The following is a 72,089-nucleotide window of genomic DNA, read 5'->3' on the forward strand; positions in this document are numbered from 1 at the left end:
AGACTTTATCACAAAAACTTGCTTTAAAAACTATCTTTTAGCAAAATGTAGTTTCCTTGATTATCTCTTTTAAATTAAGTTTGATTTTGCTTTCTTGCTTTGTTGGAGATCATGTTTTCTACCTCAGCCTTTTTTTTTTTTAACTTCAGCTGAAAGCATGAAAGTGTCTGCTCCAGTCTTTATTCTGAAACCTGGACAATAAATGAAACAACACTTCAATCTTTGTTTTGTAACACAAGTAAACTCAAGAATTAGCTCTTGTGACCCTCTTTAAGCCGGTTCCAGCACCACCCCCCACTTTTTCCCCTATATTGGCTTTCTCTGTACTAGTGCCTAGACATATCTGGTACAAAGTAGATGCTTTATAAATGCTTATGATTAACTGCATTCTTGATTAACTTCATTCTTCTCTCTTTTTCTATAAAGCCTAGCTTCTATGTTTGCATATCCCAGAGAGGAACATGCATGTTGCCCTAATTTCTGGAAAATTAAAAGGAATTTGTTAAGAGTTAAAATCCCTGGTCATCTCAAGCTTCCTACCTATTTCCTAACAAGCACCCTTTGAGGGTCTTGCCAGACAGTAGCTTCATTCAAAGAGAACTGGAATTTTGCTGGTGATATTTTAATGATAACATAGACACCATAACTCTGGTTGCAGGATTCCAGAGCAGCAACCTAGGGATAATGATATAATCATGAGTCCTTCAGTCACATCTCTGGGTCACATAGACTTTCATTCATTCACAGCTTCACATAGAAGCTGAGTACCATGAGAATCAGTAGAATTAATATATCATTTAAGCATAGGTCATAATCATTTTAGCCTGGTGAGTTAGATTGGATGACAAACTCTCATTTCTTGATTGGGGTAACTTAACAAATTAAGTGAAGTTTTGTCTTAGACCATTCCCTGTCATCTACCTTCACTTCCCTTGTGTTTTTGCCTCACTCCAATTCTTTGGATGAAGATGTCTTTAAATAAAGAATGTATGTATTTGTTTTCATCCTAATTTGCTTGAGGTATATAATATTGCAATTGTTGTAGTTTATGCTTTTCGTGTCTGTTTCCTCTACACCCTTTCTACTGTCCTACTGTTCTACCCCTGTCCCGTTTTTCCATGTGCCCTTTCTATATCCTTTTCTGTCCCATGTCTTTCTATTTATAGTCTCATCCCTTTCATATTCCTTCCATTGCATTACTTACTCTGGACAGGAGGGGTCAGAAAGAGAGAGAACCCAAGATACGTGCAGAGATAAAAAGTGACAGTCAGAAAAAGCATAAAAGAACATGTGACAGAATGTGAGAGTTGCAGAAAGAAAGAAAGAAAGGCTGCAAGAGGCAGAGTGATAGGGACAAAGGAAGGATATGAGGGAGTGAGAGACAAAGAAAGAGAAACAGAGACATAGAAAGATAGAATAAGAACCACTATGAAAGAGAAGGATCTTTGAAAAAGGAGAAAGAAGAGGAGAGAGATTCAGAGAGAGAGAGAGAGAGAGAGAAACAGAGACAGAGACAGAGACAGAGAGAACAAATTAGCTTTGGTCTTGGCAAATTGCCCTTCATTGAGGTCAATGCCAGCTGCTTTGTACCCCAGAGCAAAATGGCAGAGACAACACCCTGAAGTCCAAAGACAATACAGGGAGAGCCAGATATAACCTGCATATGAAGAAAACAAATTCCTAATGAGATTTCACTGCTGAATATAGTTGCATCAGCAAAACAGAAGACATTTTCTGTACATTTTCTGTCTGAGTCTTTCCAAGCTTACTTGTTGGACCATTTTGCTTGGTTGTGAAATGACTTGACATTGATTAGGGAAAGCCTTGTTCACCAAACTGTCCATCCACAAATACTCACCTGTGCTGTATTAAGAGCAGCTCCATAGTCTGTGGGGAATGCACAGGAGAAAAGACAAACTTTCTCCAGGGGAGCAGCAGCATCAATTTTTGCTACCGAAATCTCATGCATCACGGTATATTCGGTAAATGTGCTTGTTCCAAGAAAGTTATACACCTTCCTTCCTCTGCAGGTAAATCTGCTGGTACCATCAAGTAGGGTACCATGGAGAGAGACAGACACAGACCACACAAAGAGAAATGAGATTCATCCCATTGGGAAATAATGTAAACAGAATCAGTGATAGGAGGATACTTACTCTTCCTTCAGGCAACAGTTGCCCTTGGCATGTAAGCAGCAGTCACATTTTCTTTTTTTAAAAAAATTTTTATTTAAGGCAATGGAGTTTGAGTGACTTGTCCAAGGTCACATAGCTAGGCAATTATTAAGTGTCTGAGGACAGACTTGAACTCAGGTCCTCCCAATTCCAGGGTTGGTGCTCTATTCACTGCACCACTTAACTGCCTCTAGGAGTCAAATTTTCAACACTGAGGTACACAAATCGTTGAGACTTATCTCCCAAAGGAGAAAAACAGAGGGAAAGGATCATCACTCTGGTTGGAGAAAACAATTGAATAGACTCAAAATAAAAACATGGAGATAATTTAACAGGTTGTATACACTGGATTTCATAAAAATATAATTCATAATGTTATAATGAAACCTTTACACAAAACTAGCTATAATGATGCAAATAATTTCTGCTAGGGAGAATAATTTCCCTCTTGACCTGGTCCAAAATCTTTACATGAATATAAGAGAAGTTATTTGTTTTATGGACATCAGTTCTCTGACATTTTGAAGGCTAGCAATGACAAGACATACTCCAGAATGATGCCAATATGAGTGTCTCGTGCTCCCTGAAAAACTTTGGAGCTAGAAGTTGATGAGTTTGAGAACCCTCTTTTTGCTACTTGCTAATAAATTTTGAAAACTATATATTGCAGAGATTCAGTGTCTTAAACCTCTTTTTTATTCATATATAAAATATTTTTGTTTATTGATATCATTTAAATTTAGAATTAAAAAGACAATTTTAAAGATAAAAAACCTGAGGTGATCTTGTAGCCCTTCCCCTTATTCAGTCTGTGTTCTCTGATGATCTTTTCTTTTGTTTGTTTGTTTTTTTAGTTTTTGCAAGGCAAGGGGGTTAAGTGGCTTGCCCAAGGCCACTCGGCTAGGTAATTTATTAAGTGTCTGAGGCCGGATTTGAACTCAGGTACTCCTGACTGCAAGGCCAGTGCTCTATCCACTGCACCACCTAGCCAACCCATGATGATCTTTTCTTAAAATCATTCCTAGGCCCACTCTGTAATCTTCTGTTTTACTTGATTCCACCATCTCCTCAAAATTGTCTTTCTTTACTCCTTTCCCCCCTTCCCCTTTTTTTTGTTTTTGTTTTGGTGCAAGGCAATAGGGTTAAGTTAATGCAGGGTAAATAACAGCTGTAGAAAATTCATGTGCTTTTGGAAACTTCTGAAATCTTCTCAGAAGGTGGGAAGCCAGCTTGGAAAGCTGCAGTGTGTGGGGTTGATGTCAGATGCCCAGCACCAGTTGGTCCTGATTTTCTCCTTTGACTCTAAAGACTTCAGAATTAATAACTGTCATTTCCTGGCTCTTCACATTGTTCATTCATCGGCTTGACTGAATGGGAAGTTGTTCACCATACTGTGATCAGTATTACTCATGCCAGGCTCCAGTTTACATCTGATCAGCAACACAGATAAAACATAGGGTTATCTCTAGCCCTTAGGGAAAGGTCATGTGCTTGGTGGCTAAATGTTCCTTCCTTTGTGTCTTTCAAAGTCTTTCAGTCTCTGACCTTGACTGTGGAAGTCTATATATCCAGTGTCGTGTGTTTTCCCATTCCATGGAATGGGAATGACGCTTTCAGAACTCATGTGCCTTTTGTTTCAGAGTCTTCTAAGAGGTAGAAACTCTGAGACATTGGTTCTTGTCCTTTGTTATAGAAAAGGACCAAAATGGCATCATTTTACTAGAGACAAGTTAGCATGTGTCTGACTGTGACTGATTGGACCAATATCAGCTCTGGATGTTTCTCCACAGGCTGGGCACAAATAGGCCAGTGAACACTTGGGGTGTGTTCTTTAAACCTGCAAATGTCATATTTCCTTTGAATTGCTTCCATTGTGCCTTGCTCATAGAGCAGGGCACCTCTAATGAGGACATGGCATGCTGGGCAATCCTATGCCAGTGCATCCCATGCTGCACTATCAAGTCCCAAGTTTTTAAGTGAGATTTTCAGAGTGTTCTTGTATTGATTTTTCTGACCACTTTGTCAGCACTTGCCCTGTATGAATTCTCCATAAAATAGTCTTTTTTGACAGACATATATTTGGCATTCAATCGACCTGGCCAACCCATTAGAGTTGCCCTCTTTGTATTAAAGTGATACATATACCTAAAGGTTTCTGTGTGTTCTCTATGTATGTCCTCAGCTATGTAGCAGCATGTAGTCTCCATATGTACAAATGCTTGAAATTTCATTTACAAGTATTTGTAAAATTCTGTTTCTTCCTTCACTTTGTTTTTAAGTGAACCCTGATAATTATAGTCATATTGATGGTTAGAAGACTGGAAAGAGACAATGGCAAAGGACAGTTCAACATGGTGTGATGACAACAAAGAAGGTGCTGTGCCCGAGGGAAGCATAATGACACTACTTTTAAAGAAATGTAAGATGTGTACATTTAGAGATCCCTTCACTCCAAATGTTCATTTGGACTATTTGTGCCTGACCTGTGGTAGAGCTTACTGAGCTTTTCTGATCAGTCCCTTTTGGGCACATTGTCTTTAACATAGAGATGCCGTTGGTCCTCTTGAGAATGAAGGATAACAGCCAACCAACCAACCAAAATAAATCTGAAAGATGAGTAACAGTGTGGCAGGAGAAGAGCAATGGCATAGAAGAGACAAAGAGCTACTGGGTGGACACTATTGATTTCCTCCTCCTAAGTACTCTCTCTTCCTTTGACTTCCATGATACTGTTCTCTCTTAATTTCATTCCTCTCAGTATGACTTGATTCTTTGGTGGATCATCTTGTTCCTTCTGTCTATTAAGTGTGTGTGTGTTTCTTGAAGTTCTATCTTTGGCCATCTTTCAGTCTCTCTATATACTTTTCCTTTGAGTGATCTTGATTTAATGGAATCCCATGGGTTCAAATATCATTTCTGGCAGATCACTTCAAATGTATTTTTCTAGACCTAATCTGTCTTTTGAATATTTTTCAGTTGGGGCAGTAAATGATTTTTGAGAGCTGATTGTTAAATTTTCAGGGTGAGCCTTTACACCTTGAAAAGTGGAAAATGTCACAATTCAAGACTTATTTTATTGTTTTGTTGACTGTTGACTTAGAGTGATGGAGAAAATGGTGAGTATGTCATGTATCTGTTTTTTTTTTCTGCTGGTGAAATGGCTATTAAACATTAAATATATCTGTGTAGAAGTATTCCAGTATGTCCGAAACAAAGTCCATTCTTTTTTCCCCCTAAACTTCTTTAAACTGTGATGGTAACAACCTTTCTGTCACCCAAACTAGAAAACTGACTTGGAATTGTTTTTGATATTTTCCTTCTCCTCAACACCCCTCCCACAACTTCAAACTTAATCTGTGTCCTTATCGTATAGTATGCTAACTGTCCTTTGATACTGAAGAATATCAAGACATCAGGAAGGTGATGGCATGCCACGCATAAGTATGATTAAAGTGAAGAGTTGTTGTACCAAGATGCCGCTCTCACTAGCTCATGTGAATCTAGTGACCTGACACAGATAGATCAAGACTTGGTGATCAGTGGCAGACCTTGACCTTTTACAGTTAGGACTTTTTCTTATCACCAAATTTCCTTTACAGAACAGCTCAGAGGTCACTTTCCCAACTCCCCCCCCCAATAGTATCCTTTTAAAATTTATTTTAGATATATACATTTTGATCATCCCTGGCAAAATGGAAGCTCTTTGGACAACAGGAATTGTTCTTGTTTTTTGTATCTCCAGTGTCCTGGGCACTGTCCTGCAAATAAGTGTTTAATAAATATTTATTGAATTGAATTACATCAAGCAGCTTTCTTTATATGATATCTTGTGTGTGACTCATTGAACAATTGCTATTAACTAGGTCTCCATATGCAGTTAATAAGACAATTTACTTTTGTCTTAAATGGCAAAACCCCTTTGAATATACTTTTGGCATTATTCCAGCTGTGTCATTTTAAGTCCCTTCAAGTATCCTATGTTGCATGGCAACTTGCATTGAGTTAAAAAAGATAAACCTGTTTTTACTTGTGTTTTTTTTTTCCTTGTAAAAGAAGAATCACAAAGGAAAGAAGAATGCATTTTCATACAACAAGCTATATTTTATAAATTGAAATAATCTGAATGGACCCCAAAATTTACTGATGAGAAAAAAAGGAGAAGGCTGAGAGGCAGAAAGCCGCAAGCATAAAGACCCATGAATGAAAAAAGGGCCTAGATAATGATGGTTTGCTGTCCTTTGACTGAAGATTGGGTTTGTCTAAGGTCTAACACTTAACAATGATCAAATTGAAAAGTATGACCTTCTGTCAAGCTCCTAGTTAACTTGTGTTATTCCTTTCACTCTAACATGAATTTAGACATTGCCTTAAAAGTCCTTTCATATCAATCACTAATCTGATCAGCTGCAGGCTTCCATTGATCATTGAATTACTGAAAGCTTTCATTGAAGTTCTGCTGTTTCATAGAGGACAATCAGAATGCTAGCAAAATGTAAAAAGAGAAGCTTCCAGATGAAGAAGATTGATTGATGATTAATCTCACATTGTCATAACAGTGCGAATGCTGAAATGAGAAATGAAAAGTACTAGTTAATTTATAAGTAAAACAATCTCTTCTGACTTCAGCAAGTAAAGATAAATTTTTATTTTTCCTAAACTTTATTTGCCTATAGGCATCACAAATGATTCATATCTGTAATATAAGGAAAAAGACACTTTTGTTCACATTTCCCTACTTACTTAAAAATCATCTTATTTGCAAATTCAATATTCTACATCAGAAGTCATTAGTTTTAATACCTATGAGAGCTAATGAAACCCCATATCTGAAAATTAGAATATTCCTGCCAAAAGGTAACTCAAATTTCCAATATTCACCAAAGAGATTTCATAGTTGAATCAAAACTGATGAGATATCCCTAGAACTGATGTCTTGGGATTTTCAAATTGGCCACATGATTATAGTTCTAAATAAACCCTCCAATAATGTCATCTAGACTTTGTTTCTTAAGTCTATGAATTCCATCCTATTTCCCTCCACTTACTGCCTTGAACTTTTGCCATATTATCTTAAACAAAATACCATGAATTAATTTTTACAGCTTTGAATTTTGCATAACCACAGATTACAAGTGCCCAACTTGGTAATTTCCTTCTCATGATGGGGTAACAGAGAAGTTCCATTATCTATCAACATCAGTTTCTCCTTCATATTTGACTCCTACAGACCTGCTACAATGCATACTCTATGTCTCAGCTTTAGTTAGATGACATTATACCATTTCAATCAAATATGCCTTATTGTCAGTTGGCTTACATTCTAGTCTCAGATCTGATAATCTTGGCTATTTGACCCTGAGCAAGTCTTACATTTTCCTAATTCTAGATTTTTCCAAGCCTCTCTGATCCCTTCCCCACTATTAGGATATAAACTCTTTAAGAGCAGGGACTATGTTATATCATCTTTGTGTTCCCAGAACTTAGGACATCTACTAAATTTGTGTATTCAAAGCTTTACTTTATGAGTTTTTCCCTGAGAGATTGGAAGCAAAACACATTCCAAGGTAATATTACCTGCACCTACAAGTTCTTAGAGGAGAAGGTTAGCTTTAAAAAGCACCTAGTCCTAACAGAATGCCTTCTGTGGGGGGTGGGGGAAGGGAAGCAAGAATGGGGAGGAAAAATTGTAAAACTCAAATAAAATCTTTCTTAAAAAGATACTTAGTCCTATTCCCAAAGAACAATGAAACTGTGCATGCCCTTTGAACCAGCAATACCACTACTAGGTCTATATTCCAAAGAGATCACGAAAAAGGAAAAAAAGACCCACATGCACAAAAATATCTAAAGAATTCTTTTTGTAGTGCTAAAAAATTTAAAATCAACGGGGACTGGCTAAACAAATTATGGTATGTGAATATGAGTGATATAATACTATTGTTCTGTAAGAAATCATGAACAGGCAGACCAGGAAAAAACTGGAGAAACTTGCATGAACTGATGCTGAGTCAAGTGAGCAGAACCTGGAGAACTTTATACACATTTAAAGCAACATTGTGTGATGATTAACTATGATGCTTAGCCCCTCTCAGTCATTCAGTGACCAAGGACAATTCTAAAAGATTTGTGATGGAAAATGCCATCCGCATCCAGAGGAAAAAATAGGGAGTTTGAATGCAAACTGAAGCATACTATTTTCGCTTTTTAAATTTGTTTCATTTTTTCTTTTTCTCAGGTTTTTCCTCTCTTTATTTCTGATTCTTCTTTCACAAAATGACCAATATGGAAATATGTCAAACATGATTGCACATTTATAACCCATAGTAGACTATTCACTGTCATGGGGAGGAGGAGGAAGAGGAGGGAGATAGAAAAATATGGAACTCAAAAGCCCACAAAAAGACAAATGCTGAAAACTATATTTGCTTGTTATTGAAAAAATAAAACATTAAAAATACTCAGTCTTAAACAGAACATCATTGTTTTTAGCATGTTCTAGATACCTTTTGTTCATTCATTTCGTGTGTGTTTCTTTGTGACTTTATTTGGGGTTTTCTTGGCAAAGGCTCTAGAGTGATTTGCCCTTCTCTAGCTCATTTTATAGATGTGGAAGTGAATCAAACAGGATTAATTGACTTGCCCAGGAAGAAAGGTCTTCCTGACTTCAGGCCCTGTACTCTATCCATTGCACCACCTAGTCCCAAACAGACCCACACAGTTTGTAGCACATTGTAGGTGAGCTGAATTAATGTTTAGTAAACAGAATTGAATGAGCTAAATTAGGCTGCCAATGGTGTACATCAGATTAGTTGATCAATCTCTATTGAGAGCAGGGCTAAGCACTTCTATGGTTTCATGGAAAACTCAAAACTAGTTTTAACTGTCTTTCTGTTTCATTCTGCTCTGAAACCTACTCTTTGTCCTTGCTGTGACTTCCAATTCCTCTATCCCTCAGGTTTATTTCAAGATACCATTTCTATTCTGCCTTCACTCTCCTCTCTTTCCAAACTTGACCTTCCTAAACCTTCCCAAACTTGTTAGCTAATTCAATTCTATACCATCCCATACTCTCTTTTCTCTCTCCCTTTCATTCTATTGAAGCTCATGTCTTGACAAATAGTAACCCTGAATTACTTCCTCTATCTATCTTCTTTGGTCTTTTTTACATGCTTTGGAATGGAACTGGAGGGAATCATGAAACCTTGCTGACTAGGTAGGTCATCAAGATTGTGTTAGCTATTCTCAAATGGGCCTCCAATGGACCAAAAGAGTCCCATTACTCCAATCGATTCTTGGTCTACACACAATCTTTCTGCCACTACTTAAATCTCTTAGGCCACTTCCAGTTCTTATACTTTTGTGCTGACGGCTTTGTTTCAGACCTCATGGAAAAACTGTGACCCTTCTGAGTTTTCCTCTTTTCTTCCTCTTCTCATATTATTTACCTTTCCAATCTTCTTCCACCTTATGTCTTCACTCCCACTCTATGCTCCAGTGACATTGGATTCTTTGTACAATCCCACTCTAACTCCTTACTTGGATATTTTTACCAGCTATTCTCCATGCTCAGAAGGAATCTGTCCTCATTTCTATCTCCTGGTTGTCATGACTTCCTTCAAGTCCCAGAAAATGTTCTACTTTCTTTCTTTCTTGTTTTAGATTTTGCAAGGCATTGGGGTTAAGTGGCTTGCCCAAGGCCACATGGCTAGGTAATTATTAAGTGTCTGAGGTCAGATTTGAACTCAGGTCCTCCTGACTCCAGGGCTGGTGCTCTATCCGCTGCACCACCTAGCTGCCCCAATATTCTACTTTCTAAGTAAAAGTTTTCTGACTCTTTTCTGTAATCTTAGTGATTTCCTTCTGTTGAAGGCCTCTAATTTATCCTCTTTATAGCTTGTTTATACTAATTGTTGGCATATTACCTCTCCTATTAGATGGTAAGCTCCTTGAGAACAGATGGTCTTTGGCCTTTCTTTGTACTCCTAGAATTTGTAACAGTACCTGGTGAGTGTTTATTGATTGGTTGACTGATTCATTGCTATCATTTCCCCCTTGTCTCTTCCTTCACTTCAATATCTGATGGTGAGAGATTGTCAAAGGCAATTCCTCTATAGATACTCTTTATCTCATTCCTTTCCATTTTTTTCAGAAACTTGCCTTCATCATATCAGATTTCTCTAATATTCAAAAGCTCCCACATTCACAGAAAGCTGCCTAAACATATGTTCAAATTGCTCCTTAAAAAAATTCTTACTAACTTCTTCCATATTTTCTGCATTATTAATAATTTTTAAAAATAATGCTAACTTGTTATTAATAAAAGAGGTCAGTGAAACTCTTGAATACCAAAGACCTTTCATAAAACTCACTCAACACTTATATGCACTTGGAGGAATTTCTTCCATGCCTGATAACTATCACCCTCCATCTTACTTCCCCTTCTATGTTAAAACTTCTTGAAAAAAAAATCTTGAAAAATTCGAACCAGTACTTCCTTTCTTCTTTGTCTCTTCTAAACTTCTTGCATTTGCCTTCCGACGTCACCATTCAGCTTAAACTGCCCTCTCCAAAGTTACCAAGGATCTATAAACTGCCAAATCTGAGAGCTTCTTCAAATTTCTCTTTTTTGGTCACCTCCACAGTGCCCCCCTCCATGTGTCCCTGTAGCACTTGACACTGCTTGCCTACTTTCTGTAGTCTCTCACTTGCTGATCTCATCAACTTACATAGGTTCAATTGGGATTTCTATGCAAATGATTCCGAAATCTATTTCTCTCCACCAGATTTTCTCTCCACCAAACTAGATTTTGCCTTTACCAACTGCTTATTAGACATTCTAAACAGGACGTCCTACAGATGTCTGAAATTCAATGTGTCCAAACAAGAATTCGTTGTCTTTCCTTTCAAGTTGTTCATTTTTCTAAACTTTCTTATTATGATCTTTTTTTTGGGAGGAAATTGGGGTTAAGTGACTTGTCTAGGTCACACAGCTAATAAGTGTCTGAGACCAGATTTATACTCAGGTCCTTTTGATTTCAGGGTTGATGCTCTGTTCACAGAACAACCCAGTTGCTCTTACCTTATACTGCCATCCTGCTGCCATCCTTCCCATCAACTAGGTTTATGATCTATATATCTTCTCTCTCACTACCCCACATATCTAATGAGTGTCAAATCTTATAATTTCTCTCTCTACAATGTCTCTTTCATATATATATATACATATATATACATATATGTATATATATATATATATATATTTACTTCTCAACTTCTCTACATTCACATAGCCACTTTTCTGATTCAAATCCTTATCAATTCTGGACAATTGCAAAAAACCTTTTAACTGGTTTAGCAAGTACCTTCCCTCTCCAATCTGACATCCACATAGCATACAAAGTGATTTTTCCTAAAGTCGGACAATTCTAGTCTCCTACTCAAAAAACCTCTTGCTGTTCTCTCTAGGATCAAATATAAATATAAAGTCCTTCAGTTCTTTCTTTCTTTCTTTCTTTCTTTCTTTCTTTCTTTCTTTCTTTCTTTCTTTCTTTCTTTCTTTCTTTCTTTCTTTCTTTCTTTCTTTCTTTCTTCCTTCCTTCCTTCTTTCGCACAAGACAATGGAGTTAAGTGATTTGCCCAGGGTCACACAGCTAGATAATTATTAAGTGTCTGAGGCTGGATTTGAACTCTGGTCCTCCTGATTTCAGGGTCAGTGCTCTGTCTACTATAATGCTAGCTCTGCCCCCGCTCCAGTCTTTTAAATATCTCCAAAGTCTGAGTCCTTCATAGCTTTCGTGTCTTCAAGTGCTTTCCACGTGGTTTTTGAGTGATGAAAGAAATAAATAACCAAGTATGGGAGACATACAGGAACTTTCCCTGTTTTTTTTTTTTTTTTAATTTGGATTCCCTCTTTTGAAGACCATTACTGACCTCTGCCAAAAATTTACCCCACCTGGACCATCTCATCTAGGTGAATTCTTTGTCTTCTACTCAGGTTTGGGTGAGGACAATTTCTTGGATTAATTTGCCCAAGGCTAGGGGTGATTTGGAAGGAAATGCGTGATCAAAGTAATATCCCTTAGTCCCTTATTAGTATAGCTTCACCTCATTACAATTTTTATTTTCTCTCCTTATTTGTTAACCTGTCAGATTTGATTGCTTGGAACACCCAATCTTACAAGTGCATATAAGTATTGAGTGAGTTTTATGAAAGATCTTTGGCATTCAAGAGTTTTACTGACCTCTTTTATTAATAACAAGCTAGCATTATTTTTTAAAAAAATATTAATAATCCAGAAATTATACAGTTTGAACTTTTACTGTCTAGCTGTTCCCTAAACAGAATACTAATCTTCCATCTCCAGGCCTCTATCCTGGCTATTCCCCATAATCTCTTTTCTGATGTTCTAATGTCCAACTTTTAGGATCTCTGGCTTCATCCAAGACACAGTTAAACCCTCTTCTCTTCCAGGAGGCTTTTTCCTGGTCTCTTTTCCTCCAAGCTAAATTTTATTCACTATCTTCTATTTCTTTAGCATAGTGTCTGCCATACAGTAGATAATTAAATATTTACTGTCTGGCTGATATCCCTTTGACATACACTCCCACTATCCCTTCCTTCACCCCAGTAACTGATCAGAAGATGACCCTTTAGATATAATGGATTTGAATTTGCTTTCTCCCTCATTGAAATGTAAACTCCTTGAATTCAAGGACTTCCATTGCCTTTTCTCTGTATTTTTAGCACTGTTACAGTGCCCATCACATAGTGCATGTTAAATGAATACTCAGTGATTGATTGATTTTGGTTTATGAGATGATAGCTTTGGAACTGGGTACAATCAGTATCTAGTCCAACTCCTTCCCTTGATACATGAGGAAACTGAGACCCATGAAGTTTAAATGATTTTCTTAAGATCACTCAGGGAAATGAGTGGAATTTGAACCCAGCATCTAAGTGATTCTTATTTCAAACTCAGTGGAGATTCCTAAGCCTTCTTCTATTGTACCACAATGCTTTTTATTTGTAATTTCTGAACAACTCATGATTTTGAGTCTTTTTTTCTTCAAAGAACACTAAAAAGTCTTAACAACTGAAGATATCTATGGTGAGTTCTAACATAAGAAAAGAGAAATAAGGAAGGTTATCTAGCTAGCACTTATTTATTTATTTATTTATTTTTTGTGGAGTCTAAAATATCCTGTCACTAAAATCAGTTTTGGGGATAGTTAGGTGTTACAGTGGACACAGTATGAAGCCTGGAGTTGAGTTCAAATCCAGCCTCAGAAACTTACTAACTGTGTGACTCTGGGTAAGTCACAACCCTGCCTGCCTCAGTTTCCTCATCTGTAAAATGAGCTGGAGAAGTAAATTGCAAACCGAAAATTTGGAGTTTGACAAGAAGACTCCAAATGGGGTCACAAAGAGTCAGACAGGAATGAAATGACTGAGCAGGTGCAACAACAATAACAAAGTAAGTTTGGTGAGGGGCAAAGTATGATGGGCTTTGTGCCATTCACCTGAATCCATAGCCACATCTTTGTTGAAGGTCTATTCATATGAAACAAAAACCAATTTGTGACGCTATTACTTGCCAAATTTCTTAGCAAAAGGGCATAACATTAAAATTTTTACCTCTTTCCTGCACGCAGCATGTCAAATCCTTCATTGATCTTATCAAGGCTAGAAGCATGTGTTATTAATGGATCCAGTTTCAATTTCTGGGCTATAACATCAGAGACTAGCTTGGGGACCTCATCTTTGCTTTTAAAACCTGAAAAATGCAAACAAAACAACATCATTTCATTCAGATCAACAATGTGCGGGAGGACATAAAAGTGATAGCTCATAAAACTAGTTTTTAATTTTCACTTATATCACAGAAATGAATTGATGCCTTCAAGTTTCTTTTGAGGTGACAGAACAGAATTTTTTGAGAGAAATACAGCTTCCTTTGGAGGAGCTGTATACCTAAAAATTGCACATGCACAGTCAAAAATTGAATTGTTAGATTAAAACAATGAAGATCAACATAGAATGTTTTGTCTAATATAGAGAACTACTTGTCAGAGTGCAAATAATAGCAACATTCCAGGGAAATGCCCACTTTCTTGTAATAGAAAATGAGAAGAAAGTTGGGTTTATTTTGTCTTGTACCCCAGATTTTTGGGAAAAGATTTCAAAAGGTTCATAGGAAGAAATGGTAGGATACCATGGACTAAAATCTTACAAAGGAAGTCAATCCTGTAGGGAAGGGAAACTAGACATTGAAATTCTGAAATCACAAAGGGAAATAATTCTAATGAAAAGAAAACCATAGTTTTCTATGGCTTCTATTCTATCAATAGAAATTGATGTGGATACACAGGGAACTCATCAAACTCATCAATCAACTTGAGTTTTTTTTTAGATTTTTTTCAAGTCAAATGGGGTTAAGTGGCTTGCCCAAGGTAATTATTAAATGTCTGAGGCTGGATTTGAACTCAGGTACTCCTGACTCCAGTGCTTTATCCATTGTGCCACCTAGCTGCCCCTCAACTTGAGTTTTGAATGAAAAATACAAAAGTAGATTTCCCTGGTGAAGTCCTCATTTGTGAAATATATAGGGAACTGAGCCAAGTTGATGAAAATTAAGGTCCCTATTCCAATTGAAAAATGATTAAAGGATATGAATAGCAGTTTTCAAAAGAAATCAAAGCTATGAATGGTCACATGAAAATGCTCTAAATCACTATTGATTAAAAAAATGAAAGTTAGAACAACTCACACCTATCAGATTGATTAACCGACAGAGAAGGAAAATGATAAAGGCTGGAGGAGATGTGGAAAAATTGGTACACTAATGCACTGTTGGTGGAGTTGCGGACTGGTCCAACTATTCTAGAGAACAATTTCAAACTATGACTAAGGGTATAAAATTGTATGCATCTTTTGTCCTAAAAATATCACTGCTAGGTCTGTAATCCAAAAAGATTAAAGGGAAAAAGACCTATTTCTAAAAAAGTATTTGCAGCAGATCTATTTTTGAGATGGTAAAGAATTAGAAATGGAGGGGATGACCATTAATTGGGGAATGGCTGAACAAGTTATGCAATATAATTGTAATGGATTGTTATTGTGCTATAAGAAATGATAAGCAGGATGCTTTCAGAAAAACCTTGGATGACTTATATGAACTGATATAAAATGAAATGAACTGGATGAGGAGAACATTGTAAATAATAACAATGCTGTATTGATAATCAGCTGTGAAAGTCTTAGTTACTCTGAATAAGACAATATTATCTCTCTTTTAATAATGTGAACTTTTTTTTTTTGGACAGGGCCCATTTTCCCCTTTTTTGTGGCCTCACATTTAGTATGGTGCCTGGTTCATAGTAAGTTCTTTAAAAGTTCTTATTAGCTGACTGACCAAGGCAGTTTGAAATATATTTTGGGAACAGTGATTGGCACATGATAGGCACTTTGTAAATGTTTGTTGAATTGACTTGAACCTCATTGAGTCTATATAATGATATCAACCTCTTGGTCACTTTGAAATGGTAGACTTAGCCAGAGGCAAAACAAACAAACAACACACATACAAAAAACCCCCAAATCTACCTTAATATTATTAGTAATATTTCAAAAATCAGACTTCTTAGCTATGAGAAGTTATATACTTGAATTTTTAGTAGACATTCTCTCCTCATACCAAACTACATACCTCCAAAAACAGCTCCTTTCCAGGTGCGTCCAGTCAAAAGCAGCATTGGGTTGAAAGAGAGATTTTGGGCATTAGGAGGGACACCCACGATGACACAAACTCCAAAAGCATCATTGCAGCATAAAAGGGCAGCTGTCTGGGATGAAACAAACACACACACACACACACACACACACACACACACACACACACACACACACATCATAAATTGGAGAAAACCAAAACTGGTCTATGATTGTCACTATCCATGGTATTGTAATAAAGAGCTACAAAGCAGTTACCTAACTAGTTTGTAAGTTGCTTAAATATTTACACACTACCCTCACAAAGAATCTCCCTGTTATAAGTCCTGCTTAAAAGACTAATTTATTTTCATGAAATCAATGTCTCCAAGAAAAACTTCCAAAATATGGCAACCAAATATTCTGGGACAGAGTGACACACAGAGAAAATAATTTGAAAAATGCTTGAGTTTTCATTCAGAAAGAAAAGAGTAGCTTGGTCTTTGCTTATTAATTAGATGAAAAGCACATAGTTATTTTCAAATAGGGAGAAACTTTTAATCTTCATATAACTAACTGCAATGTCTCACCAAGAAGTATCATGGCTGGGAAGGATGCCAGATCGGATCTTCAGTAGCTGCTTAACCACTTATAAAATCAGGATATTAACACTGTACTATCTCATAGGATTGCTATAAATCTTAAAATGCTACATGAATTTCTGTATTTATTATTATCATTATCCTTATCATTAATTACATAATATTGTGAGACAATTTAACTGAGGTACCAGTATTCACTTAAATTTTAATTCCTTTGGGTATAGTTAAATACTCTTCTCTTCTCTTGTGTTTTTCTGGGTTCATATATCATTATTCATTAAAAAATTTCTTTTGAAAAAATTTAGACTATTGTGTTAGACTCTTTAAAAGACTCTAGAGTTTTCCCCTTTCCAGATTATCCATTTTCTGACTCTTCTCAACTAAAACTTGTTCATCCCTCTCCTAGGGAGATGTTAGTCTTGATTCATAACCACAGATGATGAAGCAACTTGAAAATTCATAGCTAATAAGGGGAAAAACTGGTACCTTGAAGAAGCCTCAAAACCTGGGCTTTATCAGGGGAAATGAAACAAGGACTATGGAAGGGTGGGGGAAAAAGAAAATCTGAAGTATCTTAATTATCATTTGACTTCTTTGATTTCTTATTTTCCCACTAATATGTTTTCCAAGTAATGCCTGAAACTCATAGGGCTTTCAGACTCCTGCTCTCTCATTAACATGGTATTTCTTTCTTTACTACAATCTTCTTAGGGAGGTAATTGAAGTGATCTCCAACTCATAGATAGAGGAACTATGATGCAACCATGACCACTCAGCTAGTTTATTATTATTATTATCATCATTATTATTATTACTAATGGCAATAATATAATAATTAGCATTTAATATTTACTGACCTCTTTACACATGCTATATAATTTGATGTTCACATTAGCTCTGTGGCATACATGCTACTGCTGCTCCCATTTTACAGAGAAAGAAACTGAGATTGAGAGAGGTTAAGTGATTTGTCCAGAGTGAATTCACAGCTGAGTGAATTTCTTAGATTTTAGATTTTTTTTTTGCAAGGCAATGGGGTTAAGTGGCTTGCCCAAGGCCACACAGCTAGGTAATTATTAAGTGTCTGAGGCCAGATTTGAGGACCGGTGCTCTATCTACTGTGCCACCTAGCCGCCCCCCCCCCCCCCAGTGAATTTCTAAGACAGGTTTTGAAGTCTGTTCTTTCTGACTTCAAAGTCTAGTACTTTACTCATTGCATCACCTAGTCACCCATATTAGAATAGAGATTCAAACCCTGGTGTTATTCTGAAGGTCTCTAAGACTTGAAAGACCAAATTCTGTAGACTCCTTGAGGACAAAAACTATTTTATTTTTATTTTTATATTTCAAAAGCCTATTACACAGACTAACAATTAGGAGAGGCTGAATAAATACTTGCTTCCTTCCTTTTTTCTACCACTCAAGCTCTCTTTAGATCATAGCTATTTTGTGTATTTATGTGTATATGTATATATATATACATATACACATATATATGTATATTATCTGGCTTGTGAAAAGGCAGAATAGTTGATAGAATATCTTTTCCCTGGGTCAAAGTCTGGCATATTACTAATTCAGCAAGAATTGATTGAATTATATCTACTAGGAGCAGTGAATTGATCCCATTCCCTGTTTCTCACTGCTTTTTTATTGACCCATGAAAGGAGCAGCATAATGCATTACTAAATGTTTCAAGGTCATTTAAAAGTTTGCATCTTAGTTATTTTCATTTTTTAAATAATGGTTTACAAGGTAAGGATAAGATAATTTAATTTATATTTTGGAATTAGGAAGACGTGAGTTATATCCAACGTCAGATACTTAACGTTGCTCAGTCTCATAGCACTTACTTCTCTTGATTGTTATAAAGACGAGGGGAAGCTAGGAGGTACAATGGAGAGAAGACTAGCCTTAGAGTCAGGAGGGCCTGAGTTCAGATGTGACCTCAGACACTTGACATTTACTAGCAGTGTGATCTTGGGTAAGTCATTAATAGATTGACTCAAATCTGGGGCCATATCTGACCACTGGATACAGATGGCTCCAGAGGAGAAAATGTGCCTTAATGCAGCAGCTCCTCACGCAAATTCAATTCTCTTGTTTGCTATGGCATCACTTTCCTTGTATCATGAACTTCAAAAATAAAGGACAAAATGATAGAATATTTGTAAAGAGCCTTGCAAACCCTATAGCATTATAAAAATGCTAGCTATTATTACTATTATTAACAGGAGGAAAACCTGGGGCAGCTAGGCGGCACAGTAGATTGAGTCTCGGCCCTGGAGTCAGAAAGACCTGAATTCAAATCCGACCTCGACACTTAAGAATTGCTTGGGTGTGTGACCTTGGGCAAGTCACTTAACCCCATTGCCTTGCAAAAGAAAACAATAATAAAGGGGAAAACCCCCATTGATAGTTGAATAGACCACTACTCTCCCAGTTTAACAATCTGCTGATTAGCAAGGGGCTTGGAGCCCTTTATGTATTCTATGTACACTTTGCATTTATGAGCTTTTAAGAAACTTTTCAGAGAAAGGAGGCCAAATGAAACTGATATCTTTGCCTTAGACTAAAGCTCTCATGAAGGCATCTCATTAGTGTCACGAAGATAGTTGCTTTGTACTAGGGATGCTTGAGGTTTTCTCTATCTACTGAGATGAGAAAGTGGGGACTCATTGAAAAGCCTCTTACTGAATTGCACAGTGGGTGGACACAGGTGTGGCCAATTCCACTCGCTTCCTTCAAAGAGAGTCAAAAAGAGCTCTTTATCCCTAACTGCCCACCAGAGTTCTCTCTTCTGGGCATCTACTATAAAATCCTTTGTCAATTTTAAAGAGTTTTTGCTATTATAGGGGAAAGATGACATTTCATAAGACATGATATAATCATGACTTAAGATTACTGATTATCCCGACCCACTCCTAGGAGTTGATGAACTTATGGGAAAGAGAGCTATCAGGTAGTCAAATGAATCTGTGACATCACCGTTTTGAATGTTTCATTCAGTGATGCAGTTTTTGACCTTTACTGCCCTCTCCCAATTCCTGTTTACCCTCCGTCCTGTGTTGACACTCATCCATGTTTGCCCGTAAGCACATTACAAGATTTCCAGTCCATATTTCATGGACTTTCCTCCCTCTCTTATGTAGGACTTGGCTTCTCCAACAGTCATCCCATGGGCTCCCCACATGACTAGTTAACATTCTTCTTTCCTGCACCTATACTTTCCTGGCGACACCTTTTACTTTAGTTCTTCTTTAGAGTTATTTATTTAGGATATATTGTTGTCTGCTCATAATGTTTATCCTTCATTTTTTTTTTTAGATTTTTGCAAGGCAAATGGGGTTAAATGACTTGCTCAAGACCACACAGCTAGGTAATTGTTAAGTGTCTGAGGCATGGTTTGACCCAGCAACTCCTGACTCCAGGGCTGGTGCTCTATCCACCACGCCACCTAGCTGCCCCTGTCCTTCATTTTTGAAGAAGACCACAACATCAGGGAGGTGATGCCATGACAAGCACATGAATTGTATTTGAATGGGGGAATGGGGGGGAGACTGTGCTCATTTTCTCCTCCAGAGCCATCTCGATCCAGTAGTCAAATATGAATCAGGACAACTGGAGAGGACTCTGGATACAAGGTAATCAGGGTTAAATGACTTGCTCAAGATCACACAGCTAGTAAGAGTCATGAGTCTGAGGTCAAATTCAAACTCCTGTCCTCTTGATTCCAAGACCAGTGCTCTATTCACTGTGCCACCTAATTGCCCTTAACTGCTCATATCTGTCCTAAATCTCCCCTTTTTTTGGGAAACTGGTTAATTCCTGAATGATTTCCCATCATCCACATTCATCATAAAAGCAGTAGAATATTCTTATTAAAAAGGATGAACTTTGTTTCTGGGAGAAATTTGTAGTTATTAAAAAAGAAAATTACATATTGCTATTGCTATTGATAGCACTACTAGTATTTATCAGTAGTAATGTATATTTATATTATATTATATTAAATCTCACTTAAACAAAAAGCTAAACCTGCTATTGCAGCCATCTACATGGTGAATAAGCTTCTTGTGTCAGTATTCATCAGCAATTGTTTTGCATCTCATAGTCTTAAAAATTACCTTAGGCTCTCTAAAATGTTAAGTTAATTGCCCAGGACTCTACTTTCAGTATGTATCAGAAGCAAAACTTCAATCTAAGTCAACCTAACTCCGAGGCCCAATTCTATCCATTTTCCTTTGTTGATATGCTCACATTTAGATAATATTTTCAGGTTTACTTAACTATTCCTCAAAACAATCCCATTTTACAGATGAGTTCATTGAGTTTCAGAGACATAACTTTCCCACAATGACAAGTCTCCTGGGATTTGACTGTAAATTCAAAATTTTGCAAGTGCATTGCAAATGCAATTTCTTTCAAGTCTTTGAGTCTCCTAGACCAGTGCTCTTTCCAGTGCATTATATAGAATTATAAAGCTTAATTCTTCATGAGATTAATTTGATAATCCAACTACCAGGTCTGGCTATCTTTTCCCTTTTCAATGGAAGGAGAATGCCAGAAATTAAAAACATTGCTTGAGGGGCGGCTAGGTGGCGCGATGGATAGAGCACTAGCCCTAGAGTCAGGAGTACCTGGGTTCAAATCCGGTCTCAGACACTTAATAATTACCTAGCTGTGTGGCCTTGGGCAAGCCACTTAACCCCATTTGCCTTGCAAAAACCTAACCCCCACCCCCGCAAAATATTGCTTGGTCTAAGGTACTCTCTGTATACCAAATAGGCAAACTCCAAAAGATGCAGTTACTGTTTTCATGGGTCCATTGGCTTTGCACTAAGACCCTGACCTTAGCTCACAGGTGGAAAAATCTCAGAAAGTCTATGAAATACTTACCATTGTATCCAGACGTCCAATGACTTCAAATGAAAAATCAACACCATTCTGGGTCATTTCAATCAGAACATCTTGGATGGGTTTCTTGTAGTCCAGAGGGCTGATACATTCAGTAGCCCCCACCTCTTTGGCCTTTGCAAATTTGTCCTTGTTAATGTCCACCCCAATGATTCGGGAGGCTCCAGCTGACTTGCAGCCAATGACTACTGATAAACCGACACCTCCCAGGCCAAACACAACACAAGTAGAACCAGGAGTAACCTGAATTGGCAGAAAATTGGAGAGCTTATTAAATGATGGTTTTGGATTTTCTCTCCCCTGGACAGTGTATGTGTACAATCTTTGTAATTCCTAAGTCAATCAAAAATTCCCATCAATGATTTTGCTGTACAGAGAGCTAATAATATATGGCTTAAGGATTCAGTAGATTATTTAACCTCTTAGTGTCTTGTTTTCCTCATCTGTTAAATAAAGGTATTGAATCCTATCTCTTTAAAGTGTTTTAAAGCTCAAAAAAAATTTTAATTTGGAAGGAGGTGTCCACTGCTCAACTCTAGAGATACTTGGTTTTACCCATTTTTATACAGGAAGCAGAGAATTGTAAGAGATCATGAGAAGTACCCCAAAATGAAGGAAGATGAAAAAAATTCCAATGATACTCTCACATCATTGACTTATTTTCTGGCTTACTTCAAGGACCTAGGATTTCATTATTAGGGATCATTCCCCGTACCTGTGCCCATTAACAAGCCCATGAAGTCTTTTTCTTTTGTCTTCATGAATTTATTGACTTAACAAATTCATCACTCAATGACCAACCTGATGATAAAGCTTAGATGGGTTTCCAAACAGAAATAAGCAACCTAGGCAACTGGATGTTGTAGTGGATTGAACATGACTTAAAATAAGTAAAACCTAAGTTCAAATCCTAACTTCAATACTTAGTAACTGTGAAACCTTGGGCAAATCACCTAATCTTTTTCAGTCTCAGTTTCTATATCTCTAAAATGAAGATATAAATAGCATCTAATTCACTGGGTAGTTGGGAGAATCTTATGAGATAACATATCTATCTACTTATCTCCTGTCTCTCTATCTCTCTGCCTACCTACCTACCTACCTACCTACCTATGTTAGTACTCTTCACTTTGCCATCTAGCTGTCTACATGCTTTACATATGGGGACACTGAGACCCAGAAAGATGAAATGACTTGCTCAAAGCTTCATAGGTAGGCATCACGGATGATATTTGAACCTTTGATTCCAGAGGATTTTTCCATTAGGCAAGAACTGCTAAACTCACAGAAATGAAGAGCTGCCTCAAGAACTCAAATGTAATTGGGAAGTGTTTAACAAAATAAATAAAAATGAGGTACAATATAATATTAATTTGTGGTTTTTCTCAGTCACCACAAGAGTCTATTTGAATTTTACAACACTCAGAGCAAACAACCTGAGATCTATTTTACTTACATTTTGGTTTCACTTGTATCAATAATTAATAATGCATTGTACACATGTTGAAATTTTATTAATTTTACAACATGGGAGTATTTGCCTTTCTCAATCTCTAATGATCTTAATCTTGATTTGTGTTATGTAACAAGTTATTTTCTATGATTCTGTTGCAAAAAAAGGAACAGTACAGCTGTTAATGATTAGCCTGACCTTGGGTTGTTCATTTGCAAGTGAAAAGATGACAATAAAATACTGGTCATAAGAATATAACTATATCATGTTAACTTTTACTCCTCATATTAAGGGCATATTGAATGAAATTGCACATTGTATGCAAAATAGCATTGCACTCAGGAAAAGACAATATTTGCAAATATGACTTAGGATCACAGAAATTCAAGTATTATAAGCAGGGGTATGCTGGTAAATGTTTAATAACTGACTTTCTGGGAAAAGGATGTACATCGGACATACTTTTAAGTTTAATCTGCTTTATTAATATTCTCTCCATCACCTTCTTAAGTCTAGACAATAAATAAAACAGTAAGTAAATCCTGATTTGAAGCCAATTTTTGAGCCGTAAATGTTCATATTAATCATTTTAAGCTGACTTTAGCACACCCATGATCATAATCTGTGATGACAAGGAGCAAGGCTATTGTTTTCAGGTTCCACTGACAGTTTGATCATTCACTAACTCCCTCTGTCCTTAAATTTCCATCTAAAGGTGGTACCATACTGGTAGCAGCAGCCCCTATTCTCTTCCTTCACTCCATTGTGGAACTTGCCTGTCAATTCTCTCCACTTATTCCATTGGTGAGATGCATTGAATGTTGGCCTTGAAGTCAAGAAGACTTGAGTTCAAATACTATCTTATAGATTTGGTAGCTCTGTGACCCTAGGTATATCATTTAACCTCTCTTAGTCTTATTCCCCTCAACTGAAAAATGAATGCAAGTGCGAAGATAAAATGGAACACAAAAACCCCTTTAAGGTGATATATAAATGTCAATCATGACAATTACAAAAATAACAATTATAATTATTATACTTTGCTTTGGGGCTAAGATTTAGCTTCTCTTTACAAAAAAATGGTGTGGACTTCAAATTAGTCCAATTTTCTCATTTTGAGAATGGAAGGCTGCCTGATGTACAGAAAAAAGATGCTGAATGTACAATCTGTGGATCTTTTGTCAATTTTCAACTCTGCCTTTACTACTTTTGTCATCATAGAAGCAATTGCTAACCTGAAAGAGGAGGCAGTCAGTCCATAGACATACCTTCCCTGGTGTTATGATTATAACTTGGTAACTAGTTGGTACATTAATATTGACAGGGCCACCTAAATTGGCAACTTCCCTTATTCTCCTTTAATATCACAGATTCACTATCCACAGATGAAAAATTAAGAAGCCTCCTGGTGAGGGTGAAAGAGGAGAGAAAAGCTGGTTTGAAGTTTAACATAAAAAAACAAAAGAACCCAAGATCTTGGCAACTAGTCCTATCACTTCCTGGCAAATAGAGGGAGAAGAAATGGATACAGAGTCAGATTTTGTATTTTTGGGGCTCAAAGATCACTGCCAATGTGATTCCCACCATGAAATTTAAAATGCCTCTTAGAAGACTTTGACGAATCTAGTCAAACATACTAAAAAGCAGAGACATCACCTTGCTGACAAAGGTTCATATAGATAAAACTATGGTCCTTGCATTTGGCTATGAGATTTAGACTTTATTGTCCATAGGAAAGCTGGGCACCTTTCAAATTGTTTTGCTAGAGAAGACTTTTGAGAGTCCCTTGGACAGCAAAGAGATCAAATCAGTCAATACTTGAAGAAATTAATTCAGACTTTTATCTGAAAGGTCAAATAGTGAAGCTGGAACTTTAAATACTTTGCCACATAATGAGAAAAATAGAAAAGAATCTAGTATTGGAAAATATTGAAGGAGAAAAGGAAAGGGGGATGGCAGAGGATGAGATGGACAGATAATGTCATGGAAGAACTGAATATGAGCTTGGACAGATTTGGGAGATGGTGGAGGATAGAAATGTCTGGGATGAAAGCCATGTTCCATGGGGTGTCAAAGAGCTGAACATGACTGAATGACTGCACAACAACAGGTGAATAAGAAGGTGGGAAGAAATCTGATGGAAAACATTGGTTGATGATAAATGGGTCATAACCAAGAGAGTGGGACAAGGGATTATCATGGATCATTTTCCCCCCAGGCTAGTGGGAAACATGGGGACTGACAGAGAGGAGAACCTTAGACTCAATCTCCATAGATGATATCAAGTATTGGATAAGAACTGAATGAGCTATTCTGACTGAAAGTTCATTCTTCCTAATGACCTGTTCAATTTCCTTCTATTTGGTCTTCAACCTTGGCCATCAACTGTATGGTGAAAGCAACAGCAGAGGCAGATAACTTGAGCAACAGATGGATCTGTCTTTCAGCTCCAGAAGCACTTGTTGGGTGGACTTGCTGTGGAACTCTGGACCTCTACCTGATAGTGCAGACCATAGTCTGGTTCTAACCATAGTTTGCTTTGGGGTTTTAGTGAGTCTTCTGCCAGTCCTTTACCATCCCTGTTCTTCATGCCTCAGATGGTAGAACTTGAATCTGGATAATAGGATTAGATGGTGAGTTTTCATCTTTGAAAATAATTTTGATCTCTAGAGCCCTATCTCTAATGAGATGCAAGAATGTCAAATCTCATAGATCCAGACAGACTGCATTTACTCTTTTCAGTTTCTTGCTGTAATTGAGCTGTTACTTTCCTGCTTTCTAATTCTTCAGTCATTATTTTCCTGCTCTTCTCTTTCTCTGAAATTTCTTGTAATGCAAACTGCTGTCAGAAAGTGGGGATGAAAATTGTAAAAATTAACTTTTTGGAGAAAGAAATAGAGTTGGGGGGGGAGAAAAATGCTTTGGGGTAGGGTACATGGTAATCTACTCAATCTGCTTGGTGACAGATGCCTAGGAAATATAGGTTTTGAGAATTCAGTGGTTAAGAGAATGTGTCTTTCACATTCACTGGATCTCAAGCCTTGGATTGCTATGGGTCTTTACTAAAAGTATTACAATAATATTAATAATATCTGAGCTATGTGGGGAGGCCACAAACTGGGCCTGTTCCTGCTAGTAGATTTTCTCATTTTCACTTTGGGAAAATAAATAAATAATGTGATAAATAATAAATGGCATGTTTGGTAAGGCTATCTTTTGGATAAGGATTCTTTTTTTATCTAGACTACCTTGCTCTATGATCATTTAGTTGATTTTTAACTTTGCCTTTTTAATCGATAAAGAAACTTAGACCCAAAGAATAAAGTTTATTTTTGCTTAAAGTTACATAATTTAAGTAACCGAGAAAGAATTTAAACAAATGGTCTCATTTGCCAAATCCAAGCCTATTATGTTGCCTTGTAAGAAAATATTTCCTTTTTGGTTACTAGCCCAAGTGTCAATTCTTTCTTTATGCATCTTGTACTCTATAGGCTGCTCTATTCAGCGAAGTAGATTGAGGCACACCCTTGTTCTTACCTTGGCAACTTTGACTGCAGAACCATAACCAGTAGAAAATCCACAACCAATCAGGCAAATTTTTTCCAGAGGAGCAGATGAATCAATCTTTACAATTGACATTTCGTCCACCACTGTGTACTCACTGAAAGTGCTTGTGCCAAGGAAATGATGAATTGGCTTTCCCCGGCAGGTAAATCTGGTGGTGCCATCCTTCAAGGTACCCTTACTTCCATTCAGGCTAATCAAAGAAACACACACACACACACACACACACACACACACACACAGGCCATGAGACATAGTCATCAACCAAAAAAAAAGGTCCAATGTTATCACAAGGGAAAATAGTAGAAACCTACTCATTTTGAGAGCAGAGGTTGCCATTTGGGTGCTTACACACTTTGCATTGCCTGCACTGTGGAGTGAAGAGTGGAATGACTTTGTCACCTGTTATAAGAAGAGAAAGCATTGTTAAAATTCTAGAATTAAAAGATTTTAGAATATGATGTTCATCCTGTCCAAGTCTCCCTTTTATAGATGAGGAAACTGGGTCCCAGTGATGGGAAGCAAGATTATGTCACAGTTTTTGAGCTATGTAAGTTCTGCATCCATGATTTTATCTGATACTCACACCAAACCTTATGAGGTATGCTGCTATTTTGCAGATGAGGAAATTGAGATTTAGTGAGAAGTGACTTATTTGAAATTCCCAGCTAGAAAGTATGCTTTTTTTTTTGTTTGTTTGTTTGTTTTAGGTTTTTGCAAGGCAAATGGGGTTAAGTGGCTTGCCCAAGGCCACACAGCTAGGTCATTATTAAGTGATTTGAATTCAGGTACTCCTGACTCCAGGGCCAATGCTCTATCCATTGTGCCACCTAGCCGCCCCTAGAAAGTATGCTTTGAACCTAGGTCTATCCTGTTATCTAGTTAAAACTCTTTCTACTGTCTCCATATATGTATAAAAAAAGAAAGAATCTAATTGATAGTACACTAGCTTTGGCAAGGAAATATTTCCTCATTTTCCAAGCTGCTAGTGTCTTCCTTGTATTTTTGTGTATGTTGTGTTCCATGGTTCCTTTTTCAGGATAGGGATTGCTTTCCTTTTGTCCTTGTATATTCAAACCCTACCATAGTTTCTGGCACATAGTAGTTACTACACAAATGTTTTAAGATCGATCAAAGGCATATAGTGGGAAAGGGCACTGGCTCTGGAGTCAGAGGTACTGGTTCAAATACCACCTCAGGTCTTTACTATTTGTGTAACCCTGAACAAATTGCTTAACTTCTCTGGGTCTCAGTTTTCTTATCTGTATGGCTAGTTGGATAGTCTAAAAGACCTCTGAGACACAGTACAGCTCTATGTCTCTTACCATGGGATCTGATTGACTGTACTGTATGCATTACAAACATGGGGTTTTGGCAAGACTCATTGGAAATAGAAAATGGCATGCCCATATTAGTAGTCTCTATGATTGCTCTGTCACTGGCTATTGGTCCAGAAGAGAGCTACGATAGTTTAAATTCCTTATGTGAATTTTAACAGAGTTATCATAGGAAGGACAAGACTCTATCATTCTGCCAGATGTTGGACAGATGTGGTATTTCATATTAGCTTAGAACACATACGAAATGAAAATTTTCAGTGCAAGAAAAAACAGAATATCTTAGTTTTCTCTGTGCTTAATGCTTATATGTAATATTATATCAATATCATCTTTTGTTGGATATTCTTGGTTCTTTCCCAAAGGAACTTTTTTAAATGGGGATAATAACTGAGTTATTGTGATGCTTGCTGTGTGTGTGTGTGTGTGTATTTGCATGTTGTCTCCTCCATTAGTAAGTTCCTTGAGCAACTCTTTTTGTATCCCTGGTAGTCTGACATATAGTAGGCACTTAAAAATATCTATTGAATTGAATAGAGCACTTTAAGTGCTTCACATTTATTCACTTATTTTATTCTCAAATCAATCCCGTGAAGAAGCTGCTATTACTGTTTCCATTTTACAAATTAAGAAACTGAGTCACACAGAAGCTAAGTGACTTACCCAGGATTGCAAAGTTAGCAAATATTAGAGGCAAAATTTGAACTCAGGTCTTCCTAATTCTAGACCAAAGAAAAACCAAACCTTTATGAATTTAAGAATTTGGAACTTCATTAAAATGAGTATTATGGATTTTTCTGTAGAGTGTCATTACCTATTTCCTTTTCTTTCTGTTCTCAAGTACCAAAGATAGTGATCGACTATTCAATTAAAATGTATAAGCAGATGTATGGTATCCAACAATGGCCATCTTTGGAGCTTGCAACTATTTTTATTTTCATCTTCAAAGAACTTTAACCATGTCCATCAATATTCAGTCATTTCTTTCTCATTCAGAGCATATACTTGTGGCCAGGAATAAAGCAGCTCTCAGTGTGATGCTGGAAACCATCTGACTACCTCAGATGCCTTTCATTTGGAATTTATGTCCGTAAATAATTTTATCTTCATTCTCTCCTAGCTTGAACAGAAAGCAAGAATTTTAAAAGAAAGAACCCTAATGTTCCACCGTCTTTGCATTTTACCTGGTTTTACGGAAGTCACTCCTTCTCCAACACTCTCCACAATCCCAGCGGCCTCATGCCCCAAGATTATTGGGAGGGGGGCCAATAATGACCCATTTATTACATGGTCATCTGAGCGGCAAATTCCTGTTGCTACAATCTGAAAGGGAATAAGAGGGTGATGAGATCTTTTGAGAATTTATAGGAGTTTCTTGGGGTTTATATGCATACATCTCTTGAAAATGAGAACATTGTATATGGTAACAGAACAGAATAATACTTGAATTAACTGCAAAGGACATTTGAGGGAAGATTCTATCTGCAACCAGAAAAAGAATTGATAAATAGAAGTATATATAGAATGATTTAAATATATGCATATTCGTCTCTAATGGTAGCCTTCTCTAGGGTGGGAAGGGATATAAGAAAAAACTTACATGATAACTTTATTATACATTTAAAAGGAGCAGCAAATTGTACATAATAGATTTGCAGTTTCATGTACAGTCATCTTTTTAAAAAATTCTATTGTGTTATGGAAATGCTTGTTTTATTTCATAAATTTACTTCATAACTTAAAAGCAAATAAATAAAAAAGGTTAAAAAAAGGAAATGATGATGACAGATTATGATGATGATAATCTGGTATTGTCAATGTCATCATTACCATCTATCGTCATGGCTGAATGGTACTTTATCTTGAGCCAAAGGACATGTATTCAAATCTTAGCTTCTTGGACAAGTTCTTGCACTTTTCTCAATAAAATTTCCTTATGCATAAAATGAGCAGGTTGGACTACATGCTGCCTTTCCATTTAGCAATCTAGGATTCTATGATCATTATTATCCCAAGAAACTCTGAAAGACCCATGATTTCATCTGCATGGGAATTCCTAGGACAGTACCAGATTGTATTAGTTAAGTCACTATAGTGGCTGCCTTCCTTGGATTCATCTCTCTGAATTACATTCAGCTGATGTTTTTTGGGGGGTGACACACAGGCATACTGCAGTTTGTAACTGGCTAGTATTCAAAACCTTTTCATTTTTTGAGGATCTATGAGATTTTCAATTTGCAGTATGACCTTTCAAAACCTAGATGAAATGCCTAATAATAATAATAATAATAATAATAATAATAATAATAGATATAGGTGATACAGGCATATATATATAAACTTATTGTATATATATGTTATATTTATCCATATCTATTCATATCTATCTTTTATCCTCATAGCAACCCTAGAAGATAGGGATTTGCCCATGGTCAACAGTTAATAAATATTTGAGGCAAGTTTTCTTGATTCTAAGTTCACTGCTCTATCTATTTTATCATTCCCCTTCCCACCCCTCTCCCCATAAAAGCAATTACTCTGATATAGATTATACATTAACAGTCATTTTAAAAATAATTTTGGGTTTCAAATTCTCTCCCTTACCCCTCATTGAGAAAATCAGCCATTTAACATAGGCTACTGATGGACAGTCAGACAAAATATATTTCCATATTAAAGAATATTTATTCTTGCATGAATTCTGTGAAGGAGATAGGGAATGTGTTATTTACTTTACTTCACAGATGAGATGAGGATTCTGAAAAGTGACAATGTTAAAATTCACATAGCTAATAAATGACTTGAGGGCAGTTCTTCTGATTTGTTGGTTTCTGTCTTTTGTACTGCATAACTGGCAGGATGTAAAATGAAAAGAACATCGACTCTGATATCTTGTTTTTGATGCTTACTTTACCTCCTGTTTTACTTTGAGCAAATTACCCAACCTTCTTGGGCCTCATTTTCCTCCTCTGGCTATTCTAGGGGGTCCTTTCCAACTTTTGACCTATGATTCAATAGCTTCTTATAGAGATTCTCCCCATGTTGTTTTTGGAGTGGCGAGTTTGGGAAGAAAGGCTCCTGATATATTTCTCCCATCCCATCTAGGTGCAAAGCTTATCTTCAATCACTATCCACTTCCTTCCCTCAGATAGTGGTCTAACGTTTTAAAATTTGGAAATAATCTATTTCACACACACAAAAAACAACAGTGTTGGAACTGCAGCCAATGTTAAAAATAATCATCGTTATTTAACTTGAAGGTTTCTTTTTTCTTTTCTTTTTTTTACCTTAACTCGAACTTCATTGGCCTTGGGTGGGGCAACTTCCACTTCCTCAACAGAGAAGGGTTTATTGAGCTCCCAAAGAACTGCTGCTTTGCATTTAATGACCTGGAAAACGAAATAGAAATGAGAAGAATGGCTAGTGATATTCTCTTACAGACAGCATTGCTAACTGTATAACCCTAATTGAGAGATAGTTTGAGTTGGAGGTGTCTATGAGACATAGATTAGAAAATATCTAGCAAATAAACGACATTTGGTAAAGGAATTAAAAATGACACGTAAATAAGATATGTAGATTTGTGAATCATGAATGCACACATGATGACTAAATCCTGGGTTGTCTTGAATGTGCTGGAGCTAGCTCACATTTGCTTGAGATTATTGTTAAATTTTCAATATGAGTATTTCTATCTCAGAAATAGCAAAGCTATATATCAGGGTTTGATTGAATGTTGTCTTGATTATCTAGACTAAAGGAAATGTTACTATAGATTAAACTTAAAAGTAGATTGTGCTATTGGAGAGTTCAGAGAGCCATTTAGTAGCATCATTTTGGTAGAAATTGATGGGATCTCGCTGTCTCTCTCACATACACACTATTGAGTACTCCTGCTAATAATCTTTTTGGGGTCATAGACACAAAGGGTTATGGGTAGACTGAATATTTCTACCCCAAGGTAATATAGAAAATTGTCTCTCCCACTAGAAAGTATGTTATCTCTAGGAAAAAGACTAGTGAAGTCAATGTAGTTATCTAAATACCTATTATGTACTGTGTTGAGCTCTAAGAATAAATGTCTTTTGGTATTCGAGAGAAGCCAATGGATTCCTTTACAGAATAATGTTTTTTTAAATGCATTAAAATAAATAGAATTGCAAAGAAAACCAATTATATTGACATACAGGTATTAAGATTTAAAAAAAAACCCCGAACCTTCACAGATTCTAGTTGAAGAAATTAGAGAGAGGTAGAAAAAAAGGAAGAAAAGAGAGGGGGGAGAAAAAGGAGAAAGACTTGGGGTAGACATATGCATACAAGCTAGGACTGGGATCCATATATTCTTGATCCAATTTTCCCCCAGTCTCTCTTTTTTTTCCCCAGTAGATTTCACCCCCTTCTCATGCTCACTTTTTCACTTTCTTTCCAAAAGTGACTATATCATTTTCTCCTCCCCTTTTTTCCCCTGCTGCTATTAAATTCCAGTAACTTCCTGATAAGTGGCATTAGTCTGAGAGATATTAGCCCATTGTACTTATTAACTAGGGGAACAAATGGATAAAATTTTCTGTTTGGCATAAACAGTCCTTCACAACCTGCTACCTTCTGACTTTTCTCTTCTTACATTTTATAATCCATTCTACATACTCTGCTCTGCACACTCTAATCTGTGTATGACCGTGACCCAGTAATAGTAGTATTAGGTCTATATCCCAAAGAAATTAGAGAAAGAGGAAAAGGATGTAAAATGTACAAAATATTTGCTACAATTTGTCTTTGTGGAGGTGAAGAATTGAAAACTGAAGGGGATGCCCATCAACTGAGAAATAGTTGGACAAGTTATGGCATAAGAATATGGTGAAATACTACTAGGTTGTAATAAATGATGAAAGGCATGGTTTTTAGAAAAACCTGCGAAACTTACATGAAATGGTGCAAAGTGAAGTGAGCAGAACCACAGGCACAATTTATATAATAACAATAATTCAGAATAGCAATCTACTTTTAAAGACTTAGGCATTCTGATCAACAATATAATCAATCACAGTTTTAGAAGACCCATAATGAAACATGCTATCCACCTCCAGCTAAAGAGATGATGAACTCAAGGGTCCAAATTAAAGTCTATAGTTTGGGGACATGACCAATATTGAAGTTTATTTTACTGGACTATATGTATTTGTAACAGCTATTGTTTTTCTTGCTTCCCCAATATTTAGTGAGGGTGAGAGGGAGAGAATTTGAAGATAAAAATAATTAAAACTGAATTTATTTGAGGTTTTTCAAGGTAAATGGGGTTAAGTGACTTGCCCAAGGCCACACAGCTAGGTCATTATTAAGTGTCTGAGGCCGGACTTGAACTCAGGTACTCCTGACTCCAGGGCCCATCCTCTATGGGGCACCTTAGCTGCCCCAAAACTGAATTTTTAAAAGAGGACATAAACTCTCTGAAAGCAGGGAACTATTTTTTGTCTTTATATTTGCCAGCGTTTGGCACAGTTCTTGGGACATAGTGCTTCATAAATATTTGTCAAAAGATAATGAGTGGGGGCAGCTAGATGGCGGAGTGGATGGCCCGGAGTCAGGAGTACCTGAGTTCCAATCTGGCCTCATACACTTAATTACCTAGCTGTTGTGACCTTGGGCAAGCCACTTAACCCCATTGCCTTGTAGAAAAAAAGATAATGAGTTATATATTCCCAGATAGATTCTGACTATGATTAAGTTCATGCTCTGTAATCTGTAATCTGATTCTTCTCCTGCATCTGCTTGAATATAGGATGCCTATACTAAATGGAAAATCCCTTATCAATTTTTAGCTTTGGCAAAATTCCTATCCTCTGAGACAAAAGAGAAGAAGAAATCATACTGAGGGACATGTCTAATGATCTTATTTTTTTTCACAGAAGTATAAAATAAGGTTTCTACCCATCAAGAGGGAGTATGTGGGGTAGTAGGGGGTCGTAAAAAGAGAGGAAAAGAGAAAGAGTGAAGATAACAGATAAGAGGTAGAAATGCAGACCAGTTCCCCTTGATAGCTGTTCAAGTATCTGAGATTAACATCATGCTAGACTGAGCAGTGATCAGAAACATGAGAAAGCAAACTGAGTCATCTTTCCAGCTCAAGATCACAAATTTGATCCTTAAGAGTATGTGGGGTAAGAAATGTGGGACAGGGATAGGCTGGGATCATGAGCAGAACAGGGAGATGGGCACATCAGATTCAGTCCTCAGTACTCTGCCTAGAGAAAGGGATCTTGGATACAGCTCTCTAGTAAAGACTAGGGAGCTAAGTACTGTCTGTATGATCAGAGAGGGGATCCAAGACTTAGCTCCCACTGTCCCAGTTACTCAAACTAGGAGAGGGGATCTCTGAGACAGATTCACCCAGTGAAAAACAGGGTTACTGCCCTGTCTTGCTTCATTCAGTTCAGTAGCAGGAAAACAGGTAAGACAGGCCAGGAGCATACAAAGTACTAACAGTTCTTTTCGAAGTTTCTCCAAGGAAAACATTTAATTAGCAAAAGCAAACAAGTATGGAAAGAAGTTAATGTCAACCCCTAATCCTACAAGTCAAACTGAAAGAATAAGTAAATAAACAACCAAAAAAGATAAAGAACCATTATGAAGTCACAGATGGATGCCCATAAACAATCCCCAAAGAGATTAATTCTATGCAAAGCTTAAGAGAAGAACTGAAATGCAGCACCAAGATCAATTAGAATTTCTAGAAGAAATGAAGCAAGAATTTTAAAAAAAAATGGTAATGATAAGTTCAAGGGTATGACCTTGGTTATTAGTGAGAGGCTGCAAATATCCTTGCATGTAAATAAAGGTTTCACATGGAAAGATGAAGTTGAATTGTATTTCCTAGCCAAATCATTTATTTAATATACTAAAAAGGGATAGTCAAAAGAAAGACATCCAGTTCTAACTGGAAATCTGTAAGGGAACGGCGTTCTTTTTTTGTTTTTTTGTTTTTTCTTTAGTTTTTGCAAGGCAATGGGGTTAAGTGGCTTGCCCAAGGTCACACAGCTAGATAATTATTATGTGTCTGAGGTCAGATTTGAACTCAGGTACTCCTGACTCCAGAGCCGGTGCTCTTATCCACTGTGCCACCTAGCTGCCCCATGGAACAGCATTCTTTAAATAGTCATAAGTCAACCAAGAAGATCTATAGCTTGAATCCCTGATTAAGAATGATGACAAACTCCCCTTACATAACCCATTAGTGGTTTCCAGTTTCCTCATCCATCAGGTTGGGATAACCTCTATCCTGTCCATCTCACAAGGTCATTAGGAGAACAAAGTGGGATAATATATAGGAAAAAATTAAGTGAATTGAAGTATTATGCCTTTTTAAAAATTAATAATTTTGAACATTCTTTTAAAATTTTATATTTCAAGTTCTCTTTCTCTCTTCCCCCTCCCTCATGTCCTCAGAAGGCAAGCAAAATGATATCAATTATTCAAAGGGAATCATGTAAAACAGATTTTCATATTAGTTATATTGCAAAGAAAGAAAAAAAGAAAAAAAAAGAAAAGAAAATTATACTTTAATTTGCACTCAAATATATATTATTTCTCTCTCCGGAGATGAATCATAATTTTTATTATGTCTTTTCTAATTGTCTTGGATTATTGTATTGATCAGAGTAGTCAAATACTTCAGAGCTGATCATTGCTATAACATTGTCATTGTGCACAATGATCTTTTGGTTTTTCTCACTTCACTTTGCATTAGTTCACATAGATCTTGCCATGTTTTTGATGACTCTTCCCTTAACATTTATAGTATGAAAATATTCCAACATAATCATAAATACAACAAAAAGTTGTCATTCCCCCAACTGATGAGCATCCTCTCAATTTCTAATTCTTTGCTACCACAAAAAGAGCAGTTAAAAATATTTTCTGTACATACAGATCCTTTCCTTTGAATTCTTTAGGGGCATCAAGATGGCATTATTCTTAAATATATGGTATAATTCTTTAAAAAACAAACATCAATAATCTACAAAACTGTTAGTGACTGACATTAGGGGAGTACCTATCACTTAATGTAAATCAAATATTTTTTTCAAAGTTTTATTTTCAATTAACTCACGTTTGGTCATTATTTTCTTATCTGATCTGAAAGGCAAAATTCATTGGTAAATAATGACTGGTAAAGAGCAATAAAACTGTTCATACCCTTTGACCCAGCAATTCCAATAATAGGCCTATGTCCATAAGAAATCTTAAAGAATGGGAAAAGTCCCACATGTTCCTAAATAGTCATAGTAGCTCTTTTTATAGGCAAAAGAGTTGGAAAATTGAGGGGATGCCCATCAATTGGGGAATGGCTGAACAAGTTAATGGTATATGATTATTATGGAATACTATTGCTCCATAAGAATCTAAACGGTTGGACTCTAGAGAAGCATGGAATGAATTACAGGACCTGATGCTGAACAAAGGGAGCAGAATCAAAAAACATTGTCCACATTAACAACAACATTGTGAGTTGATCAACTTTGATGGAAGCAACTCCTCTCAGTAGTTGTGAGAGTTAGGACAACCCTATTAGATTGACTGTGGACAATGCTATCCCCATTCAGAGGAAGAAAAACCAAACCAAACCAAAAAAACCCTTCAGAATCTGATGAACTCTGCATTCACTTTTTTTTTTTAAATTACTCTTATGTACTTTTGCCTTTAATCCTAATTCCTCATACTGAAAATGACTAATCTGTAAGCCTCTTTAACCCAAATGTATTTAACCCAAATGTACAATATTAACCTGACTGTTCACTGCTGAGGGGAGGAGGGGTGGGGAGGGAGAGTGGCAGAAAATTATGGAACTTAAAAATATTCATATGCATAAGAATGAATGCTGAAAAACTTTCATAACATGTATTTGGAAAAATACAATATCAATTAAAATAAAAAAAGTGACTGGAAAAGACTATGAATGGGGAAATTGAATACCCCACTTGGAGAGGGAAAATGGGTGGCCTATCTGACCATCACATGGGCAGTCTGCCTGCCTTAATACAATATCAATCTGTAAGATTTTGAGGAGAGGGAAGTGGTCTTTAATTTTGAGAAATCTTCTGTTTCTACAAAAGCATTTCATTAGAAACAATACGGTGGGTTCTTACCATAAGCTAGATTGTGACTATACAATTAGGGAGGACAAGAGGTAGAACACAAATATTGGAGTCAGGAGGATTTAGATTTGAGTCAACAGACCAAGTCAGGAGCATTTATTCAGAACTTAAAATAGACCAGATATTGTGTTCTAAGGACTCGAAATTTCAAAAGAGGCAAAAACAGTTCCTACTCTCAAAGAGGTCATAGTTCAATGGTGCAGACGCCATGCTAACAACTCTGTGCAAAAAAGCGATATGCAGAATAAACTGAAGATGCCAACAGAGAGAAATCAGAACATCAGAGAGGAGTAAAGAAAGACTTCCGATAGAAGGTGAGATTTTTAGCTGGGCCTCAAAAGAAGCCAGGGAAACTAGGAAATGTAGATGAAGTGGAGGCAGAGAATTGGAGGTGTGGGGGACAGCCAGAAAAAAATCACAGCCAAAAGATGGAATATTCTGGTGAAGGGTACTAGAAAAAAACAAGGATATCAGTGTCAGCCAATGATAGAGGAGGGGAGAAAAGTGTAAGAGGCTGGGGGGGGGTAGGTTATAAATAACTTTAAAAGATAAAAATGGTACTTTAGATTTGATCTTAGAGATAACAGGGAGCCACTGAAGTTTAATGACCTCAATTATATAAGGAGTAGATCTTAGACCAGCTGTGACTGACTTGTTAAGTCTCAAGTCAGGAATGTCTTTAATCAAAATGCTAATTCACAGTAGAAAGCAATTTTTGTCCTCTTGTGCATATTAACTTTAAAGTTTTAACAAAACATGGAAGTTGAATGAAATCATTTCATTAGAGGGACTGTATTTTAATAGTTTCTAAATTATGACTCTAATACTCAGCAATAAATCACTGATAACCTAAAGTACTAGAAATTAAGTCTTCCGACATTAATCTGGCCAAGTCATGTAATCTATACAAAACTTCAGTGTTCTTATCTGTAAAATGGGCATAGCAATAATTGGCATCTTCTTCACAGATTTGTAGTAACAATCATAAGATAAAGCATGTAAAGTGTTTACAAATCTGAAAACTCTTATCAAAATGCCTTTGCTATTATTAAATTGTAACTATAATTATTATTATTACTATTATAAATTACTACTTACTGTTACTACTATTAAATCTCTAAAAACACTGAAATTCACAGATAAAATGATCTCTTTTTGTATATATATATATATATATATGTTTATATACATATATATCTGTATATATTTATATAGCCTCCACTATACTTTTTTTTTTTTTTTGGATAAAGTCATTCTATTGAGAACAAATCCCTGGATTTTTTTTTGCAAGGCAATGGGGTTAAGTGGCGTGCCCAAGGCCACAAAGCTCAGTAATTATTAAGTGTCTGAAGTTGGATTTGAACTCAGATCCCCTGACTCCAGGGCCAGTGCTTGATCCACTGCGCCACCTAGCGGCCCCCCAAGTCCCTGGATTTTTGAGAGCAACATCAAAAAAAAAATAAGTTCTGTCCTTTTCCATAGTCTTCCATTGCTTTCCCTCCCCTTTTCTCCTCTCCTCTCCTCCTACTAGAACTTGTACTCTGTTATGACACGCATTTAATTAGTATTTTTGTACCAATATTGAGATATTTGGCAAAATTTCTACTGTTTTTGTTTCTTAATGATTTGATGCTACATGTATAACCCAGTCCTTTCTGTTCCACTAATGAAATAATTTCTCTGATTCAAGTCCCTTGTTTTCTTTAATAAATAAGTTAACAAAATGATAAAGGAGGTAACATAAATTATATTCTTCTAATGTAAAGTTAGTTTCTTGATTGAAAGACTTACCTGAGTTTAGGCTTAATCACGTCTGATTTGGGGTGATATCCCTATATAAATGCACATTTCTTTTAGTCATGGAAGATACAGACATGTGAATGTTTAGATATACATGCTATATGCATAATTGGAAAAAGTATGTTGGAACTATAGAAATTTAAACTCAATAAACAAATTATAATGTCAATTATTTTAAGGATTATTTTATTCACAGATTCAATCAATAACACTATCTCTAACCCTTTTAAAATTATACTTGGGCAAGTAAAGTTTCTACTCACTTTTCCTGCTGTGGCCATACTGAGGTCAAGCTTTTCCCTTTTCTGTGAAGATAAAGGACTTTTCCTGAATTTCTTCTGACTCCTTTGCTGCCTCAGTGAGCAAAGCAGAAAGATCAGAGGAAGCTTTGACTCTACTCTGAATTAATATACTCTTCCAAACACGTGACTTTGGACCTTGGAACTCTGCCCACCATTTGCTCTTTCAGTCTCAAACCTGAGAACAGGAAAATACACTAAGTCTGTATTTGTTTAATATATCAAGATGATATTCAAAACATTAATTTGAAAGAATTTACAAGTGGTTTCCCTATTACAGGACTTCACTGAAAATAATTCTTTCTTTTCCCTCTGCCCCTGTTTTCCTCAGGAGATTTAGGGGAAACATGACAGTTAACTTGAAGTATTTCAAGGGTCATCATGGGAGAGAGAGAGAGAGAGAGAGAGAGAGAGAGAGAGAGAGAGAGAGAGAGAGAGAGAGAGAGAGAATAAATTGTGGTGTTTGCCTCCAGGGGGCAAATTAAGAATAAAGGATCAAAACTTTAGAATTGTAAGTGACTGAAGAGGGAAAGAAGGAGGGAAGGAAGGAAAGAGGGAAGGAAGGAAGGAAGGAAGGAAGGAAGGAAGGAAGGAAGGAAGGAAGGAAGGAAGGGAGGGAGGGAGGGAGGAGGGAAGGAAGGAAGGAAGGAAAGGAAGGAAGGAAGGAAGGAAGGAAGGGAGGGAGGGAGGGAGGGAGGGAGGGAAGGAAGGAAGGAAGGAAGGAAGGAAGGAAGGAAGGAAGGAAGGAAGGAAGGAAGGGAAGGAGGGAGGGAAGGAGGAAGGAAGGAAGGAGAGAAAGGAAAGGAAGGAAGGAAGGAAGGAGAGAGAAAGGAAAGGAAAGAGGGAAGGAAGGAGGAAGGGAGGGAGGGAAGGAAAGGGAAGGGTGGGAGGGAGGAGAGAAGGAAGGAGGAAGCATTTATATGACAAGTATTATGCTCAATGTTTATCACTTGATCTTTAAAACAGCTCTGGACTGAGTCAGATAATAGGCTACTCCATAGCTAGAAAGTATATGAGATTGGATTTGAATTCAGGTCTTCCTGACTCCAGGTTCAATGTTGTATTTCCTATACTTGGGATAGGAGGGATTAAATGAGATTAAAACAGTTAGGGCAGTTTGGTGGTAATTAGTGATTCCTAGAATAAGGAGGACTCATCTTGAATTCAAATCCAGCCTCAGATGCTTACTTGTGTAATCTTGGGCAAGTTACTTTACTTTCTTTGCCTCGGTTTCCCCATCTGTAAAATGAACTGAAGAAGGAAATGGCAAACCATTCCAGCAACTTTGCCCAGAAAACCACAAATGGGGTCATGAAGAGTGAACAACCACAAAGATTAGAACTGTCCCCCAAGAAGCCAAGGAGAGAAAACTCTACAGCAGAGGACTACCTTCCTGTCCCAGGCTTTCTTTTCCCTTCCTGAGGAAGTAATCACCACCCTCAGATCTTCTAGGTATGTCCATTTGGCTGTTTTGAGGCATTCTTTGCAGCCCCAAAGTGATAAAAGGCTTCACATTTGTCTGGAACTATATTTTATAATGACATACACATAATTATGATCAGTCTTTAACAACAGACTTAGAGGCCAGGTAGATATGATTCTAGGACTGCCTGCATCATGTTCTCACTATTGAACTGACCCTCAAGCAATCATAATTGATTTTGAGTCTACCCTGGCCTGGATACTCTGCTAGATTACAGGACATCCAGGATAAAAGTGAGACAGATCTTATTCTGTATGGGATAACATTTTAAGGAGGATCTTATTTATAAAAACTCAGATATATGCATGTGCAGCCTCCCATCTGGGGCCATTTACCAAATTTTCAAATTTCTTGTAAGTTAGGGGACTCTTACATGATGCAGTAGATACTGCACTGGACCTGAATTTAGAAAGACCTGAATTCAAATCAAGTCACACCAGCTATAGGACTCTGAGCCAGTCATTTCACCTTGCTTGCCTCAGTTTCCCCCTCTGTAAAATGAACTGGAAATGGAAATAGTAAACCACTCCAGTATCTTTGTCAAGAAAACTCCAAATGGAAAAATGAAGAGTCAGATGCAATTAAAAAATGGCAAAACAATAGTAAAATAATATCTAATGAATAAACAAGATCCAGACTGGTTCCTTCACTTTACTATGAAAGTAGATTGGTGAATTGTGAGTAAGCATTTATGAAGAACCTATTATCAGTGCTGGGCACTTTATGAATGGTATTTCTTTTGATTCTTGCAACAACCCTGCAAGGAGGATGTTATTATCTCTATTTTACAAATGAGGAAGCTGAGGCAAAGGTTAAGTGATTTGCCTAGGGTCGCATATTGGAGGCTGAATTGAATCTTTCTGACACCAAGTCTAGGGTTCGAGTCACCTAGCTTAGGTGCCAAGCAAGCCCTTCTCCAGAGTCTGAAGGAGTACACAGAGCCCCATCTGGTGGACTCCCCATTGATTATCAAATAGGCAACCAGTCTATTAAAAGGTTGGCATGTTCAAACTGTTATCTTATTATGTAATTCTACTATCTCTTATACTTTATGTTTCTTCCTTAAGGATATGATTTCTCTGTCATCGCATCAACTGAGATCAATGTATACCATGGAAATAATGTAAAGACTAACAGAATGCCTTCTGTGGGGGGTGGGGGAGGGAAGAAAGAATGGGGGAAAATTGTAAAACTCAAAATTAATAAAATCTTTCTTTAAAAAATTGGTATATAATCTGTCCCTTTATCTGGGACGCTCTCATCTTGCCCACAAAAAGTTTTAGGTGAGAGTGGGCTCAGAAGTTCCCATTGGATTTAACTCTGATCCTTATAGGAACCTGCAGCCACCTTTCCTTGATGTCCTTATTCTGTCCTTGTTGAATATCTCAGCTTTCAGACAAAGTGGTGACATCAGACATGGTTCCCTGTGTGCTGTTCCTGACCTTTCTAAGTTCTCTTGGTCAATAAATGTGTGTGTGTGTTTGAATGTATGTATGTGTATGAGCATATGTGTGTTTGTGTGTGTATTTGTGTATGAGTAGTTTTGTGTGTGTGTTTGAATGGATGTGAGTATGTGTATGAGCATATGTGTGTTTGTGTGTGTGAGTAGTTTGTGTGTGTGTGTGTGTGTGTGTGTGTGTGTGTGTGTAGTGTAACTCATTTCCCTTTGTTCTCATTCTTTTTTCTCCCTTCCCTACACTTGCCAAGTTTTGCCTCTAGCAAATTCCTGACCTCCCAAACTCCCAAAGCTTGACTGCTCTGCTGTTCAATTATTGGTCTCAAACCCCAAGGGGTATGATTAAGTCTCTTCAGTCAGTTACCAAATATTCTGTGTGGTAGCCAAGGATCAAAATCCTTTACTCCTCCCCAATTGGTCTAAGCACTTTTCAGACAAGCTTCAGGCACCTGGCTTTTGTCCTGAACTCTCTAATCTTGGGGACTTGGTGTCTGTCCCCCATGCTCGAATGGGAGGCTCCTCTGCACCCTTTGTCCACTCTGGAGTGCTAGGATTCCATATGAGTGGCCACATAGAATGTCCAGCTGTCTAATGGGCATCTGGGGAGCGCTGTGGAGAGTTCTGGACTTGTAGTCAGGGAGACCTTTGGCTGAATTTTACCTTAGACACTTGGGTTCTTGGTCTCATTTCCTTTTCTGTAACATTTGAATAATGACATTTCCTATTTTGTAGTCAAAATCCAACGAGATAACATATGTAAAGAGTTTTGTAAATCGCATATTTTTAAAATTTTATTTATTTAAGGCAATGAGGTTGTGGCTTGCCTAAGGTCACACAGCTAGGCAATCATGACTCCAGGGTCATTGCTCTTTCCACTGCACCACCTGGCTGCCTCTAGAGTTGTATAAATCTTAAGGTACTATGTAAATCTCAGGCAAATAGGTGGTGCTGTGAATAGAGCCCTGATCTTGGAGTCCGGAGGATGGGAGTTCAAATCCAGCCTGACACTTGACTCTTGCTAGCTGTGTGACCTTGGGTAAGTACCCCTGATTGCCTCACATACAGGGCCATCTCCATATCTGGCCACTGGACCCAGATGGCTCTGGAGGTTGGTGAGTTAGCACAGCCCCCTCACTCAAATACAGTTAGTGTGCTTGTCATAGGATCACCTCCCTGATGTCAAGGTCTTCTTTGGAAATGAAGGGCAAACATTATGTAAATCTTAGCTTTTATCATGATCAGGTGGGTTTTTTTTTTTTTGTTTTTTTGTTTTTTACTTTTTGCTGTCCCTGAACTTCAATAAGAGTTTCCTTCCATATAGATTTGAACAGCGGAATAAGTCCCTGAAGGTGATTATGACCATCCCATGACCATGAATGAGGGAAAACACAAAGATGCCCCTGCTTCATCCCAAGTCCCCCTCTTCCCTCTCCAAAGCAGAACCAATGTCTGAGCCTGGATCACTTTAGTACAGGACAAGTTAACTCTCAGCCTTTTTAGGGCTTTTCCTATCCTTTGAAACGGAAGCTTGGTGGGTCGGCTTCATGGGCTAGAGGGTTTCATGACTCTTTTCCTTCTTCCTTCCTCTCCCCAGTGAAGCAGAGTGAGGAGGGCATTGCATAGCTATCTACCCAAAGTCATTATAAACTCTTGAAAAAAGACTGTGTTGTTTTGTGGGGAGGATAAAATAAAGTTACTTTTTCCAAACACTATATAAATGTTCATTATTTTTCAACTCATAATGTCTAATCCACTGCTTCAAGAATGGCAGGTGCTCAATTAATATTCTAACAAATAAACAAGATAATTCATTCAGATGGAGTGATTCCTTCATTTTATTATGAAGGCAGAATAGTGAATAATAATATATAAACATTTTTGCTTATATATCAAATCCTATGGTGGGTACTTTATCTTATTTGAGTTTCACAACAACCCTTGAAGGGTAGGTACTTCATATCCTTCACATCGTAGTGGCTGGGGAGGTCCTGCAGATATTCCTATTGTGAATGACATTATAATGATAGTATGAGAAAACTGAGGCAAACAAAGGTCAAGTGACTTGCCCACAGTCACCCAGCTAGTCAGCATTTGAGTTTGAATTTTAGCTTGTTTTCCTGACTCCAAGCTCAGTGATCTATTAATTGAACCACCTGCCAAGCAAGCCCTATTCCAGGACCAAAAGTTAATTCTAAATTATAAAGAGGATTTTTCTGTGTTACATAAATATAGGAAATTTTCTATATAACATAAATATAGGAAATGTCCCATATCATATAAATATAGTGTTTTATACCTTCCTATAGCATCTCATCTATTGATTGGGTGCTACAGGTGTCATCACCCCTATTTGAAACATGAGAAAATTGAGCATCAAAGAAATTAAATCTTAGCTTTTGTTTATCATTAGGTCTTCTTTTTAATCTTTTTGGTGCCACTGGACCTCAGTATAGGCTTTCCTCATTCAATACAGTGCCTAAGTTCATACAGATAACATGTCACAGGTGGATTCATTCTTGATTTCCTGAATCCATAGCCAGCTCTCTTTTCCACTATACAACCACAAAAGGCTGCCTCCCCTTTCCCTAAACTCATGTCATCAAACAATTTAAAGTGTGAATTAGAAAATTTGAAGGTATTATAAACTCGTTTTCAAGGCTTGAAAGAAAGTAGAGACATAAAACCAGGAGCAAAGGACAGTATCTAGTTAGAATTGATGAAGGGCATTCTTTCTGAAGGCCTTAAATAATGAATTAAAGTCTTGCAGAATGCTATGGTATTGCTTATGAAGTTGCTGATGAGTTACCCTACTTTTTTTTTTTAATTCATGTCCAACTGGGAAATCTAGGTCACATCTTGGCTAACAAACTATTTACATAGAAGTTCCCTTTTAAAATTAGCATATGCCAAAAAATTAACTTTTTATGTCCAAGTAGTTTTAATTAGACTATATTATATAGGGAGGGAAAAGCCCTTTTATTTAAAAAAAAACAGCCTTGATTGCTTACAGTTTAATAGCTGCCCAGGACTTAGGAGTGTGACTTGGCATATTGCTGCAATTAGTTGCAATTGTTAAAGCAGAATTTCAAGTGGGAAACTAACTGTTTCTTAGTAGGGAATTGAGTTTGCCTGCTTTGGGAATCAAATGCTGGCAGGGCATCCAATTATACTTAGTTCATAGTGTGAGAAAGTGAGCATGAAAATTCACAGAAACATTGATGAAATTTGTTCTACTTACCAGAATATGCACGTGAATTTAAAGAAAAAAAAGATGGGTCACTCAATAATTTAAAAATTATTGTTTAAAATATTTTATTAAAAATTACATTTTCATCATATTATTAGTGTAGGTTTACCTTTGGGTGCTCTATTCAGTAGTTTTAAAATTCTTTGAATTTTGCTTTCTATAACTATTCTATTATTTTGTAAAAAAAAAATGAATCTGAGGGGCAGCTAGATGGCACAGTGGATAGAGCACCGGCCTGGAGTCAGGATGACCTGAGTTCAAATGCAGCTTCAGGCACTTAGTAATTAACCTAGCTGTGTGACCTTGAACAAGTCACTTAACCTCATTGCCTTGCAAAAACAAACAAAAAAAATGAATCAGAAACACACTTTTTGCCCTTGGTGGTTATATTAAGTTAATAAATATATAAAAGACATTTCAAAGAATTTTCATTGCATATTTCCATTGGACTGGATTTAATGATCATATTTTTACATGTAACCATAACTTTGAATAGTGTGAAATGGTTATTTAAACAGAATTTATTATTCATACTAATTGGGACCTAGATGATAAAGCAAGGAACAAATAGTCTTTTCCAAACAATATTTGATTTGAATTCTTTTCCATCTCACAATTTGCCTGAAAGATATTATAAAGAATATAAGATCCTATTGTGCTGATTTTTAATTATGAAAAGGCATTTTATTTGGTTGAGTAAAATACTGTCTTATTGGTGCTTTTTCAATATACTTCCCATCTTTATATCAAAATCCTTTAAGATTCCTTGAAAAATAAATCAGAAATAGCCATGTTCTTTGACCTGAACAAAATATCTTTTGAGGCATAAGATGAGTTATATTCTTTTTTTTTTTGAGGATTTAATTTACATTTTTATTTATTTACATATTACTAGAATAATCTTGTTCTAAGAGTAAACATAATCCCCCCTCCCACCACAAAAATAAAAAGCCTCAAGAGAAATAAAGTGAAAGAAAGAGAAGAAAAAATGTGCTTCAGTCTGTCTTCTGATACCATCAGCTCTGTCTCATGGTGGATTGCATTCTTTATCATAAGTCCATCAGAGAAGTTGCTTCCATATTTTTCAACAGTTGCTGTTGCTGATTGTATTTCCCCTCTATCCATTTCTCCCCGCTACCATTTATTATGTTTTCTCTCTCCTTTCACTCTCTTCCTCTTCAAAAATGTGCTGTGGGGCAGCCAAATGACACAGTGGATGGAGCGAGGAGGCCTCAAGCCCAAATTCCACCCCAGAGACCCAGCAATCACCCAGCCCCGTAGTCCTGCACAGACCATCCAATCCCACCACCTTGCAAAAAGTAAAAAAAAGAAAATGTGCTATATCTGACTATCCTTTCCCATGATTCCTCTTCCCCTCCCCCATCCCCTTTCTACCATCCCTTCCCCCCTTTTTCTTCTAGATGTCTATACCCTATTAAGTATGTTTGCTATTTCCTCTCTGAGCCATTTCTGATGAGAATGAAGGCTCCCTCATTCCCCCTCATCTTCCCTTCTTCCATAACCATTGCAAAAGCTATTTCTTGACTCTTTTACTTGAAATATCCTACCTATCCTTTCCCTTTCTCTAAATACATTTCCTTCTCACACATTGATTCCATTTTTACAATATATTATATCTTCAAATTCAGCTCCCTCCTGTGCCTTATGTGCTCCTTCTACCTTCTCTATTAAATGAGAAGGTTCATATGAGTTTTATCAGTATCATTTTTCTATACAAGAATACATACAGTTCATCATCATTAAATCCCTCATAATTTGCCCTTCGATGAGTTATATTCTTGATAAAGATGTTCATCACTGTGATGAAAGAGATAATGTATAGAATATACATTGAAGGATTCCTAGTGGGTGGGGAAGACTGGCAGATACTCCTATTTGTGAATGAAATTATGTTGATCACAGTAAGCCCTAGAACATTTCTGAGCCTCTGGAAAGAAAGCTGCAATCTCTCAAAAAAATTTGGCTTCACCACATACTCATTAAATATCAGTGGATTCCAGCTCAGATTCCAAAATGCATTTGGATAAGACAACCTGAAAATGGGCTGAGTTACTTTTGGAAAATTGCAAAATTTAAAGCCCTTAAGTTTCCCTTGAAAATAAAAGTCCATCTTTTAAGTATTTTAAGTGTCTGGTATTATTAGTATGCTCCACTGATACATGGAATATAACAGCCTCCATAACTTTGAAGGTGAATGGGACATTTATGGTAGTTTATAGTGGTGACAAAGAACCAGAAATTGCAGAGATACCCATCAATTAGGGAATGGCTAAAAAAGTTATCATGTGTGTTTGTGATGGATTAATACTGGACCACAAGAAACGATAAGCTCAGGGATCATAGAAAGGCATGAAAAGACACCAAATGGTGAAGAGTGAAGCGAACAGAACTAAGAGAACACCGTATACAGTAACAGCAATATTGTTTTAAGAATGCCTTTGAGTGACTAAGTCATTTTGACCATTATAAATACACAAATTAAAAATTAAGGATATGTGAAGAAAGATACTTTCTGCATCTAGAGAAAGAACTGATAAATAGAATTATGTATGGAATAATTTTACCTATATGTATATACACATATATGCACATGTATTTCCCACATATATTTGACCTCTATGTAATACACACATACTTTCACACACATATAAATTTATATATGCATATATTCTTATTTGTATCTAATAAGAGCCATCTCTAAGGCAGGGTGGGGATAACTATTATATATTTAAAAGGATTAGCAAGCTGTACATAATGGATTTGTAGTTTCATGTGCAAATCTTTTTTTATAATACTGATATGAACATGTGTGTTTTATTCCATAAGTTAAAATTTAAATAAATTTTTAAAAAATCTCCAAAAAATTAAAAATGAATGTCTTATAGGAGGAAATGTAAAAGTACAAGGGAGATATGAACAGGTTGAAACATTACTAATGGGTAACATCAAAGAAGAATAGATATAAAAGATGTCATCAGAGAAACATATGATAGAAAAGATAGGCTGATCACATGGCAAGACCAATCAAAGGATGCCATATGGATGGTTGGAATTTGGTTAGGGTGGCACAGAATCAGCAGACATGGAGTGATTGTGATCCTCCAGTTTATCACAGGGGCTTCTTTTAATATGCAGGAGCTTTCCTCATTTTCTTCTGACACTGAGAACATATCAGAATTATCTGGCTGTCTACCTATAATTTGTACCACATGATCAACTGATAGCTTTCTGGCACTTATTTGATGACACTTCTTTTCTTAATCTTTCTCACTGCCCATAGGTACTATATAGTCCCAATACACTGTTTGTGGGGCTGTGTTTCATTCAGATTGAAATATGGGCAATACATATGCTTCACCCATTTAGTCTTTCTCATATGGATGGATGAGTTAAACTCCTTTGAATGATGACAGTGCTCTTCCAAGAGGCTATGCAATGTCTTGAGGCCATCCCAAAATAGGACCTTCTGGAGGACTTCTCCATTAAAAGAGAATTTTGAGCTGCGCTCTGTGCTGAACCTCCATCCCAGTGGCAAATATTTTTGGTGAGCATGCATGTCCCTGTTTTAAGACTCATCTAGTATTTCTTATTAGAGAATTATTGAACAGAATTATTTGACATCCTAAATGATCTTGATAAACGAATGGCATGCACCTTATTGTCAGATCCTTTAAGGTAGCATTAGAATGCTGGTGTGTGTGTGTGTGTGTGTGTGTGTGTGTGTAAAATCAAAAAGCAATAAGTACAATGGAATCTTATATTCCTTATATTTGTGGTAATTGTAAGTTGGTCAAAGTGTTGTCCATTATTGACTATTTTTTTTCAAAAGCTCACATTCTCCCCAGTAATACTCTCAAAAAGGATGTCCTCAATTTGTACTTAGATGTCTTTCATAAATATGGTGGGTAAGTAAATTAGTAGTAATCATTGATGTTCTTTCAGTCTCCCCCTTTTTTGGGGGGGAGTAATGAAAAGGTTTGAGATTGTTTCTATGCCTTTGATATCTTCTCATTCTTCAGTATATATTCAACCCTCAAGGACATCACAAATTTTTGCCCCTAGCATGAATCTTCTCTCTCTATATATACTTGAATGAATCTCTCTGCTTTCCCCATCATTACTATCTTCAGTTTTCTTTCTCTTCTTTAACTACTTTGGGGACTGTGATGTTAGGGGTCAAATGTAGTGGTTTGTCAAAACAATTTTTACAAATCTTTTTCCATTTTTCTTCCATTTGTTGTCCCCTTTGCACTTTCATCCTTGAAGGCTTTTGGGATGATTTTGCTTACTTGAATATTTTTCCCAGTGCTCTTTAAGCTAGCCTTGTCTTCCACTGAGTCTCCTTGCTTTATGAGAAAAGACTGCTACTAATCATTTATTATCTTTCTTCAGTGGGTTTATATCCTAATTCACTGTCTCGCTAGACATCTCTCTCTTCGATAAATGTCAGATGTTTGCTGACTAATGTGCTTTCTGAGTTCTTTTGATCCCTTTATGTGAATCTTATTGGCTTAATTTTAGATGGAAATTGTTACAGTCAATGTTGATGTAATTTCTGTTGTTTGTTTCCAATTTTTGGCTTTTTGATAGATTGCTTAATTCATAGCAAATCTGCTTAATTTTCCACAAGACCTTTTTTCTCATTTATGATTCTTGTGAATGATGACTTTTGATTTTTGCTTCCATGATTTGATGATCTAACTCTTCTTAGGCAGTGGACTCAGTGATGATTCCATGTCAATAATGTCTTTTCCTGTTTTTTTTATAATCAAGTTAATATTTTATAATTTTTTTGGTGCTTCATGTCCAAAGTCTATGGATTCTTTTTTTTTGAAGAAAATATTGACATGGAAGTATGATGCTTCTGTATAACTTACTGAATAACAATAAAAATGAATTAATAAAGTGTATTTAAAAGAATTACATTTCAGGTATGTTGCTGGATTATTTTTTCCCTTTGAGGGGTGGTGGGGTAGGATGAAAATTGGATCTGGGATTTGATCGTTGCAGGCTACTCCCAATAAGGAAGTTCTTCCCACCTATACAGATTAACAACTGTCCTGCAGTTTATAGTCTTTGAGAGTTAGTTCTGTGGAGGCGCTGAGAGGTTAAGTCACTTGTTTAGGGTTATACAGCCAGTACTAGGAGAGGGAGGTATGAACACAACAAGTCTTCCTGACTCAGAAGATAGGAGATTCCCTCTTAACAGCCTAACTCATCCCCAAAAAAGGAAATGAGGATACATTAGTATGCTGTATTTTTTTTTTTTTTTAGGTTTTTGCAAGACAAATGGGATTAAGTGGCTTGCCCAAGGCCACACAGCTAGGTCATTATTAAATGTCTGAGACGGGATTTGAACCCTGGTACTCCTGACTCCAGGGCCAGTGCTTTATCCACTGTGCCACCTAGCTGCCCCTAGTATGCTATGTTCTTGAAGAGGATATATTGGCTCTTTTTTATCACACCTTCCTTTAAAAATGTTCATTAATCATCTTTTTAGCCCAATGAACTAAATAATAATAAGAAAAGGATAGTTATCAATTATGTAGTATCTAAAATGTGCCCAGACACTTTATAGATATCTTTTCATCTAATTCTCACAACAACCCTGGAAGGGAAGTGCTATTACTATTCTCATTTTACATTTGAGGAACCTAAGGTAGCCAAAGGTTATCGTTACTGTTATCCTTTGGAATCAAATGAATGATGACATGACTTGGACATTATATTGATTTTAGTGAGGGAAGTATTGTGCAGAGATAGCCTTCTTACTGTCTTTTCCAGAATCATTTTGAACTCCATGTTCTGATTTGGTAAGAAACCAATCTTCTCATGAAAATCTGGATGCTGTGAGAAACCTTGACCTTATGATTCCCTCCTAGATGATTGAGGTAGCACAGCACTTCAGCAAAGCTGGGCAAAAGCACCAGTATGTGATTTTCTGGTGACAAATTGGCAATAACATGATAGATCCAAACCTGTCTCATGATTTCCCAGAAGCTGATCAGCAGGTCATGAAAATAATATCACTTGATCACTAGTTGGCATTGGTTCCAGTCAGAACAAATGTGGTATCTGATTGGCTTCTAATATTTGACTTTTGCGCTTGTTTAATGGCAACATTCTGATCAAATGTTTTCTTTCTGGTCTACCTTGTACCAGTCCAAGAATTTCAGCTCTAGCGGCACAATACAATTGCCCCAGCCATCCCTCATGGCCCCACCCTGCAAGAAAACCAATAAAATTGACCTGGGGTTTGAGTTGATCGAGCTTTGCTGGGTCCCGAATAAACATCTTCCTAAATTCAAATCTGACTTTAGACACGTACTAGCTTTGTGACCCTGGGCAAGTCACTTCATCAAGTTTGCCTCTGTTTCCTCATCTGGAAAATGAGCTCGAGAAGGAAATGACAAATCATCTCTGTATCCTTTACCAAGAAAACCCTGAATAGAGTTAAAGACACGACTGAAATGACAGAGCAACAATAACTTCTTGCATCTTTAGCTACCCATTCATTTTATAATTTTAAATGCTAGGAGTTGTAATATCTGTGGAGTTGTGTGCTGCCTCTATCTTCCTTTTTTCTTTTTGAAAATTGAGCATGTGACTTTTGACTTAAATTCCAGCTCTGTCTACTTCATCTTAGAGAAATCACTCGACTATTCTGGGATTCAGGGACTCCATTTGCAGAATGAAGGGACTTGTCCAGATGACTTAGAAGGTGATCTTCAGCTCCAGGTCTGGGTCTGATGTTTTGTCCTCTAGGGGTGAAGAGGAAAACCTAAGGTCAGTTTCACGAAAATCTAGAAGGATTTTGTTTTGTGGGATTTTCATTTCTTTTTTGAACCCTGGCTTGGTTCCTGCCCCATGCTATTCCCAGGTAAAGAAATGCACTCATGCTATATTCTGATTGATACAAGCTCTAACTGAGGAAGTCCTCTGAAGTTTGTCTATTCTTATCCATAGTACTTAGAAGGCTTTCAAACCAGTTTCTCCCAAGATTTGAATTCTATAAGGCTACTATTAAGAGGGCAATCTAATTCTTTGTATCATGGGTTTTCCAAAAAAGCCTAGACTATTATGTGGGGCCCTATACCAAAGGAGGATCTGAATTTTAATTAATTCTGCCAAGATAAGGTGTCCTGCATAAGGGATATAGTTATGATCTTCCAGACATGTTCTCTAGCAAGACACTTGGGTTCCTATGGGAGCAAGAAGCTAGAGATATGCAGGGAATGTCCAGCTTCCAGGTTCCTAAGAAACTGTGGGGTCTCCTTGAGTGAAATTAGACCCCGTCTCTTGTTTTGAGCTGACAGATCATCTCCTTTCTAGTCAAAGAGCTTTTCCACTTTTATGAATGAGACTAGGCAGGATCCCATAGCCTCAAAACTATATTTCACTATTTCACCCCCTCTCCAGAGTTCTCCAGTATCTGTAAGGATGTTTAAGGGTATCTTTGTCGTCAACTTTAGCTCCCACCAGTAGCATTCCTTCAGTTTTAGGGCATCATTTTCACCCCATTGCTTTTAATCAGTTAACAGTTATCCCTTCCCCGTTGTGGAGTTTAGAGTCATGATGCCCCTTATGATCTGAAAAATCCATGTAAAAATTTTTGGCCTTTCCTTTGTACCAGAAAAGAAGTCTGAAGATTTTCTTTTTCTTTTATGGGATGTTTACTCCTTTCTATAAAATTTGGGTTGATACTATGCAACACTATACATACATTTTATGCATTTCTGAACTTTCTCTGTGTCATCTGTTGACCTTCATGTGTTGTCTTCAGCTTCTGCAAAACTCCCCCCCGCCCCAACCAATTCTCATTTAATTTCTTATGCTGACCTGAGATACATCAAAGCTGTCATTGAGAAAGTTGCAATATGGGAGCGATAACTGTACTTCAAAAGTTTGATAAGAACAAATAGGGGATTCAATTCAAAGGTCGGCTCAGTTCTGATAATGCACAGTCCCATTTTGTAAGTCCAAAGCCCTTCTAGGGTTTGAGTCCCAGATACCCTGATTTCTCAGTGCTTCCCCTAATAAACTGGCTGGGTGCAATGTGCAATTTGGAATCTTGGCTCCAGGGTCATTATAGCTTGACTCTGAGGTCAGTGGAATTCTACCTCCTGCACCTAAAATTGAGGTTAAATGATATAGAAAAAGACAAATATCCCCAACTTCTTTTCTCAAGGTCACAGTTTAAATGCAAAGAGAAGAGGAAGGAAGGTAGCTTTTCTTACCTCAATGGCACCATCTTCATTGAAAATGTTCATTCTCTTTGTATGAAGAGTTTGAAGGGACACATAGGAGAGAGAGAGAGAGAGAGAGAGAGAGAGAGAGAGAGAGAGAGAGTGTGTCCCACTCTGACAAATAGAAAGACAGCCTATTTTGGTTGTGCAGTCCCACTCAGGTGATAGGAGAATGTGGGATGTTTTCTTTTAGAAGTACAGTGCTTCTAGTTAGGGGAGTTGGGCATATTCCAAAGTCCAAGTCGTATTCTTTTGTCTGTTGGAAATCTATTATCTGTGCCAAATAGGCACAATTTGTTTTGCACCTTTTGTCCCAGTGCTTCTGGGAAGGCATAAATAATGTACCTTCACTTACTTCTCCAGCACAATTCAGTAAGGTCTCAAGACAGCTGATGTGCAGATGAAAAATCACAATTATTTTCCAATCCAGTCTTCAAGAATCAACAAAATAAGTTACATTTCACAATATTCCTGAAAAATATTTCTACTTGTTTAGCTTTATAGGACTTTTCTCATTCCATATGGGAAAGAAAGGGCAAGGAAAAAGAAAACTGACTACCTGTCTGTGACAGAAACTTTGCCCTCATTGAAATTTTCCAAATAATGTGAAGCCTTCTTCCACCTCCAAGGGATTTGGGACCTAGGGTTAATTTGGTCCTACTTCTATTTCAAATGAGAAAATTGTCTGGAATAGAAACTCCCATGATAACCCTACATAAGACCACTACCTGTGAGAATCTTTTATGTAAACAACTTTGGTGGGAAGGAGCTAAACTGGCTCCCAAATCCCTTGGAGGTGGAAGAAGGGAGCTATCTTATCCCTTAAGAGTGACCAAGGAATGGGCTTTTTTGTCCAGAATCTTTATTATTTCTTGGTCATAAGTAGGCAAATCTGCAGGGAAATAATGCATGTGGATACAATGCATGAACCTATTCTAGGAATATTTATAGTTGAATCATTATTCTCCAAACAGTTTTTCAAAGCTCTGATTTTGTAAGCAGATGACCTAAGTTTCTGGCTCTTTTTTGTGTCCTTTGGGCAAATAACTTTCATCCTCTGAGCCTTATATATAAATTTTTCGCTAGCTCCAAATCTTATGACTGATCCTTACTACTTAGTTCAAATCCTGCCTGTGATCTGTACTACTTGTGCAACTTTGGGTAAGACATTTAATTTTTCCCTCAGTTTCTTCATTGGAATATTGACGGAATTGGATTAGATAGTCCCTGAGATTCCTCCCAATTCAATTTGGGAATTAAAGAAAAGAGAGAGTTTGAAGTTCTCAAACAATCTGAATGAAAGAAATAGAATTTGGAAATGGATAGAGCATGAGGTGTTGCAAAGACTCGTTTGAAATGGCTGGGGTGCTCAGGGGGTTGGGAGGAGGTGTATGAAGGGGAGGTTATTCTCAGTCTTCATTTTTCAACTGGTGCTGACCACAATCTAAACTTCCAGCTGTATAGAGGAGTTTTGGGGGGTGGGTTGGGACATGTACCAGTGGCTTCCAATTTCTGACAGTACAATGGGTAGAAAGTCATATAATCTTATTTCCTCTATTCCTTCCTTGGAAACCATTGACCCTGGCTGACTCCAGGAACATGTGATTTGGACAAGTTAAAATTATTGCTATTTCATAAAGCTAAAGGAGAATTCACAGTAAAAATTTAGATAGCATGGGAATTAAGGGAAAGCTACTCTCCTTTTATGAGAAAGGCCCCTGATTTGCAGCACTGGATGGAAGAACAGAGGACTGAAGTGGTTGAAATGATTCCTATGATTTGTTGTTAACAAACATTTAGTAAGCACCTACTATTTGCCACTTACTGTGCAAAGCACTGAACTTATAAAGACAAAAGATAGTCCATGATCTCAAGGAACTCGCAGATTAATGGAGACATGTAAACAATTATGTACAATCAAGAAATATATGGAATAAATTGGAAATAAAAAATGGCAAATTGTAATCATTTAAACAAACTGCCATTTATATCTATGCCATTGCAGTGCAATAATGAGTATTGATATCATTAAATTTGTATGAAATACAACATTTACTTGTTCTTTTTTTCCCCCCTCTTCTCTCTATTTTCCAGTCTAGCATCACTGGGGCAATACACAGTTCTCCTGGGCCATTCCCTTAACCTAGATATGTTGGGAAATATTCTTGTTTCATTTGAACTCTTCCTCATTGTCCAATGAGTGACTCATAGATACACCAAGGGATTTGAAAACTAAGTGGAGAAAAATTGGAAATTTTTTAAAGAATCATACCTGGGGGCTAATTCAGGTCTGGGTGCTTGGGGGAAAGAAGAAACTTGATGTTTATAACTAGCCCTATCAGGAAGTGAGAAATTCTTTGTTGATTCCATGGCAAGCCTCTCTAAGATCAGAGGTTGATGGAACTGTAATACAATGAAGGCACTTTGGAACAGAGGTCCCTGTAGAGATGGTATGCAAGGAGAGTCATGTTATTCCTCACCCTCTCCCTTCCCTGGTCATATTATTTCATTGGCTTTGGGAACTCCTGGTGAGGAAATTCCATGTACCAATGTAGAAGGAAATTTTTCTACAACAAACTATTACAAAGTTGTTTACATCTCTTAGAGATCTACATAGCACAGTGAATGGAGGAGTGCTAGACTTGGGATCATGAACACTGGAGTTCCTATATCAACAGAATAGGGTAAATCATTTAACCTCCCTCAGCCTCAGTTTCCTTGTCTGTTTAATGAAAGAACCTTTTTTTGGGTTAGCATCCAGCTGAAAATCCATGATCTATGACACGTCCAGTGTCATTCGGCCAATATATGTCAGAGAGAGGACTTGAAACCTAGGTCTTCTTGACTCTAATGGGGCTTGTCTATCTATTAGACCACTTGCTTTCTTCTTGTCTGCTGAGATCCTGGAACACTGGGAAATGTGCAATTGAGATATGCTTTCTTTGGAAAAAGACTAAGGCTAACTCAGGAGGCACTTGCTGGAATTTGCAGAGGTAGATAGTCAAAGGAAATGAACCAGGAGTTTTCAAAAGAAGAAATGCAGCCTACAAACAGCTATATTAAAATGTTCAAAATCATCAATAACAGAAATGAAAATTAAAATAAACTCTGAAGTTCCTTTTCACATATATCAAATTGGTAAAGATGACAAAACAGGGAAAATAATATTAGTTGGTAATTAGCAGGAGAACAGATACACAAATACACTATTGATACAACTGGGGATTCAACCAACCATTTTGGAAAGTGATTTGGAATTGTATCACAAAAGTCACCAAACTATGTAACCTCCTTGACCCAGTGATGCCACTAAACTCCAAAGAGATCAAAGACAGAAAGGATAGGGACTAATGAATGCACACAAAAATATTTATACTAGAACTTCTATAATAGTGCTTTTGTAAAAATCATACTTATACTATAATCATTTATAATGAAATTTTCGGTTCACTTTAAAAATTACATTTTCTTAATGGTTTTTGTTTTTATATTATCTAATGTCCCCATATAGCTATCTCTCCTCTTCTAGAGTGCTATCCTTTATAATAAAAAATAAAAGAGAGGGAAAATTTTTTGGCCAGCCTACATATCTAAAGTCCAATATTATATACAATGTGCCATACCCATAATACTTCACCTCTCCAAAGAATCTGGGGGAGATTCTTTCTCATATCTGTTCCTTATGGACAAGCTTGGTTAAAAATAATTTCAAAGCATTCATTTTTCTATTGTTTTGTTATTATGTTCTTTCCATTTGATTTATTGAAGTCATCATTCATTATATATTATTTTCCTTGTTCCACTTGTATCACTTCATGCAACTCTTCCCATGACTATCTCATTCTATTCATCATTTTCACAGCACAATAAAATTCCATTACATGAATGTATCACAACCCATTTTGCTGTTTCTTGATGAGTGGGTATTTATTTTGTTTCTAGTGCTTTACTAATATAAAAAGTGCTGTTATAAAGTTTTTGGTTTATAGAGTGATTTTCTTTTTACCATTAATCTGCTTGGCAGGTGAATCTTTGGATCAAGGAATATTGACTTTTCAGTCTTTCTCTTTGCATAACTCCAGGTTGCTTTCTAGAATAATTAGACCTATTCAAAGATCAATGAATATTATACCTATTTTTCCATATCCCTTCAAATCAACATTGACTTTGGACATCTTGTCATGAAGTAAAACTTTAGAAATATTTTGATTACCAGAATATTTTGTTGCATCAAAAACTAGAAACAAAGTGGGAATTCACTAAAAAATGATGATTTACATTTTTTGTATATGTAAATATATATTTATATATGTACATATACATGCATTCAAGTATTATTATTTTATACATATATGTATGTATAAAATAATATTAATAAAAATATATATTATATATATGACAGTTTTCATACATGTTTGAGGTTCTGGAACCAAGTCAAGTAAACCTGTTAAGGCATTCTATCAGTCAATTGGAATCATGTCTTCCTCCCCTTTTACTATAGCATAAAACATAAGACTATCTTACTACAAAACTTCCCAGGTTTGGGTGCCAGATAAGAATATAATGCAATGTTATTATGCCATATGAACAATGCAGAGCAAGGAGAATAATTTTCATAACAAAAATAATGTAAAAGCTACAACTGTGAAAGACTTCAGAATTGAATTCAATGACCAATTATGACTTGAGAAAATCTGATGATGAAGTATGCTTCCTATCTCTTGGGAGAGAGGTGACAGCCTAGAGGATGAAACCTAAATTTTCAGAAGTGGCCAATTTTTAAAGTTGTTTTCATTGATTAAAATTATTGGCTATATGAGAGGGCTTTTATTCTGGTAGAGTTGAGATAGTTGAATGAAGTAGAGATAGAGATACAAAAAAAAAAAAAAGAGAAATGAATGCCAATGAAATATTTTTAAAAATACACAGGATAAAAGAACAAAGTTCAGGGGTGGCTAGGTGGCACAGTGGATAGAGCACTGGCCCCGGAGTCAGGTGTATCTGAGTTCAAATCTGATCACAAACACTTAATAATGACCTAGCTGTGTGGCCTTAGGCAAGCCACTAAACCCCATTGCCTTGCCAAAAAAAATCCCTAAAGAAAAAAAAGTTCAGAAAATACAGTCAAGTAGTGCAATTTTGTAAATCGTGATGTTAAATTCAATATATATTTTAAAAAAGCATAACTCAAACTATATGTAGCAGAAATTCAGTTTTGTATGTAATTCTCTTTCTGTTTATCGTATATTTAAGTGTTTATGTCTGTTATATTAATAATAAAATATACTTAAATTATTTTTTTACACACAAGGTAATGGGGAACTGACTATATGCCAGGAAACAGGGGGCAAACAGTGATTTACCTAAGGTCAGATAGCTAATAGATGGATGAAGTCAGATTAGGAGTTGAGTCTGGATTTCTCTCTGTTGCACCACCTAGGTGCTTCACAGCATTTCTAAAGCAATGGATATACAAAGAAAGGCAAAACGTAATTTCTTTTCTCAAATAGCTCAAAATTTGATGTTTCAAAGATAGATTGAGTAAGAGGCTTGCTGATTCTAGGTCAAATTGCCTTTCTACTATGACGCACTGCCCTTCAGTAGTAGGCACTTAATAAATGGTTATTGGAGTTGATTGTATGTAGGATTTCTAATCCTCTTTTTACATTACAATATTTCAAGAACCTAAGAAAAGTGATTATGTCCCCTTTAATTCTTTACTTCATCGGTGAATTAGTTGGCAATTTAGATTGGCAGTTGTTTCTTGCTCTTAAGCAGGGAGACGGAACCAGGTGAAGGTGCAAAGGAAGGATAGGATGGGGTCTGCTTAGTATGCTTAGCACTAAAGGAAGCATAGATATTTTTTTTCTGCCTCAACCTTTGGAGGACTGGAAAATTGGGGAGGGAATGCAAACTTGTGTTTGTTCTCTTCCTTAAACAAGAAGGGACAAATCCCTGTGATCCAACATCTTGAGGCTATCGTTTTGTGGAACACAAGTCAGTCCCACCCCTAGCACACAGATTCTGTCCTACCAAAAGGGCAGGTATTCTTCCAGTCACAACTCAGTGGTACAGTGAATAGAGACGTGTGGCAGAGTCTGGAGTCAGGAAGCCTCATCTTACTGAGTTCAAATCTGGCCTCAGACACAGCCATGTGTCCCTGGACAAGTCACTTTATCCCGTTTACCTCAGTCTGTTCATTTGTAAAATGAGCTAGAGAAGGAAACAGCCAATCGTTAGGTATCTCTGCCAAGAAAACCCTAAATGGGGGGGGGGGTCTTAAAGGTTTGGACATGACTGAAATTAATGCAGGGAGTTATGAATAGAGGAGATTTGTAATTGGAAGCAGATTCTGCAATTCTTTATACTGTTAAACTGTAAAAATGTTATCTAGTCCTGTGATGTAAATTGACTCCTATTGTTCCATCGTTAATGCAAAGTTTGTAATGTGTCCTCATTCCCACTGCCCAACTTGCACCCTTCTACCTGGTTTCAATCATATAAGAGGGGGAGGGATTTTTCCTTTGCCTTTAGTCTCCGGACCCTTTAGCACCCAGAGAATGGGCAAGACTATAAGAATCTGGCCTGAAATCCCCTCCTGGTATCAGACTCCAAAGGCTTGCCCAACCTACTCTCCCTAACTGCCTGTCTCTGTCTCCCAAATAAATCTCACCTAGTCTTTTGTTATTCGCTCTTGTCTTCCAAGTGCCTGCTGCTTCTCCAGGAGGAGAAGGGGTTTTAATCTGTACACTTTGTGGGTTTCTGTAATAAATCCTGCAGTTTTAAATTCTAGGACTGTATGTGAATTCTTTCACCATTCCCAAAACAACTCTCTAACTTCAATTGGGGACGCAAAGCCTGGGGTACAAAATGACTTAACCAACAACAAGGTTTCCCAAATGCTTTCTCCTGTGTTGTACTGGGTGTGAGACATTGTTACAGAGAACAGACTCTGTTTCCCCAAACACTTGCAATTCAGCTATTACATGAGAGCTCCCTCTTCTTCCTTAGTTTTCTTCATCTCCCATTATCTTGTTTTTTTGTCCTTTTCCTTTTGCATATAATCCCATCTCCCTCGTCTCTAATTGAATTCTCTCTCCCTCCCTCCCTCCCTCCCTCCCTCTCTCTCTCTCTCTCTCTCTCTCTCTCTTTCTCTCCCTCTCCCCCTCATTAGTTTCATCACTGTGCCTTTTACATGTTCAAACTTCCTTATCATTAAATATAAAAAAGATCCTATCATATTGCATCTTCAAACTTTTATATTATCTTTCCTGCCTTTCTCAAACTCCTAGAAAAAAAATTCACTTCCTCACTGTTCCCTCTCCTTAACCCTCACTTTCAATGAATCATTCAGTTGAAAAATGGTTTTTTTTAAGTTATTAATGATCTCTTACTTACCTTCTCATCCTCGATCCCTCTTCAGCATTTAACATGATTGATCTCTCTCTTTTTCTGGCTATTCCCTCCTCTCTGGATTTTCATGGTATTACTCTTCCCTGGTACTCTAACCTATCTGTTGACTCCTGTTCAGTGTCCTTTGCTGCTTCGTCATCTAATTTCATGTTCCCTAACTCTTGGTATTCTCAAAGTTTTTGTCTTAGGTCTCTCTTCTCCCTCAACACTTTTTTGGTAACCCAGGGGTTTTTAGCACATTACAGTCGTTGGCATTACAGGCACACATGTAGAGACAATTTAGGTACATATGTAAATATACAGAAATACGACTATCTCAATAGGTAGGTGATGGAAAGATAGACAGATAGTTAGATCTAAACTCCAACCTCTCCTTTGAATTTTAGTCTTGGATCACCAATTGCTTCTTACATTTTAAATAGATGTCCTAAAGCCAAAATTAAACATGTCCAAAACTGTACTCATTATCTTTCCCCTAAAAGCTTCATTTCTTTCAAATTCTCTATATTGAAAAGTACCACCATCCCTCTAGTCTCCCAGACTGACATAATTCTGATCTCACTTTCTCTCACCCTATATCTTGGATCATCTTTTCATTTATATTTTATAACAACTCTTACGTTGGTGTCTTCCTTCTACTCACACAGCTACCACCTTAGTTCAGGCTGTGCCAACTTTTGATTCCTTTTTTTCAGTGACCTTCTAACTGGCTTCTCTGCCACAAGTCTCACTCTGATTCATAATATACACATTTTGCCAAAGTTGATTGATTGGTTGTTGACTTTTATTCTTGAAGAGGGTCAAAATGATATCACCATGTCAGAGTCAAGTTATATGTCCAACAGTGGCTGAGCAGACTAATATGAACTCACAATGTTTTACCACAGGTAGGCCACGTAAACACGGATTTTATATTTGTGCATCTCACTTTTAATTGAAGCTGCGATTATGCTTTACTTTCCTTCTTTGATGAGGGCATGCCATGCTGGCAAGTCCTGTATCAGTGTTTCCCATGTCACCCAATCAGTTCCAAAGTTCTTCAGAGACCTTGAGAGTATCCTTTCATCACCTTCTGCCTGCCATGGGAGTTGCTTTCCTTGACTGAGTTCTTTATAAAATAGTCTTTTAGGTAAACCAGAATAATTTTCCTTAAAAGCAGATACAACCATGGGATTCCCCTACTCAATCTACTCAAGTGACTTCTTATTTGTCTATGGGATAAAATATGGACTCTTTTATATAAACATACACAATCTGATGCATCATAGCTTATAGCCTCATTATATATTATTTCCTTTTCTATATTTTGTGACCCTCCAGCTCCTGTCTTCTCTCCTTTGCTTTGGCCACCCCATGTGTCTGAAATGTACTCCCTCCTCACTTCTGTCTAATTGAGTTTTCTTCTTTTGTTCCTTTAAGATGCAGTTCAATCAACTAGCTAATTTGTATGTATTTGTATATATTCGCTTGCTTTGCCATATATTAATATATATATATTCTTGTTGCCTCTCCCATTAAGAAGTACATGCCCTATGTGGAGGGACTATGTAATTATTTGTACTTATACCAGATTCTCAGAATCTAGTACAGGGGAACAAATAGCAGAATGCAAATAAATACTTGTTGATTGATTGACTAGTCAATTGATAGAATGATAAGCAGTTGGCCCCATATTGCGTGAACAGGTCAGAGGCACCCAAAGGGAAAAGTGTCAAAAATTTCACTCTTCATTGGTTCGGTGCTCTTTGAAAACAGTTAATGATTTTTACTTTAACTAGCATTCCCTAAAGATGCTCTTCTTAATAATCTTTCCTTTGCCAAGAACTAAAAAGTTATTTTATTCTGAATGTAAAAAAAAGCATTTCCATAATATGACAGAATAGAAAAAAGATGTTTGTCCATGAGATTGCAAATCTATTGTGTACCATATGCTATTCCTTTTAAATATACAATAAAATTGTCATAAAACTATTTTTTCCTTTTTTTTTCTTTCTATGTCCTAGAGATGGCTACCATTAGACCCAAATATGTGTATATACGCTTCCCATCCATTCACACAAGTATATATGTAAAATTCTATATATTTATTTATTTATCAGTTCTTTCTCTGGATACAGATACTACCTTCTTTATATGTCTTTTGTGGTTCATTTGGGTATTTATAATAGTCAAAATGACACTCAAAGGTAAAATAATTGTTGTTTTTGTGTACCACATACTCTTGGTTCTACTCATTTTGTTCTTCATTATTTTGTTAAAAGGAATGTGAATGAAGCTACAGAGGATAAGCAAACGCTAAACCTTCTTTTCTTAGACTATCCTTTCCCCTAAGGTCAGCTATTTTATTCTATGTGTTCTCATCCTATAGATGAATTTGAGAATTTTATCATCTCTTAAAGACAGGATTAGATAAACACAACTCTCAAAAGCAGTTTAGAAGAATTCCATTTCAGAGGAAAAAGTAGTGTGTGAAAGGATTATTGATTAAATTCAAACATACATGGGAGATAAAGAAAATATTTGAGAATAGGGAGGAGAGATAACAGTCCTTTCTTAACAAGCCACCACCAGCCACAGTATTTGAGTATAAGGGGGAATAATAATTGTTACTTAACAAGCCACCACTACCATTTTCCTTTCAGAAACCATTCTTATAAACTTTGCATGAATTATGTATTTTTATTGTATTATACCCTAAGGGTCACAACATTCCATCCTTTCTTCTGGCTCTCTTATTCACTTTCCCTTAATCTTCTGGTAAATGATAAAGCTAAAAAGAATCTAGTTTTTTTTGTTTTTGAGTTTGGATCTGGATCCTTTGGGGATCGCATTTCTTCAGATTTATTCTATTTTAGAAAATCTCATTGATGTCAATTTTCACATCATCTTTATTTCCAGATATATTTCTCCTCCTCCTTCCATTGCCAGAGAATAATTTCATAACAAAAATAAAAAATAAAACTTCAGCAATACCAACCAAGCTATCAATCAGATCTGGTACTATATTCAGTGTTGTCACAATCAAAGGATCTCCGTCATCAAGGGTCACTTTAGAAGGATGAATCCTTCAATTACGTTCCCCATAATTCTACAGGTAGGTGAGTAAGTTCATCCATGTCATATTAACAAAATAACTTCATAGCAATTTATTTATCTCCCACAGGGTCAGAATTGGCATAGCTGAAGATTTCTTTCTAGAGCCTTCGCCTCTGCTCTGTCATAGATACTCCCTTACTATAATGAAAATCAAATCTAAGATAGCCAAATATTTAGTAGGGGTATTACTGAACAGTTATTATATTCTTGAATTTCTGCTGCTTTGGTGGGGAGGGGGAGACAGATTAAACTAGAATTAAAGCAGCCTAGAGAAAACTTTCTCTGAAAATCTTTAAAGACTGATTAGGCTCCACCAACCTTTTTTTTTTCTCTGAAGAAAGAATATATTCCACCTTTCCACCTTCTTTCTCCCAAACATAGTGGGCCAAAGGTTAGCTGAAGGTAAATAAATAAGATAACAAAACCAGATGCTAATGCCATTTTCTAACTAATCCTTTTATTACCTCAATCTCTGGGGAGGAGAGAACTGGGCAGCAACAATTAAGTTCTTCATATTTTAGTGGGTGTCAGAGATCCCTCTGATAACTGAGTGAAGCCTGTGGACCCTTTTGGACTGTAATGGCTGGAGCCCTAGGCCTGGATTTGGCCCGGACAAGTCAATTAACCTTGCTTGCCTGTCTCCTCATCTATCAAATGAGTTGGAGAAGGAAATGGCAAACTACTCCAGTATCTTCATGCATGAATTATGCATTTTGGTTGTATTATAGCATTCTAAGTCACAGTTTTCCATCCTAAGAAAATCCTAAAAGGGTTTCACAGAGAGTGAAAGGATGAACAGCAACAACAACAACAACGCGGACCCCTTCACACAAAAGTTGTTAATTACATTAAATAAAATATCTAAGATTCCGAAGGAACCCAATTACCTTAAAACGTTATTATCAAAATATTGAAGAAAGAAAGTTTATGGCTCCAAGTTCAGAGCCCCTGAAAAAGGAGAGTGATTTAGCATTTAGTAAAGATTAATAACTCAATAGTAAAGCTTAATCTTCCACACATTTTACCTCATTATGAATTGGAATGACTCCTGGGTTCTAGAGCCTAGTCCAAGTAATCTCAAGTTCAAGTGTGTATTAACAAGCTGGAGCAAATAAAGCCTTGTCCAGACCACCCGTCTGTCTGAGGACTGGCCTAGAGAAGTCTGAAAAATCCCAATAAGATTCACCACCAGGTGTGGAATATTTTCGGCCCCCAGAACCCAGCAACCCTCACCTCAAGTGCTGAAGATTTTCTCCTGTAGGATGAGATGAGTCATACTTGAAAGACTGAATTGTAAATTAAATAAACCAGATCCTGCTATTTAGGAGCAGAGAAAAATTGCTTTATGCTTTTCTTTTTTTCACCTACTCCCCAAAGGTGAGATTTGTGGAAAAGTTTAAACAGGTAGGAGCCTGCAGAAAAAGCTGGAAGACAAGATTTTCCCATGTGACTTCTTACAGAGGCAAGTTTTGGTGTTGGGGCCTTCCATGCACTTGCATCTTTTAAATCCCTCTGCTGGGCTCCCAAAAGAGTACGTAAACTACTTGGAAAGGCTGAATTCCATTTCATTCTCTGTGTGAATGATCCTATGCTCTTGATTTATTGGAGGAGGTTCCTAGCATGTTAATGAAATAGTTATCCCGTGGAAGGGGTCACAAATGGGACTCAGAATGGGAAAGACGGAGAGTTGGTGTTCTCAACCAATGCTAAATAATGAGGATATTCAACACCCCAGTAAACTGTCTCAAGCAGACCAATGTGCCTTAGATCTATAAAATGAGCTAGGAGAGTGTCTACTTTAAGCATGTGCAGAAGAAAAAAAATGTATCCAGTGATCATAAAGATGGGTGAAGCAGGTGCTGTGGAGTGTTTAAAACTTGGTCACACAACGGAGACTCCAAAATTATGCAACTTCTATATCAAGGAAACCTTTTTACAACCACCTTGGGAGCCACAGATTATCCCAGGTCAGGGTTCACTGGTGAGTCAACGTATCCATACAAGGAGCAATAATTCATACATATCTTTGATGAAGAAGGTCACCAAGGATATGTGACTATCACTCCCAGGCGCTGGCCCTCTGCATCAGCTTTCCCTTTTCGATTTCGTAAGTGTAAGTTATTCATTTTTTGTATTACTTGATTCATCTGGTCTGCATAGTCTGATGTTTCTTTCTGGTACCCAGACGGTTTCTCCATATGTGGACAAAACAGAAGCATACCCTCGACTCCAGTTTAATAATGGATCCAGTCATTTTCATTGTTGATGCCTTAGGATCCTTCCATGTGACCGTGCCCTTTTCTTCATGTTGCATATCCTTAAAAAATCTTTCTGCAAGTGTTAATTGTTTATTATTCAATGTTAAGAGATTCATGGTATATAAGGTGAGATTTACTCTCCTTCCTTGTTTTCCCTCTGTCCCTATATATTCCCCTTCTTTTGCACTTTCAGGAATCTCTTAAGATCTTTATGTTTTCTTTCTACTAAAGCTTAGGGAATACCTGTAATATGTTTTATATTGTAATATAGGCAGAATTGTTTAAATGCCATAGAAGTATATCCAGAGCCATTATACGTTTTTGTGGATTTTGGTATCCCTGCAATAGCAAAACAATGGAATAAATAATCAATCACACCTTGTGTGGCCTCTGAACTTTGTGCTGTTGCCATTGCACATGAACCAAATTATCTACAGTAACATGAATGAATTTCATTTTTCCAAAAGGCGCATAATGAGTCACATCCAACGGCCACAATTCATTAGGAACCTGGCTTCTAGGATTCTTAGAATAATTTGGAGGGGTAGGTCAATATGGAATGCATAGTTGACAGGATTTTACTATATTCCTCGCTTGCTCTCTGGTGATTTTAAATTCTTCCCTTACTAAAGAGGCATTCTGATGAAATTTTTTGTGACACTGCCCAGCTTGGTCTTCTACTAAGGTTATAAGAAGTGGAAGCGTTAATTCAGCAGCCCTATGATTGCCTTCATATATGGGCCCAGGCAATCCAGTGTGGAATGTATATATTCAATTTAGAAAAAGGATTATATCTATTTCTCATAACTTCTTGTAACTCTTTAAAGAGTTGATATAATTCTTCATCAGTGCCATGTTTAATAAAAGCTGTGTCTATGTATCTGATCACATGATAACTATACTTACTATCTGTTAAAAATGTTAAGGGTTTGTGGCAGTTCTATTAATACCATTAATTAGGTGTATAATTCATTCTTTTGTTTTGATTAAAAAAATAATTTTTTAATTGCATTTATGCTTGGACCTACAAGTCTAGAATAAAGTACATCACATTTGTTTAAAAATTTCAGGAAACATAGAATGTCATCACTTCAGATGTTTTTCCTCATTACCTCTACAGAGCAATTAATCATTAACTCCAGGCTTTGATATCATTACAGTAAAATAGCTTATACTGATAAAACTAGATCATATAACTTTTCAACATCTTGCTCATCAGTAAATTGCCTAACTATGGGTTACATAATTTTCAATCTTCAATCACTTTTCAAAGCCTCTCACATTTATTCAGTATTATTGGAACTAATTGAAGTTAAGCTATGACTTCCCAATTTCTTATACAACTTTCTTCTCTAAGTTTAGCATTTTTGCTTCTTGCAAATTAAACATTAAATTCTTAACCTACATGAAACAGGTTTTCATGCTGACATCTCATTTTCTTAAAGTTAACCTTATAACTAAAAATCTGTTACACATAAATTTCTTTCACATCTCTGTTTTATAAGCTTATTTTCATCTTGTTCAAATACCCTCCTATTTTCAAAAAGAAAATAAGATTCTCTATGAATTTAGTTATATATATATAATTTCAAAAAATCCAATGTAGTTTTATATAATATAATATAATATATATATACATATAATATAATTTCAAAAAAATTCAATGTAAAACTTTTACCAATGCCAGGGTTACAGGATACATATATAATTTCTTCTTAAATAACAGATATTAAATAAGTTACTTTGATCTTACATATAAATATTCCCTTTAAGAAACACCAGGTGGAGGAGCACAGCTTTTCACAATCTCTCTGAGCCAAAAGACCTTGAGAGGTATAACCTTGTTGGCAAGGTATTCTCCAGTTTTCTTATAACAAGTCTTTACAAAGGTGATGGATGATACTTCAATTAATCCATTGTTTGCTAATTGTAACATAATATTAAAGTTTCAAAAAATTGTCTGAATCTGTTCTTATACAAAGTTTACTTATTATACATACCACATTTCAATTTAATGTATATTCCCTTTACTCCCTAAAACTCTGTAATATATAAGAATTTCTTGAGACCAGATGTTTCCAAAATTCCTTTTTATGATTACAAGATTATCTTTAAAGTTCTTTTAATAATCTTAAAAATTCCAAACTCATATTCAAAATATACAAGTTTGAAAATCCTTCTTATCTGTATCAGTGCTATTCTAACTTCTCAATGCTCTAACTTAAAAGGGTTTCCTATCCTCACTGGCAAGATAATTTTAGGGACAATTTCAATTTCTCCTAGGTCTCTTATAAGTATAATTTGCCAAATTAGTGAATCAAATTCTATTAGTCTATCAGACCAGAAAAGAGACACTAGAAAATAAAACAACATGATTCTCAGGAAAATCTCCTTTTTTGGAGCCAATCATGAATTTTGGAAAAAAGCTCTAAGTTTGAATGGAAAGAAGATCGGTCGATCAGAACACAAGGAACAACAGGCCTGAGAGACAACTGAGAGCTTCTCTCTGCCTGTATTTTAAAGCAAACACATATAGACACATAAATGGGTCCAGAGCATTTAGAACCAGAGAGGTCCCCAAAATCTGGGGCAACCCCACTCTGCTCTCACACTAGAGGGTCCCTTTAAACATTACACAAAGACAAAAACCAACCAGATAATACTACCAAAGGTGACAAACCTTCCAAGAAACCAGAGGAAAAATGTAGAGAACCTTCCATTTTTCACAATACATTTTTCCATTCAAAGGTTTTCATATCTAACACTTTTTGATTTTAACTGCAAATAACCATACCATTTGAGAAGGCAAACAGTCACTCAAAATTGGAATATCCCCTGTCCCCTATCAGCGTAGAGTCAACCAAATAACTTCAACAACCCTAAATCTTTTGGGAGGGGAGTCTTCTTATATTGTCCCATTATTTTTGTAGTAATCAAATTATGCATTTTAAAATGAACCTGATTATCTTATCTTTATGAAATTGAATAGCATTTTTTGTGATTGTTTGTTTAACACATGCCATAACATATTTAACACATTTGTGAATACTCACTGTCACTTTTCTGTTTCTAAAACTTCAGATAAATTCCCTTTTTTTAACATTTTATTTTATTGGCTTTGTAAAACAATTCTCTCTCTCTTATCTAGTGCTTTTTCTTAATTCCTCTCTCAGATAACGTCAAGATTTAGATAAGCTAGCCTTGAGCAAACAAGTTATCTCCCATTGCCTCCTTCTTTTCCAGCACTTTTAGCTGTGCCTGCTCATGTGTCTGTAAACTATACCCAATTTGATTATTTACTCCTGCCCATGAGCTAGTGCTAGAGAGCATTTCAAATGTTAGTCTTAACCCCATTGCTTCATTGCTTTTAGCCTGACTAGTACAATTCTCAACAAATTTAGTTTTCCATATTAAGTAATCTGGTGTAAGACTAGTTTTTGCTATCATGGTCCAATCTTCTGGGGCTAATATTTGTCTACCTAATATTTCTATTATATTCAAAACATATGGACTGATTTTACCATATGTGCTTGTTGCTGATTTTAATTGTCTAAATATTTTAAAATCTAAATTATAGTATTCTCTCCGACCTGGATCAGGTCTCTCAAGCACGGGAAAAGACAACTATAACTCTCTCATGTCCCATGCAATCTTCTCTCTTTTAACCACTGCTTTTTGAGCAGCATTTATCTGCCCCTTATCTCTGTTAGGGTTTTTTTTCTTTAGACCCTAAAGGAGCAGAAGGTGGGTTATTAGAGTTAGGAGGAGGTGGAGCGGGCTGGGGAGCCACCACCACCACTGGAAGCCCAGGAGCAGTGGCTGCTGCGGTAGCCTGAGGGGATGGGGCCCAGCATCCCAGAGACTGTCTGGTACAAGTTCCCAAAGTGGGAGCTGGGAGGAGGATTCTCCTGGGAAGGTAGGACCCTTGGCCTCCACACCCCTCCTTCTACCCCGAGGCAAACAGGGGTTGGGAGGTGGCCTTGGAGGTAAAAGCCACCACTCTTTTTTACTCTTATCTTCCTGCTGAATAGTTGAAACATCTACATCAACTTTTAATATACTCAGAGCCAAGGGAACATCTCCAGGTGCAGTCAGGCAGATTTTTAAAATATTCCCCAAGGAAAAGACTCTTATAGGAAATGCCTCCTGACCTTCCTGTTTAAAATGTTCACTCATCTGTTTCCCCACAATTTCCCATTTTTTTTTTTTTTTTTTTTTTTTTAGTTTTTTTCCCTCAAGACAATGGGGTTAAGGGGCTTGCCCGAGGCCACACAGCTAGGTAATTATTAAGTGTCTGAGGCCAAATTTGAACCTAGGTACTCCTGACTCCAGGGCCGGTGCTCTGTCTATTGCACCACCTAGCCACCCCAATTACCCATTTTTCAATACTTAATACTCCTTCTTCTGGAAACCAAGGACAACATGTTTGCATACATTCAATAAATTCTTCTCCTTGTTTTGTTGTTATTAACAGGCCTCTTTCTTTAACTATCTGCTTTAGCACTCTCAAATAATGTCCTCTGTCTTTGGACTGTCCCTGTCCCATTTTAATGCTCTCTGTTTTAGACTTGATGAAAAAATTATTTACCTTAATTGCCTGCTGTCCCTTTATGAGCTCTCCTTTGACCTGCAGGTGTCCAGACCTTATCTTTCCTTTCAAGATTGATTCCCCTCCAGTTCAGACTGTCCATCCATCCGTCTGTCCATCTGTCAGTCCGTCTGTCCATCAGTCTCTGGACAGGCACCAGCTATAGCCCGCCATAGCTCTGATGTGGATGTGGACATGAACTTCCGAGAATCAGGTCGGGTAGAAAAACATATCCAAGCACACAAAATTGGGAAGTGAAAAATCTACCAATTTTGTTTTTGAAAACCCAGACTTTTTATAGCAAAAACTTATCTCAGGAATGACTGGTTGAAGGAGACCCAGTTTCACAATTTCCTGGGTAAATTTCCTGGCCAAATGTTTGTTCTTAGAAATCTGCATATTTCTCTATCATAAAAACCTTTAATAACCACCTTGGGAGCCACAGATTATCCCAGGTCAGGCTTCACTGGGGAGTCAATGGATCCATACAATGAGCAATAATCCATATATGTCTTTAATGGACTTGTTCCTTTCAGCAGTCCAATCACTGAAGATAATTTTAAAAGACTTGTGATGGAAAATACCATCCATATCCAGAGAAGAAACTATGGAGTTTAAATGAAGACCAGAGCATACTAGCTTCAATTTTTAAAAGTTGTCTAATGCACTATGTCATTTTTTTCTCTCTAATGTTTTCTTTCTTCTGTTTAGATCTGATTCTTTTCTCATAGCACGTTCAACATAAATCTATGTTTAGCAAGGTTATAAATGTAGAATCTAGATCAGATCGCTTTCTGTCAGGGGGAGGGAGAGGGAGGAGGGAAGAGTGAGAGGGAGAAAATTGTCAAACTCAAAACCTTGAAAAAGTTTCATTATTTCAAGAGTGAGTTCCTATATTTTCCAGAATTCCTCCAGATTAGGGGTTCTTAGCTTATTTTTACATCACAGACACCAGGTCAGTCATTTCTTTACTTCCCATTCAGCTATACTCTTAGATTTCTCCACTGTGCTCCAACAATCTCTTCATCTTGAAAGATCATTTCATCCCTGGAATTTGCCTCTCAATATTACTCTCTACCCCTTCAGTTCCTCTGATCAGAGTGCTGAGTGGAGTGCTCCTCCCAGAACCATTTTGAGAGGGCACATGAGTCAGAAGATCAATTAATCAACATTTATTAAGACCTTGAGTGGTGCCAGATACTCTGCCAAGGACTGGGGAATACAAAAAAGAGTCAAAAGACTGTCCTAAAGGAGCCTACTTCACACATTGGC

The 72,089-nt window shown here is 36.8% G+C and overlaps 1 protein-coding gene and 1 long non-coding RNA gene across 2 annotated transcripts; one reads left to right on the top strand and one right to left on the bottom strand.

Moving 5' to 3' along the window:
* Positions 1-6,250: 6,250 nt before the first annotated feature.
* On the bottom strand, positions 6,251-39,105 carry LOC141517253 (alcohol dehydrogenase E chain-like). Its single transcript, XM_074228087.1, has 9 exons — positions 38,974-39,105; positions 31,043-31,144; positions 28,940-29,078; positions 26,733-26,820; positions 26,392-26,611; positions 21,384-21,644; positions 15,881-16,016; positions 13,810-13,948; positions 6,251-6,738 (listed from the first exon to the last, which is right to left on the bottom strand). Exons 1-9 carry the CDS (start codon positions 38,989-38,991, stop codon positions 6,714-6,716), a joined length of 1,128 nt encoding a protein of 375 aa, XP_074084188.1. The 5' UTR covers positions 38,992-39,105; the 3' UTR covers positions 6,251-6,713.
* Positions 37,100-41,635, top strand: LOC141517255 (uncharacterized). The gene is made up of 3 exons (XR_012476815.1): positions 37,100-37,224; positions 40,267-40,461; positions 41,560-41,635. It is a non-coding gene; the product is annotated as an uncharacterized LOC141517255 (long non-coding RNA).
* The last annotated feature ends 30,454 nt before the right edge of the window (positions 41,636-72,089 follow it).

Source organism: Macrotis lagotis, chromosome 3, assembly GCF_037893015.1.
Source record: "Macrotis lagotis isolate mMagLag1 chromosome 3, bilby.v1.9.chrom.fasta, whole genome shotgun sequence".
Lineage (NCBI taxonomy): Eukaryota > Metazoa > Chordata > Mammalia > Peramelemorphia > Peramelidae > Macrotis > Macrotis lagotis.

Coding starts and splice junctions, on each gene's coding strand:
- LOC141517253 (XM_074228087.1), bottom strand. Junction 26,612..26,732: donor AACCTCTGCTCTCAAAATGA/GTAGGTTTCTAC, acceptor TTCTTTGATTAG/CCTGAATGGAAGTAAGGGTA. Junction 21,645..26,391: donor CTGCAGTCAAAGTTGCCAAG/GTAAGAACAAGG, acceptor CTGCCAATTCAG/GTTACTCCTGGTTCTACTTG.